Below are 56,697 nucleotides of genomic sequence, written 5' to 3' on the forward strand. Positions count from 1 at the left end.
GAAACTATTTTGTAGATAATAATACGTAAAACGATAACCATTGATAATTTCCTACCATTTTGTCTGTAATTTGCTAAGTCCCCCCTATTATTATGTTATCCTTCTTTTATTCTTTAAAATAAAAAAATAAAAAAAAATAAAAAAAATGGTATCACACAAAACTTATTATTTTAGAAATATTTTGCTTTTATCATTTTTCCTTCCTATGAATAAATAAATCAGCTTTTTCCTAGTCCCCTCTAGAATAGATCTAGGCAATATTCCAAGCTCTGCTAGTACCATCTCTAAAGTATGGATTCTCAAATTAGGTATGTCAGTGTTAATTTCTCATCATTATATGATGTGTATTCATGCTAATTTATCCTCCCATAGTCTGTCCTTACTGATACATCTCAGAGTAAATTACAGATCATGTAACCCTGGGTTAAAATACACTTGCGCACTTGCCAGGCAAGCATTGTGCCGCTGAGCTATATCCCCAGCCCCAACTACTATTTTAAACAGTCTACCAGTATTAGCCCATTTAATCTCCATAACAATCATGCAAATGGGTACTATTGTTACTTCCATTTGATGGAAAAGGAAACAGGCACAGAGAGGTTAAAGCGCTTACCTGAAATCATTCAGCTGATAAGAATTCAGCTGGGCTCCAATCAGGGTAATGTGACCCTAGATGGAGCCCCAGCCCTCAGCTGCATCTTAGCACACCTTTAGTCTTTTATTGGACAATCAGTTGGCCTTTCCGAAATATTTTCAACAGTGTGAGATCAAGAGATCAGCCTGCATGTGTCTTCTCTGGTCTGCAACTACCACCTTCACCCCTGCAGTCAGCTTGTCCACAAGACAGCACACTGTCCATCAGTCAGTTCAAACTCAGAAACTGTAAAAGGAAAAGGACCTTATTTGGGGTCTTGGAGATTATAGTTTGCAAGACACAGGTTAACGTAGCTCCAAATCTGTGCTCCTGAGAAGGCAGGGAACTGGGGGCTTAAATAGGCAAGCACTACAAAGCAGGAAAAATTCCTTTGTAAGAAACTTGGCCAGGCATGGTGGCACACGCCTGGAATCCCAGCACTCGGAAGGCTGAGGAAAGAGGATCACTGTGAGTTTGAGTCCAACCTGGGCTACAAAGTGAGTTCAAGTTCAACCTGAACTGCATAATGAAACCCTGTCTCAAAAAGACCAAACCAAACCAAACAAAAAACAACTTGTACTGAAATTGAGAAAGAACAGATGCTATATGACAGGGGCTATGGAACTGTCAGAAAATAAATAGAAGAGTGCGCATACTTCGCAAAAATATCCATAGAACAGGAGTCAGATAAATTCTTGATGTGCTTCTGGGATCTGGGCGGGGTCTGTTGTAGCTGCCTGTGATCAGGAGGTGACCAAAGTGCACATCCCTAGGCAGGAGCTGGATTTGCGCATGAGTCCTCCCTTGGTGGCCCCCAGACTCCACTCTGAAAGGCTCTTTCAATTCTTTTCCATCATTATTTCATTTTTGTTTTCACAAGACACAGTTGTATAAGAACGCACAATAATGTACACACACTAGCAGTCCAAAGTAGAGAATAGGGAACCATTTCTGCCTTTTGGAAATTCCTCCTTTGTGTTACTAATTGACACCCTTAATTTTTGGTTTTCTCCATGACCTTGCATGAGCCTCTGACTTTCTATTTGTGTGACAAAAACTCATTGCAGTAATTGTTTTTCCACAGAGGAGTCATTTTACCCTGCAGGTCCCACTTCGATGAATATTTTTCAAAAGGTTTGGCATAATAAGTCATTGATTAGGGTAGAAAATAGTGTGCCGCACTATTGTTTTTGTGAAACCTTGCATTCAGAATTGTTATAAAAATGGAGTAGGGGGTCACATGCCTGCAGTAAGGTGGTAGAAAACTTAAAAAATTATTTTGTAATTCAAAAAAAAAAGTGTTTGTAATTTCAAAAAGCATCATGTCTAATCTCTACTGGGCATTTGGTTCCACTCACATAATACGGTTTACAAAGTGCTTTGCTGGCATAATCTCATTGATTTACCAACAGTCCTACAGGGTAGGCGGGACGGACATTGTCATCTCCAGAGGGAGAGAGGACAAAAGCAAGATGAGAGAGGTACACTGTGTTGCCCCTCGTCTCTGGACTTGGCTAGGACACAGCTGCCTCTGGAATCCACCTTTCAAAATAACGCCAGTCTTCCAGGCATTCCACAGCTTGCCGGTATGGGAAGGGCTAATAGACATCACATGGGATTTGAAGTAGAGAAACCTCAGTCAGTTTTTAGCACCAGTTGGTGGAGGGAGGACTCCTCGCTGTCTGTTTCTAAGATAGCTTCTAGCTCAGCATGTGCCTGCACAAGAAGGAAGTCCTCCTCAAAATTGTGCTCATCACCTGTGACGCAGGCACACATCTGCCCACCTGCTGTGTTCAGTTAGACCAGTGGGTCCCAGCCTTGGTTGCACATTAATTCATAATGAAAACTCAAAGTCATAAGGGATGCTGCAACTACATCATACTTTTGAACATCAATATTTTTATTTTTTTAACAAAATAAGGCACAATGTTTAATAAGGCAAGATTTGTACCAAGGTTGGTGTAAGGTTACAGTGTTCTGTTACATCCTGGGGAGTGAGGGAGAAGTACTAGAACTGAAGTAGCTTAAATATTCTTTTTAGAGCATTTACCATTATAAGGAAATATGTAAATTTGATACAATAAACTATGTCTAGAAAATAAAACTTAATTGTTGAATCATACCTCTGAGTTATTCATTTTACCGTTACCTTTAGTTAACTATATATTTATAAAGATATTCCTAATTCACACAGCTTTAAATACAGAAAACTAAGATATCAGATCCTACATAATAAGAAGACAATACATTTTCAATATCCTTTGTTGATACTTTGAAGTCTCAAACTTTATGAAAAGTTAAAATATTGAATATTTTAAAATTTTCTCCCATTACGTTTCTGTTTCTTATGAACACAAAGTAGGTTCAGCACACAGCTTCAGCACAAGTCTCTACGTGACTACCATAGTCCTTTCCGGTAATACATCAATGTTAACTACTTAAATTAGTGACAGAATTCTTACACATCAATTGCAGACAGAATCAGTTTGGTAACATTTTTGCAATATTGTCAACAGTAATGTCAATCTTACCCCCATTTCTTCTTTCAGCTGGAATTTTGAATAAAATAATTTTATCCAATTTTATTCTCAGCCAAAGGAATAAAATATGTTCTGCTCAAGGCAGATGGTCTTTTCTGCCGTGGCTTTCTGGCATGACAGTATAAAAACACTGTTCATTTAACTAACAGATTTAATGTGTAATACACTGAATACTGTCCCTTATGTGCATTATTGAGACTGAACAATGCTAAGTGAAAGTATAGTAGACCTAAACTGGCATTATCCTGTGAGTGTTCAAATAATGTGTAATGTTTGTTAATGAACATCTATTCTTAGAAAATACAGACCAAGAAAAATGTAAAAAGAATTGAGCTATTTACACAGAACATTAACCCCCACCCCCTTTCAATTTATAAAGAAAAGCGTAGCAAAAACATGCTAGGCCTCATGTAACAGTATCTTCCTATAATGCTATAAATGTGAAAATGCTTGGGACCTGCTCTTATCCTTTGGTGTTATGAAAGTTTATAAAACAAAGTAATATATAAGATGATACATCTTTTCACTGATTTTATTTCAGGGGACCCTGATCTTTATGGTTTTGACCTCCTCTAACAGTAGTAAATTAACTGAGGTTCCCTTCCCAGAAGCCCTAGGCTCATACACTGGGTCATGTTTAGGCAAAAGAATCCCTTAAAATCACAGTATGCAAAAGATCACAGGGCTGTCCAAAATAACTTATTAAATGATACAGTTCCCCAAACTTTAGGCTAGTAGGATTTAAGGCACATACTCTCTGACTACCAATGAAGGCACACTACCTTTAAAAAAATCATGAGTATATGAAAATACAAAATCACAGATAATAAATTCACTAATATTATATGATTTAGTGCTTTATATAGAAATAGCGGAAGTCAAAGATTTTTCTATGCAGAAGGAATCACAACTATGTATTATTATAGGTAACATAAATATTTTTAAAAATTCCCAGACGATTCTAATGTGTTGTGGAGGAATTAAGCTGAATATCATTTGGTCTAAACCCACAGCTCTTCTTAAGTCGGTCAACACTTGATTTGAACCTAATAAAATGTGTTGATTATCTGATTGAGCTACATAGTTTACTTAAGTTCAGTTTCTAATGCAATCCTGCTCAGCACAGTATTTCACCAGTATTACCTCATTTAAACCTCCCTTGAGGTAGGTATTCTCTGCAATTCATAGATGAGGAAGCTGAGGCACATAAGAAGATGTGTGAAGATCACCCAGCAACTAAGTGGTAGAACTGGAATGCAAAATCAAATAATCCTGACACCAACACCTGCCATAATTTCTGAGCACCCCTGCTTCTCCATAACTTTTGGGGGGTGTTTTTGCTGTTGCTGTTTTTTTGTTTGAGACAGGGTCTCACTGTGTAGTTCAGACTGGCCTTGAGCTCATGTTGCTCTTTCTGCCTCAGCCTCCCAGGTGCTGGGATTATCACTGTGCACTACCATGCCCAGACTCCATGAATTATTGACTTAATGATTTGTCTATGCCTTTATTCCTCTCAGAATCAGTGGTGGCAACTGAGACCAGCTCAGATCTTCCCCTTGTCTGTTCTTAAGAGTGTTCTGTGATTCCTTCTGATCAAGGAGACTCCTTGACTGGAAAAGCTGTTTTTTCCCATATACTCTATTTCTCCATGCCTAGAAAAATGTCTCACACCTAGTGGGGCCTATACTCTAAGCTGCATGAACTGTTTGACTATTACAAAGTTGTATTCCCATATATGAAGCTGATACTGTAGTATTCACCCAGAAATAAAACATTTCATCAACTAGAAGTCTATAGTGAGTGGAATGAATCCTAGGAGAGTCTTAAAAAATTAAACAGTTCCATAGAACATAGAGCAATTTGAATTGAAAGATGCCTTAGAGAAACACATTATGACCCCGGTGTTGCCCTAATCGAAAGTCAGAACCTGGGTCCTCCCACTCATTCCCCTTTTCCTTCTAGAAAAGAAGTTGGCATATCACGCAGTGAAAGAGGAAATGAAGCCAAGCTCAAGCCCAGTGGCCTGGAGCGATGCTCAGAGGTTCCAACAAGCATGCACAAGACGCTTGTAAGTAATCACAGATTTTCAGAAATGGGAGAAAAGCTTACTTTATTTTAAAATGTATCTACACAGCACAAACTGCTCCAGCAAATGGCCATACAGAAAGAAGTCGCTGTAGCCTCCACCTGCTCTAGAGACTGTGTCAGTGTCTCTCTCTCCCGAAGTGGCCCTCTCAGCATTACGGTGGGGTTGATAAACTGACCAGTCATCTTCAACCAAAGGCGACTATTGGTGCAGTGCTATCTTTACTTCTTTATTTTATTTTATTTTTTAATTTATTTTTATTTTAAAGAAAATAGTACAAAAAAAAGAGAACAATAGCAAAATACAAACAAAACAAAGCAAGGACATTAAAAATTATACAGGGTTTCAAACCAAATGATAGGGATTAACAACAGTTGTTATATTACATGTTGTTATCTTCAACATTACCAGATGTATTCAAGATTACCAGATGTAAGAATAGAAGATTGATCAAACCATTAAAGGGAATAAGAAAATAATAATATAAAAGAACATTAGAGACAATCCATAGTTTCACTAGATAGGATGGTAAGAATTCACCAATGGTTGTTATACTGCAAATTGCTGTCTTCACATAAGTTGCTCAGATTACCAGGTATAAGCATGCAAAATTGGTCAAAATATAAAAAAAAAACTTTTAATCACTAACTGTTCCCCTCAATAAATCATCAGACATCAGCAATACAGTTATGCCACCTATCCATATCCTCTATTTTATATATATATTTTATATCTATTTTAATAGATAATATATAATATATTAATTTAATAATATATAAAATACCTTAGTACTTTCTTTTTCTTCTTTCCCTCATCCCAGTTGTTTCTTCCTTTGAGCAATTTCTTTCCCTTTCATATTATCTATTGTACATTTTGGATTTTATTTACTTTTTCATGTTCTTACACTAGGGAGACAATCTTCTTTTTTTATTTTAAAAAGAAAAAACAATAACAAAATAACAACAATGAAGATAAACACAAAACAATACAAAAACATACAGGATTTCAAAACAAAATGATAGGAATTAACAAGAGTTGTTATATTACATATTGTTATCTTCAACAACATTGCTCAGACTACCAGATGTAAGAATACAAGACTGTTCAAACAAAGACAATAACAAGTAATAAAAAAACACATTAGAAATGATACAGAGCTTCACTAAACAAGATGGTAGGAATTCAGCAATGGTTGTTATATTGCATATTGTTGTCTTCAAATTAGTTTTTCAGATTACCAGATACAAGCATGCAAAATTAGTCAAGAGAAAAAAAAATTAAGCATTAACTGTTTCTTTCAGTAAATCAATAGACATGAGCAATATACTTATCTCAGCTACCTTTGTATATATATTTTTTCTCTTTTTAATTTTAAATAGAAAATATCAAAAACAAAATAACAAAAACAAAGGCATTAACAAAATGTGTTGGTTAGTTTTCTCCTGCTGCTAAGACAAAATACCTGACGCCCAAAATTAAGGAAGGAAAGATTTATTTAGCTCACAGTCTGTGGAGGTTTCAGTCCATACTCACCTGGCTCCAAGGCAGGGTGGCACATGGCAGAGGGCAACAGTTCATGGTGGCAGAAGATAGCAAAAGCAATAAGCATTAAAAAAGGAGGAGCGGTGTCTAGCAGCGTCTTTCTCTTCCTTACATATGCAAACTATCTGCCCCAGGGTGGGTGTAGTGCTCACACCCAGGGATCAATCATAAATTCTAAAAGCCCGCCCCATGACTGCATGTGTTTTTGGGGGGACACCTAGACACAAACCATAACACAAAACAACATAAAAAAAAATAAAAATGATGCAGAATTTCAAAACAAGGTGATAAGAAATTAACAATGGTTATTATATTTCATTTTGTTATCTTCAAAGTAGTTACTCAGATAACCAGATATAGGCATGTAAGACTGATGAAACAATTACACATTAACTGTTCCTTTCAATGAACCAATACAAATTAGTAGTACAATTATCTTAGCTATCTTGTGTATATAAATATACCTATTTTTCCCTTCTTTCTTTTTTGGTCTTTTTCCCTCATCCCAGTTGTTCTTTCTTATTTGAGTGATTCCTTTCCCTTTCACAATATCTATTGTTCTTTTCAGATTTTATTTACTCTTTCAGGTTCTTATAGTAGGGAGGCAATACTATGTTTACACATGTGAGCCTGATTTATTTCACTTATGAGTATGGTCTCTAGTTGCATTCATTTACCTATGAAAGGTGCTAGTTTATCTTTCTTTATAGCTGGGTAATACTCCATTGTATAAAAATACCACATCATTTTTATCCATTCCTCAGTTGATGGACATTTGGGTGGTTTCCAAGATTTAGCTATTACAAATTGTGCTGCTATAAACATGGGTGCACATATATTGCTGTGGTATGATATTTTCAGTTCTTCTGGAGGAATACCCAGGAGGGATTAGCTGGGTTGACAGGGACCTCTAATCCTAGTATTCTGAGGAATCTCCCAACTGATTTCTACAGTGGTTGTACCAGTCTACATTCCCCCCAACAGTGGAGAACAGTTCCTTTTTCCCCACAGCCCCTCCAGCATTTGTTATTGGTTGATTTCTTGATGATAGCCATTCTTTCTGGGGTGAGATGGAATCTCAGTGTTGTTTTAATTTGCATTTCTCTAATGACTAATGATGGTGAACATTTTTTCATATATTTATCTTCCATTTGTATTTCTTTATTGGAGAAGTATGTATTCATCTCAGATGCCCATTTTTGCATTGGGTCTTTGAATTTGAGGGGCCTGATTTTTTTAAATTCTTTATATGTTCTAGAGGAGCCTTTGCCTGATGGACAGTTGGCTAAAATTTTTTTCCCAATTCGTGGTTTTCTTTTCACCCTGTTGGTGATTCCTTTTGATATGCAAAAACTTTTCAATAAGATGAGATCCTGGTTGTTGATTCTTTGAAGTAGTTCTCATGCAGTTTAGGTTTTGTTCATGAACTCTGTGCCTACCCCTATGTCTTCAAGATTTCCACCTACTTTCTCTTCCAGTAGATTCAGTATTTCTGTTTTAATATTTAGATCTTTAAGCCATTTTGATTTTATTCTGGCATGTGGAAAGCCAGTTTTTCCAGCACTATTTATTAAAGAGGCTGTCTTTCTTCCAGTGAACATGTTTGACCCATTGTCAAAGATAAGGTGGCTGAGTGTGTTTGCGGTTGTGGCTGCATCTTCTAATCTGTTCCATCGATCTAGAGGGCTGTTTTTTGTTGTTGTTGTTTTCCAATACAATAATGATTTAATCACAGTAGCTTTGTGGTATAATTTCAAGTCAAGGATTGTGATACCTCCTGCCTTGCCTTTGTTGGCCGGGGTTGCTTTTGCTATTTTGGGTCTCTTCTGGCTCCAGATGAATTTTAGGAATGTTTTCTGTAGATCTGTGAGATATATCAATCTTTTACCAGATTCATCGGGGTTGCATTGAATCTATATACCAATTTTGGGAATATGGTCATTTTCACAATGTTGGTTCTTCCTATCTATGAGGAAGAAATGTCTTTCCATTTTCTGAAACCCTCTTCAATCTCTTTTTTCAGAGTACTGTAATTTTCACTGTATAGATCTTTTACTTCTTTTGTTAGATTGATTCCTAAGTATTTCAACTTTTTGGGTGCAATTATGAAAGGTATGGTTTCTCTATTTTCTTTCTCAGTGTGTTTGTTGTTTGTGTATAGGAATGTTATTGATTTTTGAGTGTTGACTTTGTATCCTAAGCTACTGAATTTGTTTATTAATTCTAGGAGTCTTTTGGTGGAGTTTTAGGGGTCTTCCATGTACAGTAGCATGTTATCTGCGGATAATGATAATTTCACTTCTTCCTTTCCTATCCTTATTCCTTTTATATTTCTCTTGTCTAATTGCTCTGGCTAATATTTCCAGAACTATGTTGAATAGGAGTGGTGACAGTGGACATCCTTGTCTTGTTCCTGATTTTAGAGTGAAAGCTTTCAGTTTTTGTGCATTTAGTATGATGTTGGCTGTTGGTTTGTCATAGGTGGCTTTTATTAGATTGAGGTAAAGTCCATCTATTCCAATTTTCTGTAGGGTTTTTATCATGAATGAGTGTTAGACTTTTTCAAAACCTTTTTCTGCATCTATTGAGATGATCATGTGATTCTTCTCTTTAGCTCTGCTGATATGATGTATTACATTTATTGATCTGTGTATGTTGAACCATCTCTGCATTCTTGGTATGAATCCCACTTAGTCATGATGTATTATCATCTTGATGATTTGCTGCATTCTATTAGCTAGTATTGAGAATTTTTGCATCTATTTTATGGAGATTGATCTATAGTTCTCTTTTTTGGTTGGGTCTTTCTCTGGTTTTGGTATCAGAAGAATGCTTACCTTCAGGAAGGATTTAGGAAGAATTGCATCCCTTTCTAGTTCATTAAAGAGTTTGAGAGGAATCGGCATTAAATCTTCTCTAAATTTCTTGTAGAATTCAGCTGTGAATCCATCCTGCACTTTTCTGTGTTGGTAAGTTTTTTTTATTATGTTTTCAATTTAATTATGTGATATTGTGTTATTCAGGAATTTTATATCTTGTTGATTCAGTTTTGGCAATTCATATGTATCTAGGAATCTGTCCATTTCTTCTGCTGTTCTCTGTCCTATGAGAGTAAAGATTTTTGAAGCAGGTATTGATGATCTTCTGAATTTCTACAGGATCTGTATTGATTTCACCCTTTTCATTCCTTATTGCATGGTTTTGAGTTTTTTCTTTCCTTTTTTTGATAAGGTTGGCTAGGTTTTATCAATTTTATTTATTATTTCAAAGAACCAACTCTTTGATTCATTAATCTTTGTATTGCTTTCTTAGTATCAGTTGCATTAATTTCTGCTCCGATCTTTATGATTTCCTCCTTTCTTTGGACTTGGGGCTTGACTTCCTCTTCTTTTTCTAGAAATCGGAGGTGCAGAATAAGGTTGTTTATTTGTGTTCATTCATTTTTCCTAATATGGGAATCCACTGCTATCAATTTCCCTCTGAGGACTGCTTTCATTGTGTCCCACAGGTTGCGGTAGTTTGTACAAGCATTGTCGCTTGACTGTAAATATTGTTTAATTACTTCTTTAATTTCATCTGTGACTTGGTTGTTCAGGAGGATGTTATTTAATTTCCATGTGTTTATGGTCTTTACTTCTTTCGGCCACGTGGCGTCACTGTTGAAGACCTGTTGGTTCACCTTAAAAAAGTGCTCTTTGCTGTGAGCAATCCTCAGGAGCCAGACCCTGCTTGCAATCACAAAGGCCCCTGCCTAGAGGAAAACGACCACACCTGATGCTCAGTTCTGCCCAGGCCTCCAATGTGGCAGCCCTTTAAGTCCAGCTATTTCCATTATGCGCCCCTGGAGGTGGCTCCGAAATGAATTCCCAGTCACAAGACTGTCTTCCATCCTGCTGGGCACAGGCACACCTGTAATGCCAGCTACACGAAGGGTTGCAGCATGAGAATCACAAATTTGGGGTAAGCCTGGACAACTTAGGGAGACTGTATCTAAAAATAAAAGGGGAAAGGCATGTAGCTCAGTGGTAGAACACTGCTGGGTTCAGTCCCCAGTACTGCAAAAAGCAAACAAAATCACAAAATCCCTGACTCCCCTCTATCCTTTTCCCCCGGGGGTAACCAAGGGATGGAACGGCAGCGTCCTACTCCCCAACTCCCAAACCCATATGGGTCTCTCTAATAGCCCCCTTTCCCAGGACTAGCTAGGCGACTTGCCATCTACCTATCTATCTTTTGTGCACTTAAATGATGTGCATCCTCTTAAGGAAAAACTCCACTCCAGAGTCCTTGAAGCTGGTTCTCATCCTGGCCCATGAGGGAAAGTCACTTTGCATTTGTCTTACTAAAAAGTGAAGAGAGAAAAAAATAAGGTCAGCTTCTCCTGCAGGGCTAAGATGAAATAATACCAAATATATTTTCATTCTTCTATTTTTACTTTTCAGTGAAGTTATACATTTGTGATGTACTGTAATGTTTTATGATTAGAAATACTGATAGCTCCCTTGTGAATGCATTCCCCCCGACCCCGGCTCTATCTTTATTTTCATTACACTCTGCTTAAGTATTGTCTGATCTTTTGCTAGGTTCACTGACAGGGTAGCGTACTTGGTCTAGTCAGGAGCAGACCTGGGACTGAATGGAGGCCCTTGAGTCCTGCTCTGTACTCTTTTCACAGCATGATCCTACATCCCCATTTCTGAAGACACTGCCAGGCTGGAAATGCCACTGGGCTGGGTCTGTGAGGTCCCTGAGTGGGTAATAAGGAACCTACCCCACCCTCATGACCCATGGGGCATAATACCAGTTTTATCGTAAAGGTACATTATTGTGGGTTTACAATACCCATCTTTACAGTTTAGAATATTTCTACTGATGAATTGTTAATTTCAATTTTATGAGTTTTATCATATTAAACAATGAATATTTAACAGGAAAAAATAAAATATTGAATTTTTAATATTTATTGAGTGTTTATAAAGAAGCATCAAATTTTTCAATATTGACTGATTTTTGGTGTACAAAGTCTAAAACAACAAAAATAAATTTCTATATGACCTACAATGAAAATACTAATAGAACTAAAGTCTTTACTTCAACTATCACACATAAGGCGGACTTCACACATGACAACAGCACATCCCATATACATACATCATTTACACTGACAGCACAAGTGTTTTGCTTTCCTGGCCTTTTTGTAGGACATACTTGACGTCCTTCTGGTCTTGTCACTTTCTCAGGAGGTTCTTATCATATTATATAATATATAATTAACAGGAACATAAAATACCAATAAAATAAAGTATTAAATTCTTAATGTATATTGTGTATTTAGAATAAACATCAAGTTTCACATCAGTTGTGTACTTGCTTATAAAATCTAAAAGATAACATCAAAAATAAACTCCTATATGAACTACAATGAAAATACAACTCTACAACAAAAATAATCTTTACTTCAACTATCACACCCCAGGCACACTTCATACATGACACAGGCATGCTCCATGCACATGCTGCTCTTACACTGGCAGGACATGTTAGCTTTCCTTTCCTGTGTGGCAGGCTATTCTTGTCACCTCTATTGTCTTCCTGTTCTGTCAGGAGCTTGCTGTGCGCTTCACAGGAAAATAAGATATTAATAAAATAAAATATCAGATTTATAATGAGTGCTTATAATAGACATCAACATTTTAACATCAGCTGTTTACTTGCTTAGAAAACCTAAAAGGTAATGTTAGAAATAAAAACCTATGTGAACTACAGTGTAAATACAAATGAGTCCACCAGAGAAATAATCTTTGCTTCAACTGTCACACCCAATGCAGTCTTCACACATGAAAATGCACGTTCCATATACAAGTATCACTTACACTGAAAGCATTATGGTTTTATTTTTCCTGTTCTTTCCTGTGGGACACAGTTGACATCTTTTTATTTTCCTGTTGTCCTTGTAGGTCTTTGTGATGCTGCACCTGAGCAGCTCACCAGTGTGCTCCACAATTTTTTTATGTAGTTCTCTGGGCAGAAACATTTTGTTTTTCTTCTGCATAAATGATCTCTTATGAGTTCCAGTCTCGATCTTCTAATAAAATTTCTCTGTGGTATTTTGCACCATTAATTTCTTCACAAGCTATCAAACCATTTATGCCACACATGTTTAGGATTGAGTAAAACACAACCATTGACCAATGCTTTTTGTTTCAAGTGACATGATAGTCAGTGCGTAACTCATCAACATATCCTCTGCCTTTGGTTTTGTTGTAGAAAGTTTCCATCTCAATCTATCTTCCATTTTGTTGAGGTTTCCCCATCAGTATTTCCATCATAATGAAATGTTGATATCAGCAGTACCAGTTTGTTTTTCTTTGCCACATACGAGGCCAATGTTGTATCTTTCTGAAATCCAAAGATTGTACTATATAGTTCTCTGGTTTGAAATTGCAACATTTCACTTGGAATTCCTGCTTTGCTTCTGTGTACAATCCCTGTGCTGGTCAACCTGTGCCCTGGTTGCAAATGTAACATCAGTTGGAAACTGGCAAGCCAACTGTCAATGTCACATTCTGATTAGTTTGGGAGATGGGAGCAACAAGCCTGTTCAAAACAGCCTTCGGTTTACCACTATACAAACAAGGACCTGGTGGCTGAGTTCCAGGTTAAATTTTTAAATTGAAAGCATAGGGCCAGGTATATAGCTCAGTGGCACAGCGCCTGCCTGGCAAGTGCAATGTTCTGAGTTCAATTTCCAGTACCAAAATAAATAAATAAATAAATAAAAATAAATTGAAAGCATAATCAGTCTTTACATCTACAAGGAAATAAATTGTTATGCCCTGTTTTGAAGGTTTGGGGGGAATATTTTGCTGGAAGCCACAATGACTGTGAAATGCTGCTCAGTACATGACTATTGTCATCAATAGCGGGTAATTTGTGGGTAATTGTCAAGCAGTTTACATACCAGCTAAATACATGACTATTGATGACAGTGCTGGCATTCTGTCCAATAGGTTTCACCACTGCCAGGGTCCTCCCTGTATTTTTGGACCTAGTTCTAACCTTGGATCTTTCCATTTGGTTGTGTGACCGGTTTGTACCGTTAGCCATATATGCACACATTGCTGTTTGCTTTGTCATGCGGATGAAGGATGTCGGATTCCCTGTGTCGGTATCAGTCGATTTTGCTCCATTTCACCATCACAGGAACTTTGGCTCACGCCAGCATCTAACTCATTATTGTCTTTATCATTCATGCACAATGATCCGATGATTCACTTTCTACCTCCTCCAAAATTTGCAAATCTGGCTTATCATGTGCCATTGTACCGAATTTGTTATGTCTACCAGAAAAATCAAAAGAAAACTTCTTTTAAAACAAATCCTAAATGCAAAGAAATTTAGCAATGAGCATTTCATAGGTAAAATTCACCTGTTGGGGCTGTGGGTCTCCTATACACACCTTGCCATTTGTCTGCCAAGTGCGTGAATGCACCGATGGGTTTTTCCTTTCACCAGGCACAGCTGCTGTGAGTCATACCTGCATGACATTTATTGTAAAATACATGTTTACAGAACAGAAGAGTAGTGTGGGTGTATTCTACTCCCTGTGATGCTCAGGTAAACAGATGCAAAACCTGTTAGCTGGAGCATTATGTGGGTAAATATCCCAGTTCGACACTTTTGCACACATGCACACACCTTGCCGTTTGTCATATCAAGTGGGTAAGCATGAAGACTGCTTTCTGTATTCCCCAGGTGCAGCTACGGAGATGCACAGCTGGCTACTATTATACTAAAGCACAAATTTACAGTAGGAAAGTATGAGATGGGTTGCTGTAACCCAGTGTTATGTCCAGCAGGTTTGCAGGCTTACTGACTCTCAGAAAAAGAATTCTCAGGATGCCTCAATGAAACGGACACGAAAAGGGTTGATTAGAACACACTCAGAAAACAGAGTGTGGGTGCTCAGAGAGAGGAGCACACATTACAACTGGATTGGGGTATATTTCAAGGGTGTCTTCAAGATGGGTCACCCAGACTGTCTGTTACAGTGCAAGCCATCTACGTGGCTTCAAATTGCAGCCGATGTTGCTGCTTCCTTGGGTTGAGGAAGCACAGTTTATGGAGGAAAAATATTTAGAAATTATTTTTTACTTTTTAAAATTTTATTAGTACATGTTAGCAGCAGTACAGTTTATAATTGTCTTGGAGGTGGCACACGTACATATTACAGCTTGTTTCCTTTCTTTTTTTTTGGTTTTTCTCCGGTAACGGGAACCGAACTCACGACCTTGCGCTTGCCAGGCAGGCGCTTTGCCGCTGAGCTAAATCCCCAGCCCAGCTTGTTTCCTTTCTAATCCCCTTTCCCATTCCTTCTCCCTTCCTCTGTCCTCCTCTAATTCCCCTGCCCTAATTTTCCTTCTTATTGATATTATTAATCTTAGCTCATGCTATGGCATATGGTTTTTACATTTATTGAGGTCATTAGGTTCCTGTACACGGTATATCTTTATTCTACTTATTTCCCTTTCCCCTACTCCTCATCCCTCACCCTCGTTCCCTTGGACCCCTTCCCTATCGCAAGAGATCCTATTGAAGGGAGTCACCTTTCTGGGTTCTTAACCAACCCTGTACTCTGCGCTTTCCTTTTCTTCAGCGCAAATGTATTGCATGTGTGCTTCTTTACAATCTAGCCCAAGGCAACCCTCAGATCCTTAGCATAGCTGATACCAAACATCTGCTCTGTGTCCGCATTCTCACAGGTGTTATCTGAGCCAGATAGTATCATTCCCAACGGACAAGAGGGAATACCAGCTGACAGACATTAAAACTTGCTTAAGGTAAGACAGCTCAACAGTGGCAAAGGTTAGAGTTCTGTCAGGGTGTTCTCCCTCTGTCTTAACAGATCCCTGTACTTCCTCTGAAGAAGAGTGACTATGGTCCTGCCTGTGGCCCTAGAGGACAGTTACAGCAAAGCAAACAAGGCAGCCAACCCATCTGAGAGTTTCCAGAGGCACCTGCATACCCTTTTATGTGAACAATGTGCTGGCTTTCATCTTGAGAACACTGAGTATTTTGTATATATTATCTCATTAGTCCTCATGATGCCAGATATTTTGAAATGAATTGATGTTTTCAGGAAGTCCTTGAGATCTGAAGGTTATAGGCACAGTATGAATGTACAGCATTGTCCTAAAGCCTGAACAGCTGCCACAGAGTCAAACACGGAGAGCTCCTCTGTGAAAATGTCAAACCGTCCACATCCTGCAGATACAGGTGGGTCCAACACAGCTGCCTCTGGTTGGAGGTGGAGTAAATCTATAAAGCAGAGATGCCATAGGGGATTCCATTGGCGCTCCGGTCAATTATTCATGTCTAGCTGATAGGCTAAGAAGAATCACATGGCCACATCCAGGCTCACTGGGAAAGAGCTCTGGAATGATAAGTGATGTTTGCCTTGGGTATAGGACTAGAGAATTTACCATTTTGGGGATCAGCAGTCCTCAATTCTGGCAGTATATTAGAATCATCTGAAGAGTTTATAAACTACAAGTACATAGGTATTTTCTCAGCACAATTGAATCAGAATTTAGTGAGTGGGGCCTGGTTATCTGTAGAGTCTTAAAGTGCCCACGTGACTTTAACTGGCAATTCTAATTTTACTCTAATGGAGATTTAATGGGTGATTCTAATCTAATTGTAATCAAGATCCACCACTGTAAGAGTAGCATGTAGTCTAGGTCACTCCCCATGTGTTTGGATTTAATTGGTTCTAAATGTAGCCTAGGCCTTGAGATTTTGCTTTGTTTTATTTGAGAAAGGGACTCGTTACATTGTCTAGGATTGTCTCAAATTGGGCTCAAGCATTCACAAACAGCTGGGACCACAATCACAGGCCTCCTTACAATCACAGGCTGATCCCCAGGATGGAATTTAGAAAGCTAGAGGGTTTTTTCTTAATACCAAAAAATTTTAGAGCACTTTTAGGTTCACAGCAAAATTGTACAGAAAGTACAGGGAGTTCAGCACAGATATACTTCCTGTCCCTGTGCACACAGCCAGTTTCACACATACAGAGCCTCCCTCCTTACCCTTTGGAAAATTTGCAACTATGCGGAAATTAAACAACACACTCCTGAACACCTGGTGGGTTTAAGAATAAACCAAGGGAAATAAAAAAATATCCTGATAGAAACAAAAATGGAAACACAGTATACCAAAATTTAGGGGATGTATCAAAAGTAAATTCTAAAAGGGTAGTTTAAGGTAATAGATGCCAATATTAAAAAAAGAGAAAGCTCTCAAATAAATCTAACTTGACACCTCAAAAAACTAGACAAAGAACAAACTAAGCCCCAAACTGCAAAATAAAGGAAATCATAAAGACTAGAAGAAGAAAAGAAAGAAAAACTAGAAATATAGATCTGTAAAACTAAGTTGGTTTTTTGAAAAGATAAATAAAATTAAATCTTTAGCTATTCTCTTTAACTAAAGAGAGTAAAAGAAAGACTCAGGTAAATAAAAAGATAAATACAAGAGGAGACATTATAACCCCATACTACAGAAATACAAAGGACACTAAGAAACAATAGAACAATTATTACATGCCAACAAATTGAATAAATCAGAATAAATGGATAAGTTCCTAGAAATATACAACCTACCAAGATTGAATCATGGAAAAATATAAACAAAATAATGAGTAAGGCAATTTAATCAATTAAAAACCAACCCCCCAAAAATATAGAACACGATGGCTTCATGGATGAAATCTACCAAGCATTTAAAGAGTTGATACTAGTACTTCTCAAACTCTTCAAAAAAATGAAGAGGAGAAAATACTGCCAAACTCATTTCATGATCCCAGCATTACCCTCATACCAAAGTCAGATCAGGACACTACCAGTAAAGAAAATTCAAAAACAATATCTCTGAGGAATATAAATGCAAAAAGCTCTCAATAAATATTAATAAACTATACCAAGCTGCACATTAAGAGGGTCATACAATAAAAAAAAAGAGGGTCATACATTATGATCCATGGACTGCAAATATGATTCAACATGTTCAAATCAGTAAATGTAATATACTACATTAATAGAATAAAGAACAAAAACCATGGTTATCTCAATACATGCAGAAAAGGCATTTGACAAAATTCAACATCCTTTCATGATTAAAAACTTGTAACAAATAAGGTATAGAAGGAATGTATTCGAACATGATAAAGACCATATGTGTGGGAGTCCCACGGCTAATATTATGCTCAATGGTGAAAAGCTGAAGGATTTTTTTCTAAGACTAAAAACAAGACAAGGGTGCCCATTCATGTCACTTCTATTCATCATGCTACTAAAGTCCTGGTCAGCACGATTAGTCATGAGAATTAAAAGATACTCAAATTGGAAAGGAAGTCACTAAATTATCTTTGTTTACCTATATGTATCCCTGAAGATGCCACCATAAAACCACTAGAACTAATAAATAAATTCAGTAATGTTGTAGGACCCAAAATACAATATAAAAATCAGTTGCATTTCTACACACTAATGGGAAACTCTCTGAAAAAGAAATTAAAACCATCCCATTTATAAAAGCATCAGAAAGAATATAATACTTAGGAATATATTTAACCAAGGATAGAAAGATCCGAAATTTTTATTAATGAAAGATTTAAGAAGATACAAATAAGTGAAAATATTCCATGCTCATGGATTGCAAGAATTAATACTATGGATATTAAAATATCCATACTTCCCAAAACAAAGTACAGGTTCAATGCAAGCCCTAGTGAAATTCTAATGGAATTTTTTCACAAAAATAAAAACGTCCCCAAGTCTATATGGAACCAGCAAAGAACTGAACAGCAAGCAGAATAGAACTGAAGACATCTCACTATCTTATTTCAAAATCAATTACAAAGCAATAGTAATCCAAATATTGTATTATGGTATTGGCATACAAACACACAGATCAATGTTCTGGAATGGAATAAAGAACCTAGAAGTAAGCCCACACAGCTAATCTTTAACAAGAGCACTAAGAATACACAATGGTGAAAAGACAGTCTCTTCAGTGAAGAATTTTGGGAAAACTGGATCTCTGTATGTGAAAGAATAAAGTTTTAGGGGCTAGGATATAGCTTAGTGGCACAGCACCTGCCTGGCAAGTGCAAGGTCCTGAGTTTGGTTTCTGGGATCAAAAAAATTAAAAAAAATTTAAAAAAGTTTTACACTTACACCATATGCAAAAGTTCACTGCAAATGAATTAAAAATTTCAGTGTAATACTTGAACCCATCAAAATTCTAAGAGAAAATGTGGGAGAAAATCTGCTAGGTATCTGCTAAGTGAGTGGTTTTTTGCATTGAACACTAAAAGCTCAAGCAACGAAAGCAAAAGTAAATAAGTGGAACTCTATCAAACTAAAAATCTTCCGCACAGATAAGGAAACAATCAACAAAATTAAAATGTAACCTATAGAATGGGAGAAAATATTTGCAAACCGTACATCTGATGAGGAGTTAGTATCAAAATATATAAAAGATTCAATTGATACAACTCCATAGCTATCAAATCAAATAAAACTAATTTTACCCGGTGTGGTAGTACATGCCTACAATCCCAACACTCACTAGGCTGAGGCAAAAGGATTGCCACACGTTCAAGGCGAGCCTGGCTACATGTGCAAGTTCAAGGCTAGCCTGCACTGCATAGTGAGACCCTACCTCAAAAATAATAATAATAATAATAAATAATAATAATAATAATTTTAAAATGGTTCAAGAACCTGAATAGATATTTTTCCAAATACCTACAAATCTCCAGTGGATATATCAACATCATTAATCATCAGGGAAATGCAAATCAAAACTACAATGAGCTCTCACACACACCTTGTCTTGTTATTAGAGACAAGCGATAACAAGCGCTGACAATGGTATAGAAAAACAGGAGCTTTCGTACAGTAAATCAGTGCAGTCATTATGGAAAATAGTATGGAGGTTCCTCAAAAACTTAAAAATAGACACTATATAATCAAGCAACCCCATTTCTGAGTATTTATTCAAAGGAAATGAAATCAGTATCTCAAAGAAGCATTTGCACCCCTATGGAAACCACCAGGGTGACATGGATGAATGGATAAGGAAAATGTGGCACACACATACACAAACACACAGTGAAATATTGCTCAGCCACAGGAAGAAGGAAAGCCTGCCATCTGCAACAGCAGGGACAAATGTAGAGGCCATTATGCTAAGTTAAATGAGTCAAACAGAGTGGAAAAAATACTGCACAATCTCACTCATATGTCGAGTCTTAAAAAGTTAAATTCATAGAAGCAGAGATTAGAATGGTGGCTGTATGAGATGGGTTATAGGGGAAATTGGGAGATTTTGGTCAAAGAATACAAACTCTCAGTTGTAAAATAAATTCTGAGCATCTAATATACGGCACAGTGAGTACAGTTATAATACTGTATTGTACTTGCAATGTACAGCTAGAGTAGATCACAAATGTCCTTTCCCCCTACACACACACACACACACACACACACACACACCCCACCCCACATCCCCTGCTTGCGAGACCCGTTCTCCATGGCCCATCTCCGTAACCATTTCCACACACAAGGAGTCATGACAACGGACGTGAATATTCTCTCACTGTGCAAGATGAGACTCATCTTTCCTTCAGTGTGATGCCGTCCTGGGCCAAAGCAACACCAGACTGCTCCCAGAGTTCCTGACTCACAAGTCTTTTTGACCCTCTGGCCAGGGACACTGAAGGCGGATTTACTCAGCTTGCGTTTTAGAAACTGGTTACTAATGTGTCATTCAACTTGTCTTTTTCCAATTTTAAGGTACATCTGCTTCGCATTCACAATCTGTCCTTGTCCCCATGGCTCTCTGCCCATAAACAAGAGGATGTTCAGACAAATATACTCAGTTTGCTTTTCAAACTTTGCAGGGATTTGTAGGTAACATGTATTATTACTCACACTCCATACAAACACCCCCATAATAAACATATGGGGACTCAGAATTGTAGTTGGGTGGAAGAACTAGCTTGACTCTCAATTATGGAGGGATGAGAAATATCGTTATCTCTGAAATTCCGTTGTCTTTCCCACTCAGAGAAGTCTGTGACCTGCCAAGTCATCCACAATTGAAATTTTTCTGTCCAAAATCATGGGGGAAATCAAGACTTCCCTCACAAACTTAGGGAGGATTGTTTAAAGGTCCCATAATGTTACCTTAGAGAATTGGAGCAAGATCAGTAAGGGAGAAACCCTGCACACCTATTAGAGAGCAAGAGGTACAGAAAAAGCACATTGATGTTCCCATCTACGAGTAGACAGCAGGTGTTTATAAGGAGGTTTTTCTTCTCTCACCCTGAACTCTGGTTGTCTTTGAAGGACTCCTTTGGACTCCATCCATCTATTGTCATTTAATGAGAGTTTACTATGTTTCAGGCTCTTTGCTTTCCTTTCCATCACATTTGCTATTCACTTTCTTTCCCCAAGCTGTAGTTCTAAGGTCTGATAGTTAAATAACTTGGAAGTTTTGAGTTAAACAGATTTTTACCTGACTTTTCAGAATATTGATGTGTGCAGTGAATCCTCAGGAAGATTTGTGAGGTGTATGCCACAGTCAAGCTCTTTTCTTTTTCTTTTTTCTTTTTTTAAATAAAAGGAGGAAAACATTAACAGACAGACAACCTTTTACAAAATAGCAAAAGAACAGTACAGACAATACAGAGTTACAAACAAAGCGGTAGGAAATTAACAATGCTTGTTGTATTACATATTGATATCTTCAAAGTGGTTTCTCATGAAAACAGATAGAGACATGCAACATTGATCAATCAAGGACTCATTAACAGTTTCTTTCAGCAAAGAAATAGGAGACAGTAGAACAACTATGTTAACTATCCTATATATACACACATACAAAATTTCTCCTTCTTTCCCTTCTCTTTTCCCCCATCCCAGTTGCCCTTTACCCTTGAGGGTTTTCCTATCATTTCACAATGTTTATCATACCTCCTAGTTTAAATTAACTCTTTCAGGTTTTACACTAGTGAAACAAAGCGGTGCTTGCGCATGCAGCTCTGATTTATTTCACTTATGAGTATGGTCTCTAGTTGTGATCATTTACCTATAAAGGCCTCGAGTTTATCTTTCTTTATAGCTGTGTAATATTCCATTATATAAAAGTACCACAATTTTCTTATCCAACCCTCAGTGGATGGACATTTGGGCTGCTTCCACAATTTAGCAATTACAAATTGTGCTGCTATGAACATAGGTGCACATGTATCGCTGTGATATGATGTTTTTAGATCTTCTGGAAAAATACCCAGAAGGGGAATAGCTGGGTTGAATGAGACCTCTAGACCTAGTTTTCTGAGGAATCTCCAAACTGATTTCCACAGTGGTTTCACCAGTCTGCATTCCCACCAGCAGTGGAGAAGGGTTCCTATTCCTCCACAGCTTCACCAGCATTTGTTATTGGTTGATTTCTTAATGCTAGCCATTCTTACTGGGGTAAGGTGGAATTTCAGTGTTGCTTTAATTTGCATTTCTCAAATGACTAATGATGTTGAGCATTTTCGCATGTATTTATTTGACATTTGTATTTCCTTATCTGAGAAGTGTGTATTCATCTCAGCTGCCCATTTTTGGGTTGGCTTGCTACTTGCCAAAGACTGAAAATAGACCCAAGTCTATCAATCACCACACACCAAACTCAAGTCAAAATGGTTCACAGATCTCAATATTAAAACAGAAACACTAAATCTATTGGAAGAGAAGGTAGGTAAAAACCTTGAAGACATAGGGGGAGGCAGAGAGTTCATGAACAAAAACCAAATTGCATGTGAAACACTTGAGAGAATCAACAACTGGGACCTCATCCTACTGAAAAGTTTCTGCACATTTAAAGAAATCACCAGCAGGGCTGGGGATTTAGCTCAGCGGCAAAGCGCTTGGCTGGCAAGCGCAAGGTCGTGAGTTCGGTTCCCGGTACCGGAAAAAAAAAACCAAAAAAAAAACCAAACAAACAAATAAAGAAATCACCAGCAGAGTAAAAAGAAAACCCAAAAAGTTGGAAAAAATTTTAGCTGACTGTCCCTCAGACAAAGGGCTTCTATCTAGAACATATAAAGAATTTTAAAATATCCGCCACCCCCCCAAAGTCAAGCTCTTTTCAAGGGCATCGTATGAGATTTATGTGTAGTTCAGAAGATGCTGATAAAGTCAAGGTACCAGTTTCTCCTCTATTATGGGTTGAATTGTAGCACTCAGCATCTCAGAGTGTGAGCTTATCTTCTCAGAATAATCAAGTTAATATGAGATTATTATTAGACACCAACATGACTAGTGTCCTTTGAAAGGGGGGAAATTTGGACACTAAGACAGCTGTGCACACAAGGAAGACAACGTGAAGAGACACAAGGAGAAGTTACCATCCGCAAGCCAAGAGATTTTCAAGGTTCACAGATGATAGGCAAAAGGCCTAGAACGGATCCCTTCCTAGCAGCTTCAGGGGGAGCATGAATGTGCCAACACCTTGATTTCAGGCACCTGGCCTGCAGAACCACAAAGAATACATTTCTGTCATTTTAACCTATACAGTTTGTGGTACTTTATTAATACCATGCCATGAGGGGCTATAATACATCTCTTCATGTCCATTCTTCTGCCTGCTAGGTAAATCAGATTCATTGTTTTTTATCCTACTTCTTAAAAGCATATACATTTCAAAACTTTCACAGTTGGCTTAAAGCTAACATGAATACTTGTTTCTCTCCTCTTATATTATAATAGAGGTATTATTTTTTAGTTAGGTAAATGGCTATCTAGCTACAAGTCAACACAATTATTTTCTGTAAAGGAGTAGAGAACAAATACCTTAGGCTTCGTAGTACACGTTTTTTGCCAGAACTGTTCAACTCCACCGCTGCTGCAGAAGAGTAATGTACTCAGTATATAAAGAAATGAGTGTGGTCATGTTCCCATAAAATTGTACTGACAAAACTGCAACAGACTAGGTTTTGCCCTTAATTACTGCTACTAAATGCTGGTCACTGTTTTAGGAGCAGGCGATGCAACTGTGAGCAACATAGTCAAGCTCTCTGTTCTCATGGAGCTTGGAAAATCTTGTTCACAGCTGTGTTCTCAGTACCTTGTGCAGTAAGTACATGACACACAGTGAGTAATCCACAAATGCTGAGTCCATGAATGACTGACAGGCCCTCCAGCAGGAAGAAATGAGCCAAGTCTGGGAGTATTAGGCCAGAGGGAAATTCTGGACTCTAAAACGCTAACTGAAACGAAAGTAATTCCATTGGCAGTTTGATTCCCCGACAACGCAAAAACAAACATCAATGGGTTTTCATACGCAGCAAAACATATACACAAAAATGATCATAGAAGCATATTTCCTAAGTTACCTCAAAATCATTACCTTGCTGTCCCTGCCCACCCTGAGTGATCATATTAGAACCCTTACCAGTCCTTGAAAGAGCCACATTAAACCAGGATCAAAATCTCAAATCCAACCTTTTCTTTCCCCCTTCATGACACAAGCACTTTTTTTTTTTTTTTTTTTTTTTTGAGACAGTGTTTCACTGTGCAGTTCAGGCTGGCCTTGAGCTCACTTTGTAGCCCAGGCTGGCCTCAAATTCCCAGCAACCCTTCTGCCTCAGCCTCCTGAGTGCTGGAATTACAGGCGTGTGTGACCCCGCTCAGCCGACCAGTATGTCTTGATGACTGCCCTTGGGAATATACTCGGTTCCTCTTGTTAACAGATTGTCCTCAGGCTATTTCATGAGCTAGTCTCCAGTAACATAATGCTCATTGTGGAAAACCAGGCACAAAAGAGAACATAGCTCTCAAAGCAATGCACATAAAATTCAGAGTTAGGCAAAACTAATTTATGGTAACAGAAAACTGCAGTTCCTTCTGGAGTGTGTGGTGGTGGGTGGAAGATGCAGTTTGAGTGGGAGAGGACAGGTGAGAGTCCTCCAGCGCTGGAAGTACCTTGTATTTTGATTTAGATGGTGGTTACGTAGTGTAAGTGTGTGAGAAAATTCATCAAATTGAACATGTTTTGTGTCCATTTTATTGCACAAAGAAAGTAATTTTTTAAAAGTTAAAAATTTGATAGGTGTCGGCAATTCTTAGGGAGCTGATGTTGAGTTTAGAACAGTTTTAACTAAAGGATTGTCTTGGATAATATGGAACTAGGTGTTGGAGAGATTCCACCCTGGCTTCTTTCATTTTCCTTTCAACCACTTCTAGGCATCGCCTGCTGTCTGAGATAGGAGTGACCACTGCAGCTGACTCCAAGCCCCACACATGAATCGAGGTTATCTGCACACATGGAACAGAGGTGGGTGGCAAGAACTAGCAGTAAGCGGAACACTCGGCACAGTTTTCCAACTGCAGGATGCACCTAGGGAATGGAAATACTGCGAAAAGCACAGTGGAGGGACCGCAGTGTGGCTCCTACACGAAAAGTGTGTGACTGTTGCATAAAGGGAACAGCTACACCACTTGGGATTACGTCCGGAACTGATCCTCATAGTCAGTAATGGGGTGGGGAGATGGATTTGGTCCTCATCATTTGCGAAATCCATCCATGGTTTCCCAGCAATAATTTATTCTTATTCAATGCTGAAGTAAGGGAAATATATGTGTGGTATGAGTATGTGTATGTGCATTGGGACAAGGGAATTCCTAGAAATAACATGAAATCTAGCTCCAGAAAAATCTGGAAGTCTTTCATTGCAGTAATTTAAATAAGCATCTAAATTGACCTGTACTCACACACACACACACACACACACACACACACACACACACAAATATTTACTCTTAATAGGAGGAACAATTGACAATAGCATAGAGTGGGTGACTCAATTTCTATGTTAAAACATATTGGATCATTTCTACAAGCCACTTAGGCCAAGTTTTACACATTTTTAATCCTCCTCTCACTTCAGAAAATGAAAATATGGAAAATTTAGGTTTTATTATAAAAAGCCTGATGAAAGGCCAGTGTGCAAAGCAAATGTATGTCCTTACCTTCATTTTTAAAAATAGACAAATACATAGATGATATTTGTAACAAGGTAGCTATACTAAGGAGACACCACCCACTTGTATTTCCACACAGTAGGAATCACGGCCTCCCTTATTATTTTTAGCCTGAGGTTACTGCCTGCCCCTCCTGTCCCATCCCTCCACTTAATTGCCGCTGTAATTACCTCCAGTGTCTACTATAGAATGAATCCTCTGTCTGGGCGCAAGAACAATGGTTTTCTCATTCACATAGGGAGTTTTCTTGAAATACTGTGGACACTTCCTGAATGATTCTAGGACACAATCTTTCTTTTCTCTAGGACCGAATCTTTCTTTCCTCATTTTTGTTTTCTCTCCATAGTAATAAGCATTTGTTTTAGAAACTTCAGAAAATATAAATAAGCAAAATGAACCAAGACAAAAATAATCTACAGTCTGATCAAACTTACTTTCATCCATATGTTAAATACATAGTCACACACATACCTATGGAGAGAGAAGCCATCTTTTCTCTATTTCAAAACTTTCTCCTTCATGGAGCATGTTACATATCATTTATCTAATTTAATAACCTTCTATCGTGTCATTGTATTGACCACATTTCATTGAAACAATTGCTTGTTGTCAAATATTTTTATCATATTTCATGGTATTATGAACAATAGTCCCATAATTATCCCTGGAAGCTGAGCTATTGTGAATGTCCTTGATGATTTTCTTAAAATAAATTTCTAAAAATAAAAATGCCAGCTTAAAATGGATGTACGAACCCTTTTGTGTGAATCATGTTGGTACTGGGAATTGAACTCAAAGCCTTCAAGGTGAGCTATATCCTCAGCCTTTCTAATTTTTTTTTTTTTATTTTGAGACAGACTCATGTTAAGTCACTAAGTTGCTCAGGCTGGGCTCCAACTCATCACTCCCCGCTTCAGCCCCCAAGTGCTGGGATTGCAGGGTGTGCCGCCATGCTCGGCTGACTACAGACTTTGTGGATTTCTGATACAGATCACCAAATTGCTCTCCTGAACAGTTGCACCAAATCCTATACTTGTTCTCACATTGGGTAAGGGTCAGAGAAAATATAATCAAAGAGATCTCACACACACACGATAATCAAATTATGATGAAGGTAAAATTCCATCAATTTTCTTAGATTTCAATCAAGAGATTTCCTTCATGCAGGTGGTTATCTGTAGATTTGGTGACTCTGGTAAATTGGCATTAAGAGTCCAGGTGTGCCATCAAGTGATTCAGATTCTGCGGTAATTGGATTGGTTTTATGTTGCCAGGTAATAATTAGCTGTTTTGGTACAGTCCTTGAGGGGGTTTCTGGCCAAATTCAAAGGTCTAGAAATTTCAAATGCAGAGTATAGGCTATAAACAGAACTTAACTAGGATATAAAGTGACTCAAGCCAGCTGTTTCCTCTGGGCAACTGTAATGTCTACTATTAAAGAATTTACAAATGACGGGAAAATTTGAGTCACTCAAATTTAGGCCCTGGGATAGGGATGGCAGAGTCACAAGGGTTTGTCAGAGCCCCCACTCTGTGGGTGGAGTCTGGGCACCAGAGGGCGTTGGTGAGAAGGCTCCAGTCCCCGGCAAGGGTGACAGAGGAGGGCAGAGGGCGGAATGGAGGACTGGAAAGGGGGCTCCTGCTAGATTGGATGTAAATCAGCCTTTTTGTTAGCTAAAGACGTGGCATTGGGCAGATTCCTGAAGCTGGCTGAGCTTTGAGTCTATAAGAAAAAGAGACGAGCTCCTCCTTCTAGGACTGGTGAAAGATTTTAGTGAAATAAAATGTGTGAAAACTACAATAACTGACACATTGAAAGAACTCAAGCAATGGATGGTTAATAATGATTATTTCCATTCCTCTTAGAGTTAGGAAAACGTGGCCTTTATAACTGATTATTAACCACCACCACTCCTCTTTTTACATTCTCTTTTTCAGAGATAGTCTTAACCCCATGTCCCTAGAGACTATGGGCAGATGGAGAGGAATGTTAAATTTGGATGGAAAGAAGAATATCATTGATTTTTACTAACTTCTAACCAAAATGTAGTGTTTCCTTCCATTACAACAGCATGCAATAAACTAATATCAGCAACATTGATCATACTCTGATTTATGACACAAAATCTACACATACTCATATCACCTTCAAATTGCTGCAGTTATCCCAAAATACCATTTTAATTGAAATCGTATTCCAGAATGCTGTATGTTCTTTGGTGGACGGCAGCTAGAGTACAGGCCAGCAGTGTGTGCCTGTCTGCCCAGGGGACACCATGGAGCTGGCAGTCAAGACAACTATACCATGATTTTAAAAACATTTTGATAAAATATTCCATTATGTTGGTCTACCTAATGATTCTATGTACTTTATGTATTTATAAATAATTATGTGAGAAAAAATCTATAGGTTTCACCAGACTCCAGAGAGACCCCAGCAGGAGAAAGCTTAGAGCAGTGGTGGCGAACCTGCCGCACGCATGCGGCAGCAGGCAGGCACAGCCCTCTCTGTCAGCGTGTGAGCCAGATCGCCTGGCAGCCGAGTGTCAGATATTCAGGTTTCACTGCAGTGCTGGCATTTTGAAATAAGTAAGAAGGTTTGGGGTTGCAGTTTGTCACTCGGCTCTAAATGGTTCCCCATCACTGGGTCACAATCTTCAGGCAGGTGCTGTCTCACGGAGGAGCACTGGCCTCAGACAGCCAGGTGGCCTCTTTATGAACTTTCTTGTCTATTGCCCAGACAATGGATTCCAAAAGCAACTGTGTTTCTGTGGAGAATTTCTAACAGGTGAGGCGTCTTTCCCCTTTAAAACCTAACTCTGTACAAGAAGAAAGAAAACATCTGTGTCCTTCCCCGCAGGAGTCTGATGCTGAGAGTATTCCAGAGAAATAAGTTACTTAACTGACAATAACCCCAAGGGATCATTCAGCACCAACAGCTTACAGAGAGCAGAGGAAGGCAGCTGATGAGGGAGAGAAAGTGAGATGAAGAAACCAGAAGACAGGAAGCCCTTAGCAAAAGGGGCTACACGGACTGCAGACAATCAGAGGCAAAGAGGAGGAACTCTGCACCAAGGATCACAAAATCAAACAACAGCGAAATGGTACTGAATACTTTATTTTGTGGTCCGTGATCAAGTTTGGGGAAAGGTCCTTGTGGTCTTTCCACCCCTACTCCCCCTCCCGTCTCCCACGATGTTGATATCTGCTCTAGTCCATTTCCCATCTTTCCTCTTGCCCAGTTTTCCTGTTTAAACATTTGGTCCTTTTTTGAAAAACCAGAAGTTTTCCTAATTTTTTAAAAAATTAAGATCTGGTGGGACTCACGGCAACTTGCAGTGTTGCATGTTTTGACTCCTTCATTTGGCATGGAGTATTTTCAATTAGGCCTCCAAACCCAGGCAAGAGTTCATGTCACACAGAACTAAAAAAGTTCAAAAGGCCTCTGGTTAGAGGGGCACAGGCATATAAATGGGAAACACCATATAAACAGTGATAAACAACATCTTTTCAGGTTGTTGGGTTTCTGTCTTCTTAAAAGCTACTAGACATCTTTCCTTCAAAACACATACACGTATATACAAGTGTAATTGGAATGGGATTCTTATCCTAAATATTACAAAGTTTATCTCAGACAAGCTGAGGACTGTCAGTCTTAAATTACCTCCAGTACTCAGGTTTTCTCATTCCTAAAAAAAAAAGTTTGTTTGCTAAGTTCAAACACTGACATCATGTGAAAATGTCAGTCTTTATACACTTTTATAAAAGTAGAATTTGAGGAGTATGATACACTAGAACAAAGTTTTACAATAATACAAGTACAATATATAAATTACAATGAAATAGAGGAAGCTTATGGTTCTGTCTTCACGTGGTTCTTTCAGCAGTCATATTGCTGTAAAGAAAATGAAATGTGCGTTAGTTACAATCAGGATAAGGAAATGGTAGCATTTCTGTCCTTTCCATTCTGGTTTGAGCAAACACAGCTTTCACTTTAGCAGAGCTTTAGGCAGCCACACTCAGGGCTTAGACAATGCTTACAAAATGTTTTCTAAACAAACTCGAGCCACTGTCCTCCCCAGCAAAAGCTGCAAGGTACTGGTGCAGGTTTGGCTTTGAGTGTGTTTGCCTGGGGTTTTAATCGCGGGGATTTAGAAGATAATGCCTTGAGAGTTTTACCCTGTGTGGCTCAGGGCAGGTAAACTTTCAAATGAAGCATTGTGGAGCCAGCAACCTATTGCCCTACACTCAAAAGTCCTGCTCTTTGAAAGTGTCTTCTGTCCTCTAAACAGAGCAAACAAAGCTTCCCATATCTGGGAAATGCTATCCCTACAAAGACTAGGATGGGAAAGTAGTGTATCTGCTCCCCAAGCCGTGAGAGGTGTCATTCCCTGCCAAATCACTGCAGTGGTTCTGGACATTGACTTGTTCTGTCTGTCCCCAGAAATGACCGGCTGAGTTTAAGCTCTGCCCGATATGAATTTGAAGGCTAAATATAGGTTGTGTTCAGTAATCCTGAGAGAATTCTTCTCTGCCTCTCCCTAAATATGTTGCCTGAAAACAACTCCACGCTGAAGGTTTCCCACCCGCTGTTTTCTTGGAAATTTGGCAGCATCCCAAAGAAATTATTAATCTTGCTGTACTTGCCTGATAAGGAGACTATATTAACTTCCCCTCGAATATTATAGAAAGTTTCTATTTATTTACAGCAAAGTTTTTCATGATAGCGATAGACTTTTAGTTTCCATTTGGTTTTTGTCTCATTTCAAAGAAAAGTAAAAGACCTGAACCAGAGGAATAAATGATTTGGTAAGTACAAATGAACAAGTTTCTGTTTGCCTAATCATGTTTTACAAAATAAGACAAAAAACAAACCACTTCCCAAAACTGGACCAAAGCTGGACTTCCATCAATTCAATAATATATATCTTTTAGGAAGATAAAGAAGAAAGAACTTTCCCTGCTATGCACAAATGCATTTTTCTCTCCTAAATCATTTCCTCAGGAAACAAGTGCATCCTGGTTTTCTTTTGCACCAGAAAGCTTTACATATCTGCTATTCAAAGGCTACTAATGCCCCTCCATGCCTGGCTGCATGGACATTTTTTGACTCCTTATTAGGAAGGAACTGTAGAAAATGCAACAGATCAGCAGTGTAGCATACAGGTTAAGACTAAGAGCTTTGTTATTAAAGCCTGTTACTTCCTGATGAGGGGATCTTACGCATAACTACTTAATTTCTGAATCATAGTGCTATCTGAAAAATGAGTTTAATATAGTGTCAGGTGCAATTAATGTAATTAACTATTATTTGTATGTTAGGAACAAGAGAGTAGGTAAACGAGAAGACATCTTCGACATCTCTTGTGTGTCTCTGTAACCAGAGAAGGGTAGTGGTTCACCTTGAAAGTGTCATATGCAGCATGTTTCTTTGCACAGACAGCCAACTGCAAAGAACCAAGATAACTGGTGATGGTGAGACGCAAGCAAGCTTATTACTGAGAGCAAAAGTGAGTGCTATGAATGCATCACCACGGAGATGATGGAAGAACAAATGTTGCCAGTTTGAGCATGTTTGGTTTTGCCTTTTTCTCTTTGATGAAAAGAATGGTGCATTAGGATAACTGAAATACCAGGGCCAGCACAGGGCATTTTCACACAGGTTCTTACCTGCTGGCGAGAGCAGCAGTAGCCACAAATGCCTCCAAGCAATCCATTTATTACTTGAATGAGACACAAGATGAATTCAATTCCACCAAGAGCCAAGAGGAGAGAAAACAGAGTTACGTTCCACTCTACGATGTGCTTGGGTTCCTTGCACTGGGACCATGTGGAGCTATCCAGAAGATACCTGTGGACACAAAGAGTGACTTCTCACATGACCCTCCTGATGGGATATTTCATAAGCTACCTTTTGGTGTGGTGATTTTTATTCAGAAATGAAGGAGGTTAATTAATTTAATAACCTCTGTTAGAGTCTCATATAACACGCCATCCAATGGAGAAATTTAACTCAGATTTCATTATAGTGATAAACATGAAATTAACTTAGCACTTTAAGCAGGGCATGGTAACCAACATACCTACAATACCAGCACTCAGGCGGCTGAGACAGGAGGATCCCTGTGAGTTCTAGGCCAACCTAGACTACAGAGTGAGTTCAAGGCCATCCTGAATTACATAGTGGGACACTGTCTCAAAAACAAAAACTAAAACAAAAATCTTAAAACTTTTGACTCCTAGAAATAGGATTCTGTAGTTAAAAATCCTCACCCTAGAATGATGTTTATACTCTCTAGAGACATATAAATTACTATAGATAAAAAAAAAGTGCAAACTACATTTGTGCCACATTGAAGGTAAAATTCATGTATGTGTGGGGACGTGAACTAAGAGTATATGTGGAAAAGTGAAATCAAATTATGCATTAAGATAGCAGAATTATAGAGAATTTTCTACTTGGTTTCCCAAATTTATTGCTGCTTAATTGTTATCTGTGTGAAAGGTAGGACTTTGTAGCCAATACTGAGTGACTGTCTATTTAAAAACTACAACTACCTTGTATTAGTTTTTGTAACTTTAGACCATTTCATTAAAATATAATTTATTCTTTTTGAAAATTATCCAAATTCTGCCAAGTGTGGAGATTTAATATGCTAGAGTTTTCAACTGAGACCTTTCAAACAAATCATTTTTTTGGTGTTAGGGAATGAGTTATTTTGCAACAAGAAGCAAAGGGATTAAATCCAATTAATTTGATACTTCTTTACTTTTATGATGTATCCACGCATCCATAGCAGCATGAAGCCCATGATATTCACTCACTCAACAAAGATTACTCAGCACTCTGCATGAAAGGCACGTGGAGTCAGAGCTGGGGACAGAATGGTGAACTAGGCACAGGCTCTGCCTCAGAAAGACAGAGCATGTTAGGGAGGCAACAAGTAATAGATAATCAACAGGTGTGGAAAGGGCACCTAACCTAGTCCAGAGCGAATGCCTGGCTATGTCTATTCTGCAAGGCTCTCCTCCACGAAGGTAGGAACTAGACTTACCATCTTTGCCACTGAAGAGTATCTGGCATACAGTAAGTACTGAACACATTTTCAAAGTAATTGAATGATAAATAACAACCTGAAACCACTTTGAAATGTTAACAAACCCTGATGAGATCATGCCTGACTTCATATGCATATGGCTTAAGACAATTTCTAAATATATGGATATCCTTCTTGTCTGAAAAAACTACCCTGATTACTTTCCTAAAACTTCAGCCTTTGGAGCACCCTCCTATTTTAAAAATTTTATTAGTATGTATTAGTTATGCAGAGCAGTGGGTTTCATCTGGCACATTTGCACACGCATGTAACATACTTTGATTACTTTTATTTTCCGGTTACCCTGTGCCTGTCCCTTCTCTCCCTGATCCCCTTTCTCTTCTCTAATAGTCTCCCTCCTACTTTCCTCTCTTTTTTTCTCTCTCCTCTTTCTTTCTTTTTTACTATTTGATTCTTAATGAAATAGGCTTTAATCATGTGGGAAAATCTAGGATTGATTTAACTCCACAAAGAGGCCCAGTATAATCCTTTTCTTATCACTTCTTCTTGCCTGAGCAGAACAAAGGGACTTGGAATTAGAGCCCTAACTTTGAAAGAGTTCATTAAGCCAAACAGAGATTCATTCTTATGGCTAAATTTTCTTTTAAACTTTCTCTCCATCCAGACCTGGCCCTCTGCATGTCATTGGAGCAAAAATCCGTGTACTTTCAGATCACAGTGTCAGAAAATTATTTGGCTCCATGTGATTATTGGCCAACTACTCAGTGACTCGGAACTGAGAGTTAATCCTGTCTTGAAATCACCAGACAAATCCAAATGCAGGTGATAGAGAGGGAGACGAAGGTTTCTTACAAAGCTAGAGCAGATAATGGGAGAGGCATACAGGTAGCTACTAAAAATGTTTAGTGATACAACTCCTCGCGTTCTGGGTGCATAAATTATGACCTTTGAAAGAGGCAGAGTCAGGCAATAGTTTTGTGTGTTTGTGCATACATGAATAACCATTTTGCGATCGTATATTCAGTACTGACCATTCTTAACACTAAAACTTTAAACTCCTGCAGTGTCAGTTTTCCTTCAGAGTGACCATTGTGTTATGTTCATCCTCACCAAGTAGGTAACATTAACACCTAACAGCGGCAGTGTTCACAGTGAGTTGGCCTCTACAGAAGCACTGCATGTATCTCATTAACTGTCATGACAACTGCCTTTGCTATTGTACGGATGAAGGACCAAAAATGCAGAGAGGTACGTTCACTTTTTCCTGTACTCAGAGAGAAAGTGCAAAACTTAGATTGAACTGATGTCTAATCCCAAATTCAATATTTCGTGGAGGAAGAAATTGTGTGTGTGTGTGTGTGTGTGTGTGTGTGTGTTTATCTAACCTCACTGTGTGCTATACAATTCATAGAGGCAAATACTCAATAATATAAGAGTAATTCAAATTCATTATAATATTCTTTTCACTCATGAATCTCAAAACTGAATCTTTCAAAATTCAACTTTAAAAGCTGAATTAGGAAAAAGTAAACTTAGAAACAACTGTTGCTAAAGGACTATGTAATTCATTTATTTCCACATACATCGGTTTCCATCAGCTTTCCTGTTTTTGTTCCTTTCTTCATGCTTTATTAAACGTAAATGTCAGCATAAAACAATGGAATCTCTTGATCTGTCCTGATATTAAAGTTGTGATAAGACCTGTCTTCTCTACCCTACTAATTTAAAATAAATGGTGTGTTGTACATAATTCTGATGTTATATATGAACAGGTATGTGTATGATGGTGGGTGTATGATTTGTTCTGGGTTTTGATTAAATTCATATAGCTGCCATTCTTGTTATATAAGGATCTATAATATTTTCTGATAAAGTGTATTACATTTAATCAACCAGTTGTTCCAGCATAACATACATGCTATGTGAGTACAAACACTGTATGCAAACTGCCTGGGTTCAAATAACTGACCTGGGTTAAATTAGGTCATCTTTTTGGGCTTTCCTTTTCTCATCTATAAAATAGGAGTAAGAGTGGAAGCAACTTCAGAGGGTTATTATGGAGACAGAATCAGTAGAGCTATTAAGAAGCACTTAGAATTTGCCCAGTCAAGAATTAGCCACCTATCCTCGGACACCTAGTGCCTAACCTGCATGAAACGCTGGCTTGAGTGGATGGGTGAATGGACCACCTAGTTTAATGGGGTTGCCACTATACATGTGTGATGGATGGCGAAGTGATCCAGATATAGAACAATTACATACTGTCCTTCAGTTCCGGCTAGAGTATAGTTCCACTGGCCGAAAGAATCCAGACACCACGGTCCTTCTGCTAAGCCCAGAGATGCCACGATGACACAGTAGCCAGATGCTGAGATTCCAATAAGGGCAGCCAGTATAGAAGAAAGCATCTAGAGAAGGGAGAAACGAAAGTGGGCTGAAGCATCCCACGGCTGCCTCTGGGAGCTGGGTTGTGTCCCCGGGCAGCGGGACTCACCGCACATCTCTTGCCACAGTTGTCATGGCTGCAGCAGCCGCAACAGTCCTCCTCCTCCAGCCCAATGAATGCGAACGCGGGCAGGAGCATCTGGTTGGGAAGCGAGCAAATTAAAATCATTATCCTTCCCCAGGGTCACCTGGGTCAGGTTAAGCAGCCTTTGGTAAAATATTTTTCCCTCTGATGGTGTTGACTGATTTTGATCAGGTTGACCAAATATTTCAAAGAATGTGAAAGTCTAAAGAGGAAAAAGAAAACTCTAAAAAAACTGCAATAACTGCTTGTTTTCACACGGTACGTTAAGTATTCTCCAAGGTGAGGATACACAGTGGGAAGAGTAAAATAATAACTTATAAATGTGTTTATTCCACATAAGGGCATAACAATGTTCCAGGTGCAAACTAAACTCTCCCCTGGAACTACTACCTGCGGTCTTTAAATCTGACTTAAATAGACTAACTGATTACATCTGGTAGGTAGTCTGAGCAACGAAGATAACAATATGTAACATAACAACCACTGTTAATTCCTATCATTTTGTTTCAAAACACTGTATCACTTTTAATGTTCTTGCTTTATGTTTACGATGTTGGTATGCTGCTATTGTTCTTGTTTTTCTTTCTTTCTTTTACCATTCTCTTTAAAATAAAAGTAAATAAATAAATAGACTGAATATTTTTAAGTGGGAAGGATTAAATCTGTCTATAAGAAATGAAATTGACTTGAAGCTACAAATGTACTGTTTTAGCATGACAATAAACCTCTTTAAGCAATGTAAGTGTGAAATACTTAGTTTAAAGTCAACAGACTCTTAAACAAGGGCAATGTTATGTTAAAGATTATATTACATTAATTTATATTAGTTATGTTTGTATTAATGATTATGTTAACATGATAGTAATGTTGAAATTCAAACAGATTTACTATGCCATAGCTAATATATAGTATTAGATTTAAATGTTTTAATATTTTGTAATTTACCAAGAAAAAATATTCTGTATGATACTAATACTTCCATAAAATTTCTCTTTAAAATTCTTCACCCCATATTTTCAACTACCAAACTCAAATTTCCACATTCTTTCCATGCTGAAGTTGAAGCTAATACTTTCAGCTCCCAGTGTGGCAAGCAAATTCCTCTCACTTCAATTAAAAACAAACCTTGGAAAACACAACACATTCCACAGTTAACTTCGGACACTGATCCCCTGCTACCTGTGAGATTTTCCTAGCTACATCACCCAGGAGAATGCCGCATTCTTTGTAAATAGCAATGTACTCAGTTTATTTTTTTTTAATGTCACAGATGTCTGTGAATAAACAGCAGATAATTTTAATCCAAAACTGTTGATTTAGAACCAGCCGAACCCTCCCAGCTCCCAAGACCAAATATTAAATGACTACCCACTACAGTCCTAGAAACTTGATAGTCTCAAATCTTGTTTAAAGTATCTATTTTCTAGCTGTAAAGTAAGAGAGTTAGCACACTTTTAGTCCAGAGGATTTTGTAAAACAATATCTAATGAAATTAATAAAAAGTCATCACAGCCTTTACATAATCTGCCTCCAAAACAATGAACAGCAACAAAAACCTCTGGACTTGGAAATATGCATCCCAGAAAACTTTCCATGGAAATGACAACTTCTAGTTATCAGGAGAGAATTCTTAAAAGTTGTGATAATTCTGAATGACTTACTAGCAAGCCTCCTCCTCCGATACCACCGAAGAACCATACAAAGCGGCTGAGGTTGTTTTCAGATGCATACTTTGTTTCCCCATTGGGAAAGTAAAGCAAAATATTAGCTACAACGCAGAGGACAGCGAGCCACACCAGAGAGTGTCCGATGCAGCGTGCGCATTTGCCATAGCACATGGTGGTGGTGGGAGCCGGTAAGGTTTTCCCCACCTCTCTCTCTTCAGCTCCGTGACACCCCAACTCAGATGAGAGTGTGCCCGTCTGTGGAGAAAGCAGAAGCAACTCTCAGCCTATTCCTGCTCCCTCTTAAATATGGAGAGCTCTTAGTCACTTGGTGGGTGAGGTACTTTGCTTTCATTGGTCCTGACTGCGGCTCCGCTCCGACTGGGGTGGAGGGATGTGGGGGTGCCCCGCCCTTCAAATGCAGTCCCTGGGACAAGCGAAACCAGGGGCAGGACATGAGAAACAGCCTCAGTCACAGACAACAAAGAAAAATGATCAATCCTCCACGAGGAATTCACAATTCCTTCTCAGGATAAAGAATCAACAGGAAAATCGACACGACTTTCCAGTAACTGCCAAGTGTCAGCAGTGGGACCGCCCTGGGTGAGACTTCCAAAGCCAGATGGCTGTGACCCTCTTTCTGGACAGCTTCCAGTCTAAGGCTGTGTGCTCACTGCTACCGCGGCACTGATTTAATTCATGACCTGGGGCAAGTTTCCTCCACCCTGAGTTCATTTCCTTGTTTGTTAAAGACAAGGTGTCCAAATTGTCACCCATGGATTTGAAGAGGCTGCTGGGAAAATCGCAGAGCAGACTTCGTTGCTCTGCCTGCAGTAAGCTCTGCGGGCGGAGCCGATGCCCAGCTTTCCTGGACGCCTGACCTCAAAAGAAATCTGCGCCACGCGAAAAGGGCATCAGGCAACCCAACGGACTCTAGCACTCTCTCATTCTTGAGTGTTGTTGTCCGACAGAGCAATGCCAGGAATGGCCAACAAAAGCCACCATATTCTGCAAGGATAAAAGAAGGAGGCAAAAGAAGAAAAGGAAAAGGAGGAGATGGAAGGAAGAAAAAAGGGAAAAGCAAGTGACTTTGTAAATCAAGAGGGGAAACAAGTTTTAGAGAATGGGGACTGAGTAAGAGAGTCGCAGCCCACTGAGCAGCGCACGGAGGAGAGGTGGTCCACGCTGCCAGGCCTGAGCCGGCATTCCCCAGGCTCCCCTCATAAAGGCAGAGCCGAGGTGGGAGACTCATTTCCTCTGTGGTTGCATTGCAAAAGGAGAAACTGAACCCCAAATAAATTTAACCCTTGAAAAACGGGTTGCTCCAGCCAGCAGGATGAGGGGGAGCAGAGTGTGGCCAGAAGGGACCACAACGGGAGGGGCCCTCTCACCAAGACAGGTTGTAAAGTGAGGGAAAATGAAAGCAGTCAGGGAGGAGGCTGTTATCAGACCCCTTCCTTCCTCTCCCCCCAGCCCCTGCAGCCAGCAGGGCAGAAAGAGAGAGCGAGGGGCTCAGAAGGAGAAATTCTGGCCTGAGATGCCAGCTCTACTGTTTCAGCTCATGAACTCAGGCAAATCACATTCCAGGACTGCTTCTTGGCCCCTAAGACAAGGGCAGGACTGGATGACAGGCCACTAACCCCTTGTTAAGCGATTCTTAACAAGTTTTTGAGAATCTTGCAATATTGACCCTCTTTCCAGGGAAAGAACTGTATATATATCCAGTCAAACGCAGTTTTCACCATCTTTTAGGGGTTCGCAGACTCACTGTAGCCCATTGGTGGATCTCTTCACATTTCTGTAGGTATGGCCTACCTAGGGGCCACTTAAACCACACACACACAGATTTGGGATCTCACTTTTGATACAATAAATAGGAATTTCTAGGTGAGGTCCAGCAGTCTGCATCTTTTACGAACGTTCTCTAAGTGAGTCATTTGCTCTCTAAGCTTAGGGATCACAGCCGGGTAAGTATTATTTGTATTAGATACTTTCTGAGACCAAGTGCCCCCTCAGAGTATCCTCAGTTCCCACCAACATGGTGGGATCACAAACTGGGTGGACACATTGCAGTTTTAAATTGGGCATAAGGTATTTTGGACGTGAACTGACAAAATTCTCCTGCAGTAAGGAGTCCCTTCTCCTTGCCCATCTGCCGTCCTGCTCTTCAGCACCCTTTGCTTCTGTCCCACAACTGATCGCCTAACCTTAGCAGAGGCAGGGACCTTTCCAGTTAGGCTCCTGGTTTAAGACCAAGTGTGTTTTTCTGGACAGTTTCTTTGACACTAGGCTATGGTCTCAGCCAGACCTGGCCAGGGAGATGATCCTGGTCTTTCTCCTGTCCCAGGTACTCTGTTTCCTGTGTAGGAACTGCCATTCCCACAGACACTTTCCGGGTTTTGATTCACTTCCCAAGCCTGGCCCTGGTCTTACGTCCACCGCTGCCTCTTGCCTTCTGCCTGTTCTGAGCATTATCTTCTCCTGAAGTGCTATCCTTCAGAATTCTGTTCACATCCAAGTTGAGCATCCCTAATCTAAAAATCTGAAATCTGAAACACGTAGAAATCCAAAACCCTTGAGCACTGATGTGATGCTACAAATGGAAAATTTCACACCTTATCTCATGGGATAGAGTGCAGTCAAAACACAGGTGTGCTGAAAATATTGTGTAAATTTACCTTCATGCTATGTGTGTAGGGAATAGGTGAACTTTATGTGTAGACTTGGGTCCCAAGATATCTCATTATGCATATGGAAATATTGCAAAGTTTTTAAAAATTCAAAATTTCAACACTCCTGATCCCAAGTATTTTGGATAAACGCTACTCAATCGTATCAGCTGGGGCTGGGGATACAGCTCAGCGGTACAGCACCTGCCTGGCAAGCGCAAGGTCATGAGTTCGATTCCCGGTACCAGAAAAAGAAAAAAAAAAAAATCATGTCAGCTTCCCAAAGATACCCTTTCTGCAGACCGATCTGGTGGTGCTCTGCTCCCTCTCAGGTTACTTTCCATCACTGTGTTCTATTATGGTCACAGCATTTATCATCCCCTAAAGTTATTCTAGGTGCTCCCTTGCTTCCTTTTCTGTTGTCTGTCTTTCCTCCCTCCCACTGAGTGCAGTAAGTCCGCTAGTGTTTCCCCATTCCCTGGAACAATGCCTGGAACATAATAGCTGCTCAATGAGCATTGTTGAATAGTTGAATGAATAAGTGAGTCAATATGATTTTAAGCTGATGGTCTAGTCTGAGGTGCATGTGTGGTACAGCAGACTATTTATATCACAGAAAGCTCTAAAATGTTCACCATCACTGGTCTAGTCTCTCAGCCCTCAGTTCTGCCATACCTTTCTGTGTGGCCAGAATCTTATGGCAAATCTCTTTTACCTACTCACGTGACTGCTCCAGGCTCTGCTACTACCAGGCTATTTGCTTTAATTCAAGTTATTTCTATTATTTAGTTCAAGTTGTTTCTATTATTTGTTCATTTCCTAATATTTATTTATTTATTTATTTATTTTTTTTTTTTTTTTTTTTGGTTTTTCTCCGGTACCGGGAACCGAACTCACGACCTTGCGCTTGCCAGGCAGGCGCTTTTAGCCGCTGAGCTAAATCCCCAGCCCCTCCTAATATTTATTGAGCTCCTATTTTCTTATGTTTTCTGAGTGCTGGAAATACAACATAAACAAAAAATAAATTCCCTGCCTTTAAGGAATATCCATTCTACAAGAAGGAGAGAGACAACTCAAAAAAAAATAGCAGATAAGTAAAATACAGAGTTTTTCGGGTACTGCAGAAAAGGGGAATGGTGGAGGATGGAGGAGACCTTACTAGCAGAGTTCTCTAGCACACACTGGTAACAGAATCTACCTCACAGATTGTGATATACGGGAGCAAGTCAACAACCTGTGTAAACCTTGAGACATCTGGCATCTAGCAATCTCTAAATAAATGTCACTTATTATTTCAGGTAAGGAGTCTCTACTCCATTTATGGTGCCTTATATTTACTTTGCTGAGATTCCATCCCTGTGATATATGTTGGAGTTATCTTTCCTGAAAAAATTTTTAAATGTTTGAGTTTCTACAGTTATAGAAAAACTCCCTATGCCAGGCGGGGTGGTGCAAGCCTGTAATCCCAGCACTCAGGAGGCTGAGGCAGAAGGATTTTTGCAAGTTCAAGGCCAGTCTGGGCTTCAGAGGGAGCTCAAGACCAGCCTGAACTACATAGAGAGACCCTGTCTCAAAAAGACTGAAAGAAAAAAGAAAGAAAAGGAAAACTCCCTCTAGCTCTCTCACTTCTCTGGAATCACTCTCAGTTCGTGACTGCCTTTGGAAGGAGTTTTTACTGGGCTACAGAACAGTGGGCCCCTGAGCGCAGGATGTGGTTCTCAGCCCTGCATTTTGAATACACAGTCTAACTGCAAGAAAGGCCCTGCTCCTGCAGCTTTGGTCCAGCCCCCCCCCCCCAACTCTTTACTCCTTCCCGGATAACTTTCATCCCACCCCAGGCCCGCCCCTGACTCTCACCCTGTCCTTGATGCGCGACACCCACAAGGGATGCAGGAATATGCATCTTCCGCATTCCCAAGTCCACAGAGGTCTCAAGAGCAGGGACCTTCTATTTCTTCTTTGAGAGAACAGCTAGCAGAGTGGCAAAGATTTAGTTAGCTGTCAGAAATACTCGCCAAACTTTGCTAAAATGAATAGGGGAATTCACTATGTTTGGTCCTAAGGTTATTTCCTTTTAAGCAGGATCCAAGTATCTCATGAAAAGTTGGGCAAAATTGACATTTATTATATTTCAATTTGAAAATTTCAGTTTTACTCATCATTCACATAAGCAGCTGAAACATGCTTCTTAAGTTTGTCTCCGTTATCCATTTGATGTACAGCTGAGGCTTTAAGACGCGTCAATAGTATCAAGTGCCACATAAGCATAGGCTTTCATGTTGAAAGCAGCCTCAGTAGAGAAAATGGTTCAACTCTCACCCTTTCACGAATCACTATGCCCATTTACAGTTAAGTCCACAGTTAAAAATTCTGTCCGAGGTCTTCTATCTGGTTAGCAGTGGAACCGGGTTACCTTTAAGAACTAACAGTAGTAGTCAGTGATGCTATGTGGTTGTGGAATTCTAGGAAAAAGATCTGAAGTCAGATTTCCTGTCTGTTAGTTACATCCTTCCACATGACTTCCTTGTGGTAATGGCATTAGTTTCTTACTCATCTGAATATGACAAGGGTTATGATTCATATCCAGTAACCATGCTCATTAGAGCCTTATGATTATAACAGCTTCTGCAACAAAAGCCAGTTGAGCTGCCTTAGCAAAGGAGCATTAATCACGAACTCCAAAGGTAGCGATGTGGATGGGATGATGGGAGTCGGAGCTAAGGAGAAGTCACCTCTGCAGGAAATCCACAACGTTCTACATTTTGCATCTTTGACTCTTTCTGTCCCTACACTTTAGTTTTTCCAATGCAGACTAAATGTCTCAGGATATGACTGCTCATTCTTCTCATCGAAGAGACTCAGCTTTCGAAGGCAGCAAGTTACTCTGGACAAAACTGAGATAGGTCTGGACCCAAGGGACCTGCAGAAACGTGGCTGCTAGCAGCCATCTTTGCAACCACACAAGATGAGAAGTCGTCCTCAGGGACAGGTGAGCAACAGGCCAGGCAGAGGAGTCCGTTGCCGTCCTTTATTTGAAACCATTCTCGGGGCACATACACGTATAGTAAAGAACTCAGAAGGAAGCAGCAGTGTGAAATCATTTACACACAGCCTCCTGGCCAGACCCTCACGTTAGGCTGCAGCTCAATTTATTCTTGATGTAAAAATAAGTTTCTCAGCTCAAGAGATGCCCTTTCCTCTCATCTCCTCACTCCCTGATGGGCCCGTGCTCACTTGGTATGCTCAGTTTGACATCAAGCCAGGGAGCCTCCTAGGCCTCCTAGGCCTTTTTCATGTGAGACACTCCCTGGGTTGCCTGCTCCACGGTTGAAAGCTCAAGACGTGAGGCTGGGTCTCCCTTCCTGGGAACTGGCTGCTCAGAAGGGCTGGCGGCACTGCTGCTGGGTGGGTGAGCTGAGGACGTCTATGTCCGGAACAATGAGTGCACAAATACTTTAAGAGAAGGGCTCTTGTTTTCTGATATGAGTACCAGTGCTTTGGGTTTTATAATAGCTGGATCCTGGCATGGGAAATATGGAGGGCTTCAAAGACCATCTGAATTTCCACAAGAATGGCCTGTGGTTTTCCAAAACAAGAGATACTGATTCAGCCAAAGGAAACAGACGGTCTCTGAGGCTGGAGCCAGGAGTCTGCATTTCAAGCAACCAAATGATGCTAATGCACAGCCAGAGCTGATGTCCACTGATGCAGTTGGTCTCACTTCCTACTTTCAGAAACAAAGCCACCAAGGTTCAGAGCAACTCATTTTGGTTGAGAAGAAAAGCCAAGGATTAAAATAAAACAAAAACAAGCCCGAAGACATTAAAACTCATGACTTCATCCGTTCATACATTTTGAACCTTGTCAGCCTGGTGGATGGTTCTCTCTGTGAGGTGGGAGGAAGCTGCCACACCCACCTCTGCTTCCCTCAGTGGGAGAGCGGATCGCCCAAGGAAAGTGGGAATCCTCTCCTGCTCACTTGATATCCCAGATCCCAGGTGCATAGAAGGGGAATGACAGCTGTTCAGGGTTTTTGGATAATATTTACCTAGTTTCTGTGCATTTAGGAAATTGTGTGAAGAGGAGCAGAAAACCAGGACACTTAGGGGACGTGTGCCAGTCAGTCTTATGCCGTCATTGAGCTCACAGTTCTCTCATGCAAAAAGAGCTCTCCACAAGAACGGAAACTGAGGCTCATGTGGGCTATACATGCAGACCAAAGTCTCAAGGCTGGCAAGCGACACGGCCTGGATTCCTGTTACTCAGTCTCCCCGACTCAGCACCCTGGTCTTTTGAATCATTTGGCCCATTTTTACTACTGCACCAGGACCCCTTTAGTGAAAAACATTAGCCACACTTAGGGACTTCTTACCTGGCAATTCTAAATAACAATTTCCAGATGTTAATCTCTTGGATCCTACTTTAAGTAAATGATTTTAAAGTTCACTCAGTGTCTTTGAAATAACGTGTTCTACCAAGGTGGGTCAAAAGGTCAGGCGGCTGACAGACAGTTCAGAACTAAAGCAGTAGCTGGTGTTCAGTAAGACTGGTTTCACCATAGAAAAATAGAATCATTAGAAAACAAGACATGTACACAATTAAAAATTTCAAAAAATCTCCTAAACTCAGTACAAAAACAATACAGCTTATTTTCATTTCTTTAACCTAGTCTACTTGTGAAAGAATTTCCCCGCCTGTCCTTTTGACCTTATATAAAAATGTGCTTGCCTTTGTGTGACAATGTTGGGGGTGTAGCTCTCCCTCCATAAATAACTTTTATACCATTGAAAGCTCAGCCCAGTGACACTTTTATCAGCTGACCATTGAAAATGCCACAGAGAGAGGAAGAGAGGGTAACTGGTTCACAGCTGTTTTAGACTCCACCTTCCAGGGATCCCTGGTGACGGCTTTTTCGTGTGGGCAAGTTCTGTGTATAACAGCTTCCTGCCATATGTTTGTTTAGTAGTTTCTATGACTTCAGCGCTCTCAGAGAAGTTAGAATGAAGCATAAAGAAGAGACCACGTGAGCATTCTCCAAGAAATCATTCCAAGCTGGTGAGTTAATACTCCACTTAGACGGCACGGCCCTGCCACTCTCAGTCAGACTGGTTATGCGGCTGTCAGACTCCAACATGGCAAATTTCCCACTGATACTCAACAAGCTGAAGACTCAAGTTACTGCTTATTTTGCCCTAGGGAATTTTATCAAGAATGGACTTAAAGAAGTGGAGAGTTGCAGCTTGGGGTGTGTGTGTGTGTGTGTGTGTGTGTGTGTGTGTGTGTGTGTGTGTGTGTTGAAGACAAACAAGGAACCATGACTGATTTAGATGCACTATAAGGTTCTACTGGCCGAAGGGCAACTGACCTTCCTTCCTTCCCACCTCCCTGTGCACATTCTCTAGCTGGCTCAATAAGGGAGAGCTGAACTCCGAGTAAGCAATATCCTCCAGCCTCAAGTAATCACCATGCCTCAGGTTTCCTCCCCAGAAGGGGAGTTGTGATTCTAACCAGCTGAGTCATCTAGTGGCAACTCCCTTCATTGTGTAAGGTTACAAAAACACACTCCCTTACTATGGGAACCCTAATGGGAAATCCATTCCACTTTCAGGTTAAACCGTTAGCCTGGCCTGTTTCAAAAGATTCCACAGAGCTGTGATTTTTCAATAAGGCATTCATAATGATTTAGAAAGTCTTTTGCAGACTTACAAGGTAAAGACAGTTTGGGCAAAAATTGCAAAGGGACTGAAGATATGTATGATGCATTTATTTCTTCCTCAAAATGAAGAGTTGGCAAGAAGATAATATTGACTGCAAGCTCGGGATGTGGGATCCCTACATTGCCTGGGTCTGCCCTTGCAGATTTAGGAATTCTCACTCTCCCTCCTAAAGACACTGGTGGAGGAGGATGACTTCAGGACCTCATACTTCTCAGCTCCTCTTCGCCTTTCCTGTCTTCTCAGGGTGTTTGGTGTCTTCAGCAATGACTTGATATTTTTAGGAACTGGAGTTCCAGGAAAAGTCACATCTAGGTTTGTGAGTTCCTTTCTATTTGCTCCTCCTTCTCTTCCTTCTTTTTCTTTTTCAATGAGGAAAGAAGAACATAAACAAGTAGAAAGCATTTTTCCTCTCTAGAATTGTACATACGATGTTTTACAGGAATTCTAGAGAGAGAAAATGCTTTCTACTTGTTTATGTTCTTATATCTTCTTGCAATACATTAATGGCAATTTAAAAGATTATTATAAAAAAAAGTTATTGTAGAGAAGTCTTTTTTTTTTTTTTTTTTTTTTTTTTCTGTACCAGGGATCAAACTCATGACCTTGTGCTTGCCAGGCACATGCTTATGCCACTGAGCTATATCCCCAGCCCTGTAGAGAATTCTTAAAGGAAAATATCCTCACAAGAAGATAAAGAACTGTCATAAATTCATTTTTATTTTTGAAAAGGAAAGTGAAGCAACCTTCCCCCTTGATTTTCATTCTTCAGCCAGAGATTCTAATCAACATGAGGATCATTCATTCAATACATATTGATTCAGTAATCACTTGTGCCAAATATAAGCCTAAGAATTTTACATGTGTATCTTAATAAATTCTCACAGCAATCTTTTGAGATAGGCACTGTTATAACCACCATGATACGGGTGATAGAACACTAAGAACCCAAGTGAGTTTCCCAAAGCCTCATTATGTATCCATGGCAGTCAGGATTTTAATTCAGGCGGTCTGGATCCAAAGCCCTCCCTCTTCACCATCACCCCATACTGCCTCCAGCATAGGGGCAGGGTCTGATGAGAACAGGCCTTACCATATGCGTTAATACCTTGATGTTTAAGCAAAATGCACCTGGTGCTCAGACACTGGTTTCTAACTACCATTCTCCAGTAAAAGGAGCCAAAGCTCTTTGGAAAAATAGTTGATTCCAAGGCTGAAGCAAGGAACATATGAGATAATCCTGGAGTATTTTGTGCCACTGTTTTGTGTTCTTTTACGAGGTGGTTGGTTAGGTAAGGAGACAGAGGAGAAGTTCAGGAAAACAAAGTTGATTATTCCTAAGGTCCTAGAGACAGCAGGCAAGAAACACACACAGGGCCAGAGAGGCGGCACCAGCAGCAGCTGGAACTCTGGTCTTGACTGCATCTTGATCACAGTACCCTCAGAGTATCCAGTGAAACTACACCCCAAGTCCTGATCCACAGAAACAATAAGTGTCTGTGGTTTTAAGCTGTTCAATTTGTAGTATGCTAAACAGAATGAACACGGTCAATTGCGTAGTGATACCTGCAGTCTTCAGTTGTGTCACAGCAATGAAAGTAAGGAAAGACTGAGGAACTGCGCTAGATGGGAGGAGTCCAAGTACACCTAACAACAGAATACAAGATGTGATCTTGGATTGAATCCTGGACCACAGGGGGGAGATCACTCTTAAGTATGGACCATGGATGAAATACTAGCAAAGTATAAATGTTGAATTTCTTATTCTTATCATTGTATCAGTTATACAGCAAATAATAAAATGAATATGGCAAAACATTCACAATCAGCAAATGTACTTAAATGATACCTAGGATGATGGGTATTATTTTTGCAACTTTTCAGTAAGTTTGAAATTCTTTCAAAATAAAAAGGAAAAAAATTTATGTTAGATTTCAGCTTTAAAACTATATTGGAAATAATTTAGAGTCCCTTTGCTACTTTGGGAACTAAGGGATTGCAGGACCACTGACATACAAAATACTACTTTTGTCACACAGGTGTAAAGCACATGAATGATACATATAACCTTTTATCACATATGGATTTGCTGGGCTTGTCAGGAATTTGTAGTAAAAAAAAATTATCCTTTGTGACTAATTCCTACATGTTATTCACCTAGAGGCAGTAAAACTTGGCTTCCTGAGCTGTAAAGTTGTACGTGCACACTGCAGGGCACTGTGGGGTGCCCTCCCCATATCCTTACTCCTAAGGCTACCTCCTCCATCTGCCGGGTGTGCTAGTCACTTACACCCAGGCTTTTTCAGGGACTGCCCTCCACCTAAAGAAAAGTCCTCACACAAATCATGGCCCCTGCCTGAGGGCAACTCTCTTCTAGTCTGCAGCTCTCAGTGGGGACAGCCTGGGCCGCTGAGCTTCTGGTGGGATTAGACAAGGCCTCCTGTAACTGCATCACAGTTCACTCCCACTGCCTGACCCGAACCCTTCTAGCGCTCCTCTCCCCTTATAGGTGACCACCCCAGGCCGTTCCCTTAGGAAGCACGGTGCACAGCTCCCCACAGTCTGCTTCTAGGAAGCTGATCTTCAGCCCATGCCTTCTCCACACCCGTCATCCACCTCCTGGCCACAAGGCTACCCGACTACATGGCTGCTCCTTCCTCTGAAATGCAGACAGAAACATTTCTGAACTGTAAAAACATTTCTGAACTTTAAAATATGAATTTTAAATTTCAGATTTTTTAAAAACACCGTGGTAATAGAAGCTAAGAGAAATGAGGTAATTCTCAGCTTCTCTCTTGTCAGTGTCTTCATTCAGAACAAATTGACTTAGTGATTTGGTTTACCTTAAAAATGTTAAACACATGGAAAATTAGAATAATCTGTAAGGGCTCACACTAAATTCCAACAATTACTCATGGCCTGTCTTGCTACTGTAATAGCTCAACTACTCTTATATTATTTTAAGCATTTTGCAGATATACTTTTTTTTTTGTCTTTTTGAGACAGGGTCTCGCTATGCAGTTCAGGCTGGCCTTGAGCTCACTTTGTAGCCCAGGCTGGTCTCGAACTCTCAGTGGTCCTCCTGCCTCAGCCTCCCAAGTGCTGGGATTACAGGAGTGCACCACCACACCCGGGATATAATATTATTTCATTTGTCAGTTTTTCAGTGTATATATTTTTAGAGAATTGCTCTTTTTGAAACATAACCATATTTATAAATTATTATAAACCAGTAATAATATTTCCTTAATATCATCAAATTCCTTTTCAGTGTTCAAATTTCCAGCTGTCTGGTAAAGGTTATAAAATTGCTTTCCTTGATTTATAAGGTTTATGTATTTCAAACAAAATGTGAGTATGGTCTGTGTATTATGATCTGTTGAGCTACCTCTGATTCTTCCCCTTCAGTTTTTTTTCCCTCCCTTTTGGTTTCATTGTTGAAGGAAGCTGTAGCATTTCCCACAGCCTGGAAGCCTGTAGTATTGTTTAACACTCTTCTGTGTATTTCCTACAAACTGGATTTAAGTTAAGTGCTGGATTCTTTCTGTTGATTTATCATTTTTCAAAATAATAAGTTGGTTTCCCGTCACCTTCCTCATATGACCAATGAATTTGCATGTGGTTCAATATTATAATGAGTTTGTAATGTACTTCTGGCCACTATACTCATGGATGCTGATGTCAGTGGGAGCCTGGGTTAGTTCAAGCTGGCTTCTGAGTCATTTCCCTCTGGCCCAAGTCATCTGTGCTCACCTCTTTGCCACCCGATATAACAAGAGGTGGCCCCCTCACTTTGTATACTTCCTGCCCTACACCTGTATTCAGTCATTTGTCTAAGGACCTCTCACTCTTCCTAGTGGAAATAGTATTTCAAACTATAGTATAGGGGCTGGGGATATAGCTCAGTGGCATAAGCGCCTGCTTGGCAAGCGCGAGATTGTGAGTTTGATTCCTGGTACCACAAAAAAAAAAAAAAAACCAAACTACAGTATAGATGAGATGGAGTGCCCAGTAATTTTGTTTTTAATTCTTATGCTGAGGAAAAGGGATTCTTGTATGTTCTTTCTATATGCCTCTGTTATTTTTATCATACGTGTATTATTTCATCATAATTCACATTTATTAGTTATTTTACTTGTTGCATACAAATTACACATAAATACGTAGTTGAAAAAAATCAAAGTACAAATTCTTTTTCTACTTTTTCCATGCCACTTTCCTGCCAGATATAGCCACAGTTAACTATTTATTGCGAATTCTCCTAGGCTTCTCAGACAATATCGGGACCTAAATTAGACTAGTGCAGGCATAATTGGAAATGCCATTTTAATGTGCTCAGGTTATTCAGGGAAACAGAAGTCTGATGGGAAAACATAATAGCAGTGTATGTCTTCCCTGGCCCAACGGCCAGGGCCTTCGTGTTGCCAACTCCAGAGGGTGCTGTGTACACTGCAGTCTCCGTGACTGATGTCCCCTCACGTTTGCAGCGCATAGCAAACCTGCTAAGGAACCAGCAGGTGAGAGAACAAAGGCCGGGAACTCACAGAGCGGAAAATGCCTCTGAAATATAGTGTTCAAGCTTGCTTGCAATGAGATAAATGCAAACTAAAACTGTACCAAAATACTGCTTTTTCACCTCTCAGATGGGTGACAATTAAAATACTTGGTAACACACCCTCATTCAGCGTTGGACTGACTATGCATTTCTGCCAATTTAGCAATATGTGTTCATAAATATATACATAATTAAGATCTTACTGTGATAAATGTATGTGTAGTTGGTAATTCAAAACACTTCTAAAAATTTCCCCTACAAATATGTTTGAATGTTTGGGAAATAATTTATGTATAAAGTAAGGTTTTTTAACTCTAAATAAAATTTATTATTTCCTTCAGTTACAAAGCAGGCAGGAAACCACAGCAGTATCAGCACACGCCTTTGTTACCAGTACAAATCCCACACATTTTAGGTTATATTACAATCATTGTAGATACTGTGAAATAACATTTATGCTTATCTGGAGCTACAGATTTTTTAGATGATGTTACTTAATTCATTAATAAGTATATATGACTTCTACATAAAAAATATTTTGATGATTATGTTTCACAATAACTAATTTCCTTTTAATCCCAAGGATTTTATTGTATATACTTAAAAACATTGTAGTCAGAAGACATTCACAGGATACACACACACACACACACACACACACACACACACACACACACGCACACACACTTTCCCAGATATCAGAGAGGGGCTGATACGTACAAATGTCTGTTTGCTTGAATGCATAAGCTAATAAGCCAGCTCCGGAAGATGCACAAACCACTGTTAGTGCTGGGGGCCTCCAGGGATGAGACCTGGGTGGCTGGTGCCTGGAGAGTTAAGGGAAGCTTTTTCCTCATAAACCTTACAGAACCTTTAAATATTCTAAACCTTGCACATCTATATTCTATTCAAAGATTAAGTAAATAAACTCTAACCCTCAAAGACTCCTTATAGATTCTGGCAAGGGGCCTAGTCCACAGCTCATGGCAACATTTCCCGCACTGCAGCCTCCTCCTCCTCGCAGCAGAGACCCACGGATTCTGTCAGCCTCCTACTCTGAACACCCAGGAAAATCTTATCTCCAAGACTTTCTTGACTCTTGCCTTTCCTTACATTTGTAGCAATTTCTCTTCCAGAATTAAATTTTAGCAGATACAAAAGCAAAGCAATCCCATCTATCTCTACTTTGGTTGAATCACAAATCCTCACAAGCCAAACCATCATAAATGAAACTGTCCTTAATGGACATTGAAGTTAAATATGTAAATATTCACAAGTTAAGCATTTTCTCCTCAAATACTAGTTGTTCATGTTCTCACATTTATTTTAAAATTTAAGTCCTACTGATATAATGGGTGCAGAGTTTCACTATTGTTGGTTAAAAATGGGACCTAATTACTATGACTTGTAAGAGGACATAAATCTTGAGGTTAAAATACTAAAATGGTTCTTCTTCCCAAAATTGCCCTTATGAATTTCCTACTGTTTTCAAGATGAAGCCAAGTTTCACCCATCATACAGACATGATCACTGTTGTCCAGCATATCTCTGGCAATATAGAGTACATTTGTATTGCTGAAGTAAAATATTTGGAAGAAAACATTAATGCTAAGTCTTGAATGATATTATTGTGAGTAATGATTACCAAAATTATACAAGTTGCAGAGCAAGTTGTAACCACATTTTATAAATATTTGTTTGGAGCTTTATATAACAAATGGAGACTCTGCTTAAGATTTAGTTCAGCAGGGGGTCTGCTTTATATTTTGGAAAATACTCTGTTTAGGAACAGACTTAAATTTCTTTGTGCAATAAACACAACTAAGCAGGATCTTGCCATAAGAACTCACATGAAGAAATCATTTAAAATTAAAATGTAATTTTATTATTTTTATGGTAGACTCTGGGAAAATATTTCAGACTTCACCAGAAGCCTCCAGCTTGCTTTTGAGTGAGAAATGTGTTTTTTTGGAGTCATGAACAGGATGAAGAAAACTGGGACAATTGCCCAATGTCTCTGTGCCACCAAGTGAAACAGTGGCCAGGACTTCAGGGAAGGGCACGATCTCCAGGGATTGAGGACGGGAGATTTGGAGAGGAGGGCAGTAAAGCTTCACGTCACTTCTGAAGAGGTATGTTTATGGTCTGGGTCTAAAATGGCTCCCAAAAGCCTCGTCGAGGGGAAGGCGTGGTCCCCAGTGCAGCCATGCTCAGAAGGCAGCTTTGGGAAAGCCATAGACCATGAATGCGTTGACCTCGTCTATAATCCACCGATGAGTTCACGGCTGGGCGCGAACCTTAACTGAAGAGAGACAGCTGGCTATGTGCCCTTGGGAACTCCATCTGTCCCGGGCCCCTTCCTCTCCAGCTCCTTTTCTTTCTGCTTCTGTCTACTGTGCCCTTCTGTCGTGGTGTTTCTGCCTGGCCACACCCTAAAAACAAAGGAGCCAGCTGGCCATGGCTAAAACTGCTGAAACCGTTAGCCAAAATAACTCTTTCTTCTTTTAACATGTTTTTCTCAGGTATTTTGTCACAGTAAAAGAAAAAACTCTGACTAACAGTTATTAGGAAAGGAATAGCTGGAACTTCCAGCTCCTTTTCCCATGTGTGGCATCTGGTCCAAAATGTTCCCCAGAGGAGAAATACAGAGGTTAGTACCCCGGCACTGAAGACACAGACACCACCTAACTGACGAAGAAATTTGTTTTCCTCTGGCTATAGGCAGGGACAAAGACAAGATTCTGGTAGGTATCTGGAATAGCCTGGTCTCCCTCGAATGTCAGGATGCATACTGGAGCCCCAACACTTACCTCCAAGCTCACAGGAGATAATGAGGTCCCGTGAGCTTGCATGTGGCAGGTGAGAGTGTCTCCGGTCCAGCTGGAACATATCACCTACACAGTTCCTGGAACACCTGGTGAGCCACCACAGGCAGAGTAGCTGGCAGTGACCCTTGCCAGCTTCTGTCATCCTGAACTCTGAATTCACCAGAAATGATAGAGATCGAGTCTTCTGCAGCCCCGTGAATGAAAGCACTGACTGAATTTTCCTGATTTAGAGAAATGCAACATTTATATGTCATAAGCTGCAGAGGAACATTCACACTTACTTCACTGAAAGTATTTATACATCAGTATAAGGCTTACCTCCCCTCTACCACTGCTACTCTCATGCAAATACATGCATGAACTCACACACACACGCACACACACACGTGCACACACACACGCACCTCTGTCAGTATCTCTGGAAACAACCGGCTCCTCACCCTTCCTTATGCACCTCCAGTCTTCATGTGCCTTGGACATCTCACTGGCCTTTTATTTGTTGCTTTCATTCACTTTTTATTCACTTAACTGCAGAAAATCCTGAAGATCTAATATTGTCCATAACTCAGAGGCATAATTCCAGTCTCAAGATACTCACAGTCTTGACAGAGTACACGGTTGAACGGAGGGTGGAAAGAAGTATGTGAGGGCGTGAGAGTATTCCATGACTTTTGCAGAAGGACAGAGGTCTTTAACTGTCCAGAAGGACAGTTAACCCAACCTGGAGTGAGAAGAGGGGTCAGGCAAAGTTTGTGGAAGAAACCGATGACTTCTCAGATATTAAGTAGCAGACAGTAAATGGTAACCATAAGCGTGTTCCAGAGGGATGGGTAAATCACAGAAAATACTTGGGGACATGAAGAATATGCTGTGCTTCATAAACCACAGAGTCTAGCATTGTAAAAATAGGAAGTATAAGAGGAGCGACTTACAGCACACTCTGCTATTTCTGTGCTGTTTCCAAACATAATGCTCTACATAGAGCCCTTAATCTAATTTCTCAAAGAAATTTTGGCCAGTGTGGATACAGGGAAGAATAAATAGCAGCAAAGCAAAAGACTAGATTGTTGGGAGCATTTTATTCAATAAATCTTATGTAAGTCCTGGACTTTTCCAGTTATATAGAAATAATGAATATATCTTAATCAAAGTCTGAGCCCAAGTCAGGCATGGTGGCACACGCCTGTAATCCCAGCATTCAGGAGGCCGAGGCAGGAGGATTGCTGCAAGTTTGTGGCCGGCCTGGGCTACATAGTGAGTTCAAGGCCAGCCTGAATATCATAATGAGAACCTGTCTCAAAAAAAAAAAAGTTCTGGGCCCTTTTATTTCTGTCCCTAGGTTAAGAATTGTAATGTAATGGTTTTCTGTAAATAAGCACATATTAACAGATGTTACTACAACAAATATATTCCCTTATGTGGACAGATTTAACATATGATTTACTGCTTGTCAGTTGAAAATAAAATTATGAAATTACTTCATGTATAATTTGATTAGCTGTGGTTGAGAGGACACAGAAATGTTATCCAGGGCATGGTTTCTCATATAAAGACAAATGTTGTTTTCAGACTCGATGCGGAATGTCTTATTCAAGGTAAGATCTTATCCTTGTTAGTTCTCCCTTGCCTTCCCACTTTACTCTCCATCTTGAACCATCTCTCCTTTTAGGAAGCACCACATCAACCAAATTCAGTGTATTTTTAGCAGTTTGCTCATTTCCCCAGTAATAAAAAGGGATAGCATTTCTATGAATGCTTTTACACATTTGTTGGGTATTACCTTTCTGTTGCTGTAACAAAATACCTGAGAAAGACAGCTTAAAGGAGGAAAGATTTACTTGAGTTTTCTTTCAGAGCCTTTAGTTCACCGTCGCTTGGCTCTGTTGTTTCTGAGCTGTGGGGAGACAGGAACTTCATGGCAGAAGGGTGTGGCGGAGGAAAGCTGCTCACCTCATGGCAGTGAGGAAGCAGAGAGAACAAAAACAAAAGCCAGACAAGAAAGGATGGAGACGAGATCTAGCCCCCAAGTTCACACCCCATGACCCACTTCCTTCAACTAGGGCCCCCCTATGTTTATATCACCTCCCCAAAATATCAAATTGCAAACTCATCATTAGACTAATCCACTGATGAAGTCAGAGCCCGCATCTTCCCATCTGTAAGTATATGAGCCATTTGGGGGGTGTTTTAAATCCTAATGATTACATGGTGTTTGTCGCATGTTTATCAGACCAAGCAGACAGGTGCAAGCAATAAAGAAATTAAAGAACTCTCAACTCAACTTCCTTAAAAGAAATATCTGGAAAATTTTGATCCCAAGGAATAATTTAATATTTTCAGTAAGTGTCCCTTTAGAGCAAGTTTTTAAAACTCACTTTTAGTGTGGACCCAGTGATGCCCATCCCTCTTCTTGGAGTAAGGTTGTTATATGCATAAAGTAACATACATAAAATTATATTTCAAAAGAATAATAACTATATAGAAATACAGTTTGTGGTGACTCTTTAGACTTCATGGTAAAATGTCTTGATTAATACATTAAATAACAAGATCCACCTACAAGTCTACCATACTTTGAAGTTGTGATGAGCATAAGGGATAGTTTCAAGATATCTACAACTCTGACATGATAGAAAAATATTTTTTTATTTACCTTAGTAACAGATTCATAGGAACCACTGCTAATTGCTGTGGTTTGGAACCTCAATTAATAGTTGAAGGAAATTCCAGAGGCTTTGGAAATCAAAAAGAGGAATTTATTTCCTCATCTCAGCCCTTTGGCTGTCTGAATTCTATCCCAGATGTAGACAAAAAAGGAAAACCTCCTGTTTCACAGGGGCCTGAGATGAAAGCCCTGATCTCATCTCTACCGTTCATACAGAGATGGCCCTAATGACACCCATCCCTCCACAGAAAGGCCAGAGGCTGCTTGCCTCTCACTTAGAAGATATGAGAAGGGAGAAGAGATCAACTATTCCATTGTCCCTTTAAGATAATTCATTGTAAACTCATTCCCAATGCCTTCCTTTCCTTAATTCTTTATAAAGATTGTAGAATTTTAAAAAGATGTTATCCGGAGGCAGCACAGAAATATGAAACTGCTAAGGCTTCCCAGAGGACTCTTGGGCCCGAGCTTCACCTCTTACGTGGTCTCAGTAATTCCCTTAGCTCTGATGTTCCTCTTCTGCGTTATACATCAGGCACAATCATCCCTGCCTCCAGTGTTACAGTAATGTTTAAGCACAATCTTTTGTATGCTATGAAAGGCTGTGTAAACAATGCGAAAGTCCACTATTCATAGAAGACTGGGTCTCCCCTGTTTCTTTTTCTCACTCTTTCATAAGATATAGGGACAGGGGACGGTAAAGCGGATGACACAGTGTTGAGGAAGAACTGCCTGGGGCCAGAAACCATGCAGAACCTGAGGAAAGTGGAGTGTCCCCTACCCACTGAAGGACCCCAAGCTTCCCTACCTCCTCTGCTCCTGTATAGGACCATCCTGTCCCACTAGCTCCTACAAGCACATCCAAAGCTTCCCAAGTTTGCCTCTACCATCAAAATATCCATCCATCCACCCACGAGTAGCTGGGAGAGCGTGTGAGAAATGGCTTTGCAGGAGCCAATCAGCTGGAACTGCAGAGGCATCAGGGAATGCAATGGCCTTTCTGTTTTGTTTTGTTGTTTTTTATTTTAAAGAGTAAAACAGGAATAACATAATAATAGGGGGGACTTAGCATATTACAGACAAAATGGTAGGAACTTATCAATGGTTAT

General features: G+C 39.7%; 1 protein-coding gene across 1 annotated transcript; it reads right to left on the minus strand.

The window, feature by feature from the left end:
- Nucleotides 1-29,004: 29,004 nt before the first annotated feature.
- Tm4sf1 (transmembrane 4 L six family member 1) lies at nucleotides 29,005-37,470 on the minus strand. The gene is made up of 5 exons (XM_005392998.2): nucleotides 37,155-37,470; nucleotides 35,458-35,547; nucleotides 35,226-35,371; nucleotides 31,576-31,756; nucleotides 29,005-29,800 (listed from the first exon to the last, which is right to left on the minus strand). The coding sequence occupies exons 1-5, from the start codon at nucleotides 37,329-37,331 to the stop codon at nucleotides 29,786-29,788; spliced, it is 609 nt and encodes a 202-aa protein (XP_005393055.1). The 5' UTR covers nucleotides 37,332-37,470; the 3' UTR covers nucleotides 29,005-29,785.
- Between the last annotated feature and the right edge of the window lie 19,227 nt (nucleotides 37,471-56,697).

The sequence above is a fragment of the Chinchilla lanigera genome, unplaced genomic scaffold, assembly GCF_000276665.1.
Source record: "Chinchilla lanigera isolate Chin_1 unplaced genomic scaffold, ChiLan1.0 scaffold00047, whole genome shotgun sequence".
Classification (NCBI taxonomy): Eukaryota; Metazoa; Chordata; class Mammalia; order Rodentia; family Chinchillidae; genus Chinchilla; species Chinchilla lanigera.

Excerpts from the sequence above, each read along its gene's own strand:
- Tm4sf1 (XM_005392998.2), bottom strand. The coding sequence starts at position 37,331 with ATGTGCTATGGCAAATGCGCACGCTGCATCGGACACTCTCTGGTGTGG. Across the intron at positions 35,548-37,154 it reads TCGGAGGAGGAGGCTTGCTA|ATGCTCCTGCCCGCGTTCGC; the intron begins GTAAGTCATTCA and ends CTTCCCAACCAG. Across the intron at positions 35,372-35,457 it reads ACTGTGGCAAGAGATGTGCG|ATGCTTTCTTCTATACTGGC; the intron begins GTGAGTCCCGCT and ends TCCCTTCTCTAG.